At 39.1% G+C, this 71932-nt stretch overlaps 4 protein-coding genes and 1 pseudogene across 7 annotated transcripts in view; 3 read left to right on the forward strand and 2 right to left on the reverse strand.

Moving 5' to 3' along the window:
• Positions 1 to 10844: 10844 nt before the first annotated feature.
• Positions 10845 to 15565, forward strand: LOC103699181 (methyltransferase N6AMT1-like). 2 transcript variants are annotated; one of them, XM_008781236.3, is made up of 3 exons: positions 10845 to 10996; positions 14206 to 14293; positions 14453 to 15565. In XM_008781236.3, the coding sequence occupies exons 2-3, from the start codon at positions 14228 to 14230 to the stop codon at positions 15215 to 15217; spliced, it is 831 nt and encodes a 276-aa protein (XP_008779458.1). In that variant the 5' UTR covers positions 10845 to 10996; positions 14206 to 14227; the 3' UTR covers positions 15218 to 15565. The 2 variants fall into 2 exon arrangements, with proteins under 2 accessions (XP_008779458.1, XP_008779465.1); XM_008781243.4 differs by lacking the exon at positions 10845 to 10996 and adding an exon at positions 11045 to 14021.
• Positions 15566 to 28083: 12518 nt separating this feature from the next.
• On the forward strand, positions 28084 to 35266 carry LOC103699240. Of its 2 annotated transcripts, none has more exons than XM_026801859.2 (4): positions 28084 to 28629; positions 32331 to 32559; positions 34356 to 34859; positions 34949 to 35266. In XM_026801859.2, exons 1-4 carry the CDS (start codon positions 28422 to 28424, stop codon positions 35034 to 35036), a joined length of 1029 nt encoding a protein of 342 aa, XP_026657660.2. In that variant the 5' UTR covers positions 28084 to 28421; the 3' UTR covers positions 35037 to 35266. The 2 variants fall into 2 exon arrangements, with proteins under 2 accessions (XP_026657660.2, XP_008779508.2); XM_008781286.3 differs by having other exon boundaries at positions 32352 to 32559.
• A 1428-nt stretch (positions 35267 to 36694) lies between these two features.
• On the reverse strand, positions 36695 to 41623 carry LOC103699248 (nucleobase-ascorbate transporter 6-like). Of its 2 annotated transcripts, none has more exons than XM_039119332.1 (15): positions 41249 to 41623; positions 40963 to 41148; positions 40417 to 40514; positions 40136 to 40312; positions 39953 to 40053; positions 39760 to 39835; positions 39519 to 39578; positions 39158 to 39342; positions 38820 to 38916; positions 38560 to 38646; positions 38400 to 38458; positions 38203 to 38294; positions 37515 to 37592; positions 37239 to 37399; positions 36695 to 37142 (listed from the first exon to the last, which is right to left on the reverse strand). In XM_039119332.1, exons 2-15 carry the CDS (start codon positions 41105 to 41107, stop codon positions 36924 to 36926), a joined length of 1635 nt encoding a protein of 544 aa, XP_038975260.1. In that variant the 5' UTR covers positions 41108 to 41148; positions 41249 to 41623; the 3' UTR covers positions 36695 to 36923. The 2 variants fall into 2 exon arrangements, with proteins under 2 accessions (XP_038975260.1, XP_038975259.1); XM_039119331.1 differs by having other exon boundaries at positions 41254 to 41559.
• Positions 41624 to 52359: 10736 nt separating this feature from the next.
• On the forward strand, positions 52360 to 57937 carry LOC120106340 (annotated as a pseudogene).
• An 11766-nt stretch (positions 57938 to 69703) lies between these two features.
• LOC120106335 (dynamin-2A-like) overlaps positions 69704 to 71932 on the reverse strand; it is a 6012-nt gene continuing 3783 nt past the window's right edge. Inside the window, exons 5-6 of the mRNA XM_039119333.1 lie at positions 71775 to 71932; positions 69704 to 70324 (exon numbers count right to left, since the gene is read on the reverse strand). The exon at positions 71775 to 71932 is cut by the window's right edge and continues 15 nt beyond it. Of these exons, the coding sequence (XP_038975261.1) occupies positions 70086 to 70324; positions 71775 to 71932 (397 nt within the window). The 3' untranslated portion in view covers positions 69704 to 70085. The remainder of the gene's footprint in view (positions 70325 to 71774) is intronic.

Here is a 71932-nt window from a genome sequence, read left to right on the forward strand (position 1 = left end):
AAACTGTTGTTTGGATAAAAAACATTAAATGACAGCTAGCCCTAGCCATTTATAATAGTTTATGCAATGGAATAGTGGCATTTATAGAGACTCATTAAATGTTATTATTTAGCATTTAGCTAGCAATATTATATTTACATCTAATAATATTTTCAAAATAAATATATAAAATTTTGTGAGTACTTTCTTTATTTATAATGGATTGCAATTAATATATTAAAATAGTACTTTTGGGCCATCTCGGAGCAATCCCTTAGAGGATAGGTGCCAAATATTGGATGTTTTGTTGGCCATTTATTTTAGATCGAGAAATCTAAGAATTTAGGTGTTTTGTCTCCCATGTTTCGATATTCTTATTGCATCATGTTCTCCTGCAAAATTATCAGCTGTACATGTGTCAAAATGTAGTTTTACATTTGGATTTAGGCTACCCTATATGAATTCAATATATTTATTGTATAAATAATAATAATAATAATAAACTATCAATGTAACAAGGCTTGATTCAATTAAGTGGGTTGGCTTGAGTTTAAATCTGGATATAAATTTAAATGAGATGGAATCTTAAATCATGGGCTAGCCTGGGGGGAAAAGCAGAGATTCATGACATTTTCCTAATAAAATGTTTCATTTTTCTGGAAGACCAGTGGTCCTAAAAAAAGGAATGTTATTCCACATTTATCAGGTGCCTACTTACAAGAGTTTTTTTTTTTTTTGTGGCTGGGAAGCGAAAGGGAATTAAAGCTGCCATCGCATACTTATCTAGGTCACAAATTTTTGGAACAGACATAAAAGCGTTCAACCCTAGTCATTAGGCGTTAGGCCATGGAAACATTAGGAAGGTTGGGAACGGCACTCAAGAGAGGGACAAAAAATTGGAAGGTTTTAATGATGGCATATCCATCTTTGAAGGAAAGGGTCTATGGGAGCAAGAAGAAAGGAAAAGAACTGGATGATGATCAGAGCGCCCTAAACGCATCTCTATGGGTCAACTTAGTTAAATATGTAGAACAAGATAAATATCTAGGCATCAATTTCATAAATTAGTCCGTTTCACTGCATGCATGCAATTGTAAAAAGCTATGGATCTCTACCTAGTAAAGTAGGAATTGTTGATTTGATGACTAGTATGCCATTAAAATTATTAAATCCAAAATTCAAATAAATAAATAAATAGATAAATATACAAGATAAGTGTACACACGCACACACACCAAATGTACATCTATCTAGTGGAAGTGGGAGAAAGAAAATAGAATTACTTCTAAAATTTTTATTTGACTAATATTCAGCTAATGAAATTATCAAATACCAAACACAGGCTTGCCATCATAACAATTATTTGGAAGATTTCTCTCCATGGCCCAATGCATTTACCATGCTAGTCATTAATCTGACGTTGCATGACATTAGGGGCTCGTTTGGTTCACGGAAAAAGAAGGGAGAAAAGTATGGTCAATGGAAAAGTAAGGAGATACTTTTTGTTTGGTTGGAGTTTTCAAAGAAGGAAGATGAGAAACTTGTATTCCTATGGAAATATAATTCCTATGGGAATATGATTCCCACGTTTAATGGAAAAGTTCTAGGGCTCGTTTGGTTCGCGGGAAGTACTTTCCCTTCTAGGAATATGATTCCTGGGAATTAGATTCCTAGGAAGAGGATACCTAGGAAAGTACTTTTGGCATGTTTGGTTAACCATGGAAAAGTGACAAATTTCCAAAGTGCTTATGTTTGGTTGACCATCCACTTTCCTGGGAAAGTTATGTATAATTCCTATTATGCCCTTAATAAAAATTAGATCTTTAATGCCTCTTTAATGCTTCTTTAATGCTGAAGGGTCTTTTTGGGAAAAAATAAAAAAGGAGTAATTCCCACCTCATGGGAAAGTAACTTTCCCATGTTTCTCATGGGAAAGACTTTCCCATGTTTCTCATGGGAAAGACTTTCCCATGAAATGTGGGAATCATATTCCCATGGGAAAGTAACTTTCCCATCTCTCTCCTTTGAAAACTCCAACCAAACAAGAGGCATTTCATTACTTTCCCGTTGACTACACTTTCCCCCCTCCTTTTCCTGCGAACCAAACGAGCCCCTAATGGAAAAGTTACTTTTCCGTGAGCCAAAAATCACTCAATTTTTATTTTTTCCTAAAAAAGCCCTCCAGGATTAAAGAGGCATTAAAGACCTAATTTTTATTAAGGGTATAATAGGAATTATACATAACTTTTCCAAAAAAGTGGATGGTCAATCAAACATAAGCACTCTGAAAATCTATTACTTTTCTATTGTCAACCAAACATGCCAAAAATACTTTTTCAGGCATCCTTTTCTCAGGAATATGCTTCCTAGGAATCATATTTTTATGAGGAAAAATGCTTCTTGCGAACCAAACGAGCCCTAGAGGATTGATGTGGTGTAGGAAGAGCTGGTGTGATCCACTGGAGAATGGGGCATGGGCACTTACCACATTGTACGGAACCAATTTATAATTGGTTTAAGCTCTTTTATTTTTTCTTTTTTCAAAGGAAAAAAAATTAAAAAAGAGCATAACCACATGGGAAGTTATAACCAAATAAATGAGTGGATTGATTTTTCAATGCTGTTTACAAATGTTTTTGAAATATTTTATTCTTTATTTGCAACATTTCGACAATTGAACAAGTTCACATAAGAAATTATTAGATGGATCATATCTATGGGCAATTACACTATTTAATACAGATTGTTTTAGTTGTAGCTGTGCAAACAGTCCGAGACAAGTATTACTCGGAACTAGGACAACTTTACCACATGCACTTTTAAACTCCACACGTGAAACGGAGAAATCCTCGACAAACCGTCCTTTCACAGCACCCATTTCCATACGATGATCGCTATCACGAGCTCTAAACAATACGAGGGCACAATAACTATATACCTTATTTCAGACCGCATACAATACTATTCGATAATGCATTGGATCTCAGCTCGATAGACAAATGCGAAAGGTGGATACACAATCAGATCCGAGCATTTGGGATGCACAATATTCTCTAGATCTACAAGGTAGCTTGGCATCCAGTTAGGATACACAATCCTTCTTTGGAACTTTGAACAAAGATAACCGTGCTACATAGGTTTCCACACACAAATCTTGAAGGAGGAAGCCAGCCAAATATATATCAAGTCCCCTATTTTACATCATTACATGTGATAGCGATCAAGATGCTTATGTTGGTATGTCAATTAAGGTTACTAGAAACTAACCTATATATGCTCTCCTTTTTGGTATTACGTGGAGGTGATCATCACAATGTTTTTAACTAGGAGAGACTGCATCAACAAGCAGCATTTTCCATTCGCCTTTGGCATCAGTGTTGGAGACCTAGAGAAACAAACTATGTTGCCATTTCATAGAACAGCATGACCTTGTGTATAAGAGAAACATAAATAGCATGTCTTGCAGCTCTCATGACGAGAAGCAAACTCTCCATGCAGCATGCACTCTCTCTTGTCAGCAACAAGGAACAATATATCACAAGGCAATTTTGTTGGAGTTTTAACTTAAAGACTAAAAAAAGATTGAATTTTAAAAAAATAATAAATATCCGGTTTTATCTCCTAAATTTATAACTCTTTTGAAACAAATGTTGATTGCGATGTTTTTGAAACATCGTATTTTCAGAAATGCAACACCGTATTGATAGAGTCTATATAGATTTCTCCAAGATAATCCAAACTCAATCCAATCTCTTTCTCTCACTAGTACTTTGCCTCTCGAGAGTTATTCAGTTGGTCAAGCCTTCCAGTGATCATGCTCATTAGAGGAGGATCGAGCTGAGTCGGATTATTGTACCTTAGGAACGAGATCGCTACAAATCCACACGTAGGGAGCAAATCACGTTCTTAGGACAGTATATATCACACGCCTCGATTTAGACGATCTTTTTTTAAATTTTTGAATTTATTTTAATAAATTATTCTTTTGTAATATTATTATAATTAAAATAACAATATAGCAGTTTTTAGACAATAGTTTCCAACAAATTTACCCTAAACTAAACCATTGGTAATTAAGAGAGTGTCGGAGCGAGCATTCTCATATGCAGGGGTCTTTAATTAACATGATCAGTATATGTAGTCCACATATTCCCTGGCGTGTGCAACCACCTCTCTCGATCGCATCTTGTTAATAATATAAGCATGATAATAGAAGGAGATCATAGCATGTTATTTATGCTGCACCAAACCGACCACAGGGATCAATACAACACGATCAGAATATCCATATGTTTTTTTAATTATATACGCTAATTCATTGAACGAAAGCTTGTTTTGGAAGAAGAGAAGGTGGTGGGAGGAATTGTTCGGAGTCTTAACACTTCTTTTGAAGGGACGCGGACGCTGAGCGTCTTTGAATAACCCTCTGTTTTAGTTTAATATTATGTCATGTATTTTAAGGTCCAAATTATTACAGTCGACGTTGCATGTCGTCCATATCCAAAGAATGAAGACAAAAGTTGATGTAATATTTCAGGGGCCCACTTTTTCCTTTAATGATTAGCTAAGAAAATAGACCGTTGCCCACGGCCATAACCAAGCACTCCGGCCATATCATGGTTAAAAAACAAAAAAAAGTTTACAATGACCGTTTTTTAGTCGTAATCATGGCCATAAAATTAATGGCCATTATCTTTTATATTTCTCTAAAAAATGATGATTATTGAATGATTTTGGAGGCCCATGCAATATATAATACCTCCGCAAACAAACAGGCACTTGCACGCCCAAACCTTTCACCACCCCATACAATATTATTTTAAAAAATTAGTAATAGAATATGGATGGATAAAAATATTATCCATTTTTTTTGGATTTTTTGAGGGAATGCCCAGTATTTAATTATTATCTTCTTAATAGAATTATTTGTATAATTAAAAAGAAACAGTTGCCTGCTCTTTGAATATTGTGTGGTGTGTGTGTGTATATATATTGTATGTGTGCATGCAAGCTTATGCATTCAAAACTCTTGATATTACCAAAGATACGAAGGAGAAATAAATTTTTATCATTATTTTTGCAAACCTTGTTTTATAATATAGGTACAACCTAATGTGTGTTAATGTAATGTGTTCTCTTTCAATTGTGCTTGGGTTTAAAAAAACTGTTGACTAACCCAATAGTAGCCATCATTTATTCATCTAATTAAAATTGATGTTTTTAAATTCAAATATCTAATCAACTAGAAAAATATAGTTATTAGTCAAGCTTCAAGGTTGTCATCCTATCATCACCATCCATAATATTTTAGACATCAGGGTGCCCGCTAGTTCATTTGATATTGTTACTGGAGATGGATGTCAATCAACTAAACTATTAAGTTGTATGTACACTACATAATTTGTTAACTTAATATATTAGATGGAGGTCAGAAATCCTTTTTTATTGTCTCAAAAAAATCAAATAATTCAAAATGGTGTGTATATATATATATATTGTTATAGCAGTGCGGAACAAATAATTACAATTTCAAGGGGAGGACAGCTTTGGATTGGAAAAATTGTGTTATTGAAACTGTATTGCTTCATCTCCCGACATCGGAAAATCAAAAGTTTATGGGGAAAAAAACAAAAATGGAGAGTAGAGAAGGAAGGAAGCAGAGAGAACCAATATGAAGAGACTGCCTCAGTATCTAAAAGATATCCATCGATGAAGGAAGATTAAATACTTTATTTTATTAAGATTGCTTCATTTGTTTAAGGCAAGGCTGATCTATTCATGGGTTGGAACATATATATATATATATATATATATATATATATATATATCTTTTGGCAACCTAACAGCTCTGAAGTCTATTGGCAAAATCAAGAACACAGCTAATCCAATAGGTCACATAGTCACTGTCTTGGAACCTCTGTCTACCAACCATTATATATTTAAGCATGTCTAATGGAATTCGGAAAACTAGTAAGAAACTAAGCAAATGCAAGAAAGCGAGCAGACTTGGTCTTCATGATTTAGAAAATAAGCAGACTAAGTAGGGCCAAATACAAAATAAAATAGAATTTCTAATGATTTGGGATCAAGTATTTCACATGAAGTAGCCAACTTGATCATTTGCTAGCCACCTCAGAATTTATGGAAGGCAAAAACTATCATGAAAGAATGGCCATTTTCACCTTATTTGCATCATATTATATACCAATATGATGAACCATGATTTCTCTCAAAAAGAACGAGATCGATGAACCATGCCGCTTATGTTGAAGTGTGTCAAAACTGGATCATACGTGCTTGAATCCTGCAAAGTGTGCTGTGATATATCAACAAGTGCATGAAGTGGTCCTCATGTGATGTTACATTGTTGTTGAGCCGTCACGCTCACTCTATGTGTCTCCTGATGAGCTCTAAATAAGCTACCAATATCCACGGCACTTTTATGTTCTCCAGTAACTTTAGCTGCTTTTGATCTTTGTTTTTTTTGGTGGGGTGGAAGGTAAGAAGTTGCTTTTGAATTGATGGTGGGTAAATTTGTAGTTCTGTCAAACAAACGTCTACGTCTCAAGGTTTTCATAGGCAAACATCTCTTTTTGAGATCAATAGACACCATCGAGATTAAGCTTATTAGTGTAAGCAAACTATTTTGGCTAATTTTATAATCCAAATATTATGATTCACTAAGCAAGCAACTTCAGTATCCATGCATGACAAGTAATTCAATATGATTGTCGTGCTTTGGTGCTTGGATTTTCTCTATCTAGAGAGGCTATAGGTTTGAATCGTGCATGCTTCGGAATTATCAAATTATTACATGTTCAGTGCTAAATAGAGTTCGGATCCTCTCCAATCTGGATTTTAATTGGAGAGGGAGCCATCTAAATTGGCCTAGTTCTTGAGAATTTTGAAGTAACGTGCCTTAAGGTAGGTAGGTAGGTTCCTCCAAGTATAGCCTTTGAAGGTTTAATTAGTCACCACACAAGCAATCAAGCGTGCACTCAAGCACGCACAAAGGCCTACACGTACCCACACGCATACATATAACAAAAAAAATAACAAAAAGAAATGGAGAGGCAAGATAAGTACGAGATAGAACATGATAGCTTTGCCATGATGAACAAAATAAAAACTAGATTTACCTATTTTATTGTTTCATTGTTACAATTGCATGGCCTTGGAAAAGCATTTTTTGTATGCAATTGCAAAAATATTTGCTTCCTACGGCGCCGATTTTAAAGCCGAAAGGTCTAACCATCAGCAAAGCTTACTTCCTAAACTTCCCATGAACAAAATAAAAATAAGTAGCTTTTTTTTTCCGCAAACAAAACGTGTTTTAATCAATGAGCTAGGGATCTCTTCCCTCCAAGTATCTCTAATCCCCTAATTCAAGTGAAAACGGGATTCAACTCTAACTTCTTTAGCCAAATTAAGCTGGCACCTTCGAAAATAATAGTTTTGAGAATTAAAAAAAAAATCATACATGGGAGTGTCAAGCTTGCAAAAGATTATTCATGAGCTATAGAAACTTTCTATCTTAAAGTTCTATGCGCATTGGCCCTTAAATCTTTCCACATATTCAAATCATACTCTTCTGTAAATAGACTCATCCGATCCAACTCATCTTGTTGACCGACTTTTTTTTTTTTTACTAAAACAGATGTATCATATATTACGGGTATGAAAACAACCAAAATAGTCGAAAAATAATAGGTTCCGGAGTGCACCAGATAACTCTCTCTCCCCATCCAAAGAGTATTTTCGACATGATTGGCCACATAAGATGCCACCCAATCCGGGGCTCCGTTGGCTTCTATATACATATGCTTCGTCTGGCCATCCCACCACAGACTATAGTCCGGATGTCCCTAAGCAATGAGTAGTAATCGCCCCACTCCACTTACGTTCTTTTGGATCCAGCCAACGATTGTCGCTGAATCATCCTCAAGCAGTACAACTCTAACATGCAGCACCCGCCAAGCATAACTCGAGTCAGCTCAAGTCGCTATTTAGCCTGAAGTGTGAAAAATTTGGCCGCTGCTTTTTTTTTTTTTTTTTTTGACAACTATACTGCATCAGACAAGCACATTTCGGAATTCAGATTCCAGATAAGAACCTTTGTTGATCCAACAATGACAATAGGATGTGTACGCACCAAAGGTCACGTTACTTGCGAATTTATTCAGTCCAGCTCCCAAGGTTACTGCAATTGAATTGAGCCACATGTTCCAGGGATGGGACCGGCATTTTGGCAAGCACTCAGAGTTCATATCGGACTCTTCTCCCCCACGAAGAACGTGGCAGGGAGAGAGAATGAGATCAGAAACTGAAGAAGCCTCCGGAAGGCGAGATTTTGTACAGACAAAAACAGTGGCGCGGATGGAAACCGACGCATCGCTTTCTCGTCGTTTTCTTTCGCTAATAAATTCGACCCTCGAACGTCAGTCCAAAAGTTTAAAGACGGAATGATTAAAGAAATCAAGGTTATGAAGATTAAAGAAATGGGAAAAGAAAAGGAGCCTAAAAGAAGGGTGTAATAAAGGGTGGTCCATCTTATCTGTGTTGAAACCCCTGTATGCTTTTCTGACTGGCTTCCCACTCGTCTCGTTCTTGCGTGTACTTCACCTGCTCTTCCTCACCAACTCGTAGTAATCAATTGCTTAACTCATTATTCAAATGTACATGTTTATATCAGCATATAGTTTATTTGATCGGTTTAGGTCAGCAGTCGGCACACACTCTCTTTCGCCGGATTTTGCCGCTGATTCGTGCAGCTGCCGATGGCGGCGCTATTCAACTCTATGGCCTGGATTGAGCTCAGCCAGTTTGATTCTAACAGGCAAAACTGAAATGTTTAATCCAGCTTAAGCCCTGATATGCACGTAAGAGGCTGCGAGTGATTTTAAGTAGAATTGGATTTGATATAAATAAATTTGGATCATAGATAAATTAATCTGTCTAAATCTGTTTATTAAATAAGTTAAGTTTAAATTTAAACCTTTGACTTGTCAGATCATAACCCAATCCATTTAATTTGTTTAAAATTTATTTAATTTGTTTGAAACCTTCTTTAACCTATTTCTCATTTGTTTAATCCGGTATGCTTAACTTATTTGACCTGTCATTAAAAATCCATCTACCCTATTAAATCTGATTTGACTTATTTAATGAATAGATTATGTGGGTTGGGTCGGATATCTATTTAATAAACATGTGGGGTTCAAACTTGAAATTTTGACATGTTTAATAAATATGTCGGATATAGGTTGATGAATTTTTCAACTCGATCCGATTGCCACTCTTAGATAGAAGATATACAGCATGCTTCTTTGTGCCAGTATAACATCTAGGAAAGGTAATGTTAACAAAAATAAAAAAAATAACAAACAAGAGATTTTTTTCTTAACGTGGCTTACTTTGACGTCTCAAGGGCCACGGCCCTACAGATTTGTTATATACATATAATTTTATTTTATTCACTTTAGCTGCTTCATTGTTAACTTGAAAAGAAAGGAACAATGAAACAGATTTGTAGGGCAAGGAATTTGAAATAGGAGGAAAAAAAAATCTTTAACAAATCCAAAGATGGCGGTTTCGCGTGTAGTTTAGGTCCGACACTCAGCGTTTGATCATCACTAAGACCCATGTTTGCACGGGCTTCGAATATTCGCAGCCCAAATTGCATCTGAGCCCGTCTCAGCGCGGATGACCTGCTGGGGCCCCAGCAGTTTAAATGCGACGGGGGAGCCTTTGCCCTCTGGGAAGAAGGCTTTGGCTTTCAAGCCTATTAAACCAAAATGTTTGATCTAGTTTTCTTTTTCTTCTTCTTCTTTTCTTTCCTCTCTCATGCATTAATTTCGACTACCCATGAAATAAACTGATAGGTTTTCTCACCCTTTTATATCTAAATAAAAATATTTCCTGTACATCTAAAAATAATATTAAATTTTGTAAGAAGTAATAATTTGAAAGTAATAGATATTTGCTTGTTATGTAACACTAGAGTAGCAAATAGCAATGAACACACAACTTTCGCAAATTATAGCTCAATTGTCCATTTTCTTGATCTCATGATATCGCAATGAAATAGAGTTCAAACCATTATAACAGCCATCAAAACACTAAAAAAACATTTATCATAATAACCAATGATCATTTGTAAAACATTGAATAATCTATAGTTGTCTAACATTTTTGGATATTGGGATGCAACGAGGAAGGTGTCTAAGAGTTTCCAAACCTAGGACAAGAAGAGGAGGCCTTCGTTGTTGGCGACGGAGGATTGATGAAGAAGACTGCGGTAGTTCGATGGCATGTGGAAATAACGTGACGAGTTTGAGATCGATCAGATTATGTTTAGTAGTGTCAACTCTTAGCACCAGATAAATATAGGGGGTAGAATCTTATTTCACCTTCTGTACCAATGAGAAGTGGTGAAAAACGAAAGGGGGAGGAACGCAGAAGAGAAGGGGTGCATTTCGGAACATTCAAAAAATAAGAGATGAAAATAGAATATATTTTCTTTTCAATAATGGCTTACAGCATTGGGCGTCCAAGAGGCACAAGATCACATTAAACCATTTTACTAATGTTAGAAATCGGATTAAATTCTCTTAACATCTAGAGGTACTAAGTAAAACTGACTTTTTGATAATTTTCTTACACTCATATTTTAACAACTATGTAAACCCAAAAAAAATGTCCGGTTCAATGAATGCCGCCCGCACCTACCCATTTTGGAATCTCATGTCCAAACTGACCGAATAATCCAGCTTTTGGATCTGAATTTGGATTAAAATCAGGTCGGATTAGATTAAATTACTGACTCTACGGAACGGTTAAAGAGCGCCAAGTAACTTGAGCCAATCTTTTAATTAATAAATCGAAATTCTCCCCCTTCCCTCTCCCGTCTCTTGGGTTTTACGGCCGCGGACCGCCCAGAAACCCTAATCCTATTTCCTAAAATCGCAAGGAGGTTTTCTTCTCCGGCGAGCCGTCTCATCTGGTTGATCCCACCAGGGTAAGCCGATTTTTCTTCTAGCCTACTTCCTCTCCTCCTTTTGTTATGCTAGCTTTGGTCTTATCTTCTCTCTTTCTCTTGGATTGGTTCGTAGTTTAGTTTGTTCGCAGAAAGGTCGCTATTCTGTTTGATCCGTAAAGCAAGAATTCTCATTCTTGGAGAGAAAAAAAAGTAGAAAGAGAGTTAAACCAGTTTGGTTGGTTTCGAGATGGAATTTTTGGAGATCAATCCGTTAAACCAGTTATGTTTTGGTGAATCTTAATGATTCTCGGAGGGAGTTGACGCATCATTGTTCATTCTCTGCACCATTGCATTGATCCGTGCTAATCTTGGCTTAATCTTCGTCTACTACCTGCTCCAGCATCGTAAAAACTCATGTTTAGATTGTTTTCTATGGTGAAGCCTTTCGATGATATCGATACTGAGGGATAATGGCGGTTTTTTAAGGACTTCTTGATTTTTTGGCCTGTGCCATATGACGAGGTTTTTACCTGTGAGGCCTTCTTGTCCCTTTCTTTAATAGTGGTCGGTCAATCCATAATTTCTTGACTCAATTTTATCTCTTCAATCATTCATATTGGAGCAAATTCAGCTGTAACTGAGAATACAGTGTTTTATCTTTTACATTAGAAAATAATATAAATCTCAAAGCTACGTAATGAAAAATTTCGAAGTTATATAAAATGTCTAGTATTCCATAAACCAGTACTCTGTTACTTTGAAAATATACTGTGCTTCAAGCTTGTGATTTATGTGTTCATGAAGATGTTAATAGATATGTTAAAACACATGTTCTTCTGTAAATAAGTTTTCTACATCGTGGCTAAATTAGCATATGCAAAGAACTATAGATAGTTATACGGCATATTGATATAAAACTATAATAATATAGCTAATATTGTAGCTTCAATTATTCTTATAAGCATCCAATGAAATCTAAGTGGCCTGGCCCAGTGTTACCGGTTTCCAGCAGAATTGAGCAATATTCTATGAGGTGGGCTGAAATAGGTTTGTATCCTTTTAGGAACCCCATTTTAGTTTGCTAAACTTTGATACCTTGGGAAACCCTCTATATTATCAAGTCTTTTATTTGAGATTTTTTAATTAAAGTGTAACCCTAGAGTGCTTCGTCATAACCTCTGCTTACAGATATCTGACATCTTGGAAGGTATCTCCAATTTTTTTGGGCTACTCACATGTTTAGGGCAGCCAAACAATCAGCTGATCGGTTACCTGGTGCCAAACAAGCCCTTTATTTCTCTGCAAATGATTTTGTTGGTTTTTCTTTTTTCCTTTGATCTCCGCTGATTGTTTAGGTTGTATTTTTTGTCCGCAATTGAGGCTTAGCCTCCCTTTGATGACAAAAAATAGAAGAAACCTATCAGGAAGTAGATTTTTACCAGGTTTGGTAGATAAGGATTTGTTTGATTTTGATTGATATCCATCAATGCAAGCACCAACCTATAGAATGACCTGCACATGATGTAATTTACGATCTTGTGGAAATAAGTTAATATTAATTAACCTAGAAACCTAATCCAAGAGGATCACCATATTTGATATGGACTATTTTGGTCATTATAAGTATTCAGGAGGATCATCAGACTCGATGTGGATCACTTTCGCCACTACGGATATCCAAGAGAATAACCTAACTCGATGTGGAGCACTTTGGCCACTACGAGCAAGGCTAGACAGGATTTAGGATGAAGATTTGCTACAGGGTCTGGAGGGCGGAGCCCCTCCTCCAACCCGCCCCCTCTCTCTCCTTCCCTCCCCCTCTCTCTTTTCCTCTCTTTCGTTCTCCCTCCCCCTCCTTTGGTGGTTTTTTGTTTTGAATATCGGGACCGTCCCGGTTCGCTACTAGCACAGCTTGATACACTCTGAACCAGGCAGCTCGGGACGGTTCCACATTTCTTGGATATAATTCTATATAAAAGGAAGTTAGGGTGTCTTTCACATTTTGTTTAGCTAATGGTAAATTATTGATGGAGATGAACATATACTTTGGAGCTCTGAAATGTTGTTCAATGGAGACAAGTTTCTCCATGCAGCTTATAGTGGTTTTGCCACTATGGCTTTAAAAAAAAAGTTGGTCGGGTGTAGTAGTTTTTGTTTTCCTCTTGTGAGTTCAATGAATTATAAGAATATCTTGTAACTTGTAATGATTTTTTTTTTTTCAATTCTGAGTTTTTTCAATCTTGAAGTTTGTACCAAGTTTACAATGCCATCCATTTGAACTCTTAACCTTTTTTTAAAAAAATATTTTTCCTTTATTCTTTTGTTAATTGTCTTTCTATTTCTCTCAAACTTGCAAGATCCAGATTCGCAAATTTGTGGTTGAGCTCCTACAATTATCATATTTTGAAAATCTTACTTCTGGTGGGCTGCAGCCGTTTGCTGGTTGGTTTTTTTTCATGTTCTCTAAATTTATACCCCCATTATTGTACACTATTGATACGGTAAAACACTACATAAAACCAAACCAACTTTCACTTTAGTAAATCACAATCCTGTGGCTCTTAAGTAATCACCATTGTTAATGGTTGGTACAATCTAATTTTGTTCATCACCACTATTCTTATCGGCAAGTAGCATGGGATGTTATATAGCTAAAAAAATCCAGTTTGTCTTATGATCTTCCAGTGCTTGTCTCTTTGACATTCTTGTCAAATCTCTCGAAAATTGTGATTCAAGTCACCTGATGGTGCGAACGCATACTTATCCCAAAAATGTCATGTTTTACTAAAACTATTTATCTTATGTGCTGACATTACATTCTTCCTAGTTTTATTGCTGTTAAGCTTCCTAATGTGTAAATGGAGTTTTGTCCTCTTTTGTCATAACTCATCATAGCAAGTATCATAGACTATGTCGCAAGGTTCACCATCTTGGTACCGGATCTTGTACCGGTACCATCCTATTACAGTGTTGTCACGCAGTACAGTACAAGATGATGAGACGTACCGAGTGTCGGTACGGTATGAGCCTGCGTACCAGTAGCAGTATGGTACAGTATTGATTGGTATGGCTATTATTCTTTTGGGCTCATTTGCATCAAGTTTATTTATACCTTATTGATTTTTGCTATGTTTGAAATGAACCAATGATATGAGAAATAAATATGCATTAATTTTGATGCATTCAGGTTCTCTCCATCATGTAAGAATTGTGCCGTTCTAATATGTGGCATCTATTTATTTGGCTAGGTTCTTATGCTGGACAGCTGCCATGGACTTTGGTATAGATATGGGATCCTCTAGTTTTCCCACAAAATGCAAGTTGAGCAGCAGAACTGTAAGCTAGAACCAGTAACATCATGCCTCATGGCAGGGAGGGGAAGGATCGGGATACTTGAATTATTTAGACCATTTAGTTATGGAATAGAAAATGGATGTTATTTGTGAATTTCGCCTTTGAACTGATTTCTGAAACTGAAACTGTTATTCTTGGTAGGTTTCATCAGAGTCGTTATACAAAACTGCTCAGATTCGACTCCTCAGCTGCCACCCTGAGGTGTATGAGCCATGTGATGACTCATTTGCCCTAGTGGATGCTCTTCTAGCTGATAGAGCAAATTTGTTGCAGCACAAGCCAAGGTTATGCATGGAAGTGGGCTGTGGGAGTGGCTATGTGATCACATCTTTGGCCCTCATGCTTGGGGAAGAAAACTCTGGAGTCCATTATTTTGCAACTGACATCAACCCACATGCTGTGGAGGTGACTCGTGCGACACTTGAAGCTCATGGTGTACATGCAGAGATCATCACCACAAATATTGCTTCCGGGCTTCACAAACGCCTTGCTGGTATGATAGATGTGGTGGTGGTTAATCCTCCTTATGTGCCAACACCTGAAGAAGAAGTTGGCTGTGATGGGATAACTGCTTCTTGGGCTGGAGGAGAGAATGGACGCAAGGTGATAGACAGGATCCTTCCTGTTGTAGATGAACTGCTTTCAGGTAAGGGTTGGCTTTATATGGTCACCCTCACAGCCAACAATCCTTCTCAGATTTGCCGTTCAATGAGAGAAAAGGGGTATGCATCTCGAATCATTGTCCAGAGGTCGACTGAGGAGGAAAGCCTCCATGTTATCAAGTTTTGGCGTGAAGATATTGCAGAGATGGAGGGGGCCAGAGCTGTTGCTTCGGGATCTGAGTCATGGGTATCGCATTTTCCTCTCAGATCCTTCTGGCGTGGTAATAATGTGAGTAGTGGCTGAATTGAGGAAAATGAATGCATGGACCTCTAAACTTGGTATCTGTAGTTAGCTTTTTTTTCTTTTGATTCATCTGGATTGATTGATCACCTCTTTGCCTGTTTGTTTCACCAGCTGGTGTCCTTTTATCTGGTAGGTAATCATCAGCTAATATTGTGGGGGGTGATCTGTAATATTCGGATGCTACCAATAGCAGTCTTGCTGATTGATGCTTGTCAATGTGCACGAAAGGTTCTATTCAGGAGTTGTACATTGTATGCATCATTTCTAGTATAGGATATTTGTATCAGGTGTCTTTGAATGAAAAATTATGGGCTTTGAAGCCTGTATCTCCATTTTCACTCAGGAAAAGGGGAAGCCTTATTTGTATGCCTCCTATGCTGGCTTGTTAAGCAAGCAGGAAATTGGCCTCATTTGTATGATCTATGCAGTGTTTGGATGCAGTCTTAACGGACAAAACTCCACCTCTTCTACAATGAGTTAAAACTTCCAAAAAATCCAAATAAAAAAAGAAGGCTTTTTTAGGCTTCTTCTACAAAAGCAGCAGCAGCAAAACAACACAAAAAAGGAGAGAGAGAAGTCTATTGTTAAAACCCCCCCAAATCCGAGAAAAGATGGCGAAAAGTAGAACATACAACCATTACCCACCTAGAACCTAGAAGAGAACAAGGACAAGAAAGAGAACTCTAGCCAATCTTGAGGAAGAAAACTGGAAGCTAGCTGGGGAAAAAGATCCCTTCCTCGTTGTGGTCTTTCTCCTTTCCGTCTAACAACGGCTTCATGTAGGTTGCAATGGTTGAGGATGGAGCAGCCTCTTTCTACAATGGTTGAGGATGGAGCAGCCTCTTTCTCATCGAGCAAGAGGATGACGAGGTCAGTGAGGACCTTAAGGTTACGATGGAGATGGCTCTAACCAAGGCTCTTCTGGGAAAGATTTAGGGCTCGTTTGGTTCGCGGGAAAAAAAGGAGGAAAAGTATGGTCAACGGGAAAGTAATGAGATGCCTCTTGTTTGGTTGGAGTTTTCAAAGGAAAGAGATGGGAAAGTTGTATTCCCATGGGAATATGATTCTCATATTTCATGAGAAAGTCTTTCCCATGAGAAATATGAGAAAATTACTTTTCCATGAGGCGGAAATCACGCCATTTTTATTTTTTTCCAAAAAGCCCTTCAGCATTAAAGAAGCATTAAAGAGACATTAAAGACCTAATTTTTATTAAGGGCATAATAGAATTATAAATAACTTTCCTAGGAAAGTGGATGGTCAACCAAATATAAGCACTCTAGAAATTTGTCACTTTCTCATGGTTAACCAAACATGCCAAAAGTACTCTCCTAGGCATCATCTTCCTAGAAATCTACTTCGTAGGAATCATATTCCTAGGAGGGAAAATATTTTCCGCGAACCAAACGAGCCTTTAAGGGAAAGAAGGACAATCTTGGACAACTTCTTGGTTTTAGTCAATCACATCAGTAATAGCATTGCGTAGGTTTGTTTTTATTTTTTTTTATTTTTTAAGGAAAAGGGAGGCAAGGAGCTACCCGTGATACATCCCTAATAGCATTGGAGATGTAGAGGACTTTGACGCTATGCTCGAAGAAGTTGAAGATAAGATGGTTGAGGGGGATGTGAGAGAGGATCCCTTGCTCTTGAAGAGGATTGCACGAAACTCTTCTTGGAAGACGTGGAAGGTGTCTAAGAGCTTCCAGACCTAGGACAAGAGAGAGGAGGCCCTCCTTGTTGGCAACGGAGGATAGGTGAAAGAAGAGGAGTGCAATAGTTTGATGGCATGTGGAAATAACGTGATGAGTTTGAGCTCAATCGAAGTACGTTTAGTACTCCCGACTCTCAGCGCATGGTAAACATGGGGATAGGCTCTCATTTCATGGTCTCTACTGATGAGAGGTGGTAGGAAAGGACAAAGGGAGGGACTCTAGAGAGGAGGGGCGTATTTTGGAAAGAAATAAAAAAAATATGAGACGAAATGATGGTAATTATGTCCTTTTAGATGGTGTCTTAGCAGTATTGGGTGCCAAAGGAGGCATAAAACCATATTAAACCTGAATCACTTTACTAAAGTTAGAAATCAGATTATAATTTTTTTTAATTTTAAGAGATACCAAATCAAGCTGACCCTAAATTTAAGGGAGTTCCAATATTTTTCTCTTTCTCATATTTCAACAACTATATAAACCAAAAGAGAAGTCCGGTTCAATGAATCTCGGCTCGGACCGACCCATTTCAGAACCTTATGTGTGGTCCGAAGCTGACCGAATAACCCAAATTTTGGATTTGGATCTATATTAAAATCAAGCCGGATTAGATCAAATTATTGACTCTACGGATCGGTTAAAGAGTCACATGCATCTCACATGTCCTGGAGCCAATCTTTTAATTAATAAATCGAAATCCTCTCCCCTCTCTCTTCCGTCTCTAAGGCATTTGCATTTTTCGTTACTATTGTTACTTTTGATTGTTATAATAACCAACTCATGAGAAAAGAATATTGCTTATCCGTGAACAAAAGTGCAAAGAGAAAAACATCTTACCGCACCAGTGAGAAGCAATAAATCAATTTTAATTATTCCTTCATGAAAAAGTAGGTTGCTGAGACTACTACTTGGTCGCATACCACTTTATCATCTTAATAGTATGGCTCGTTTGGTTCGCGGGAAAAGAAGGGGGAAAAGTGTGGTCAATGGGAAAGTAATGAGATGCCTCTTGTTTGGTTGGAGTTTTCAAAGGAGAGAGAAGGGAAAGTTGAATTCCCATGGGAATATGATTCCCACATTTCATGGAAAAGTCTTTCCCATGAGAAACATGGGAAAGTAACTTTCCCATGAGGCAGGAATTACTCCATTTTTACTTTTTCCCAAAAAGTCCCTTCAGCATTAAAGAAGCATTAAAGAGACATTAAAAACCTAATTTTTATTAAGGGTATAATAGGAATTATACATAACTTTCCTAGGAAAGTGGATGGCCAACCAAACATAAGCACTTTGGAAATTTGTCACTTTCCCATGGTCAACCAAACATGCCAAAAGTACTTTCCTAGGCATCCTTTTCCTAGGAATTTGTTTCCCAGGAATCATATTCCTAGGAGGGAAAATGCTTCCCGCAAACCAAACGAGCCCGTATAGTTTGTGCAGAATGATATCTTCGGTGCCATTTGATGGGAAAACAATCCAATTAGTGAATTTGTAATCTTTTTTTTCAAGGTATGCTGTGTTGGAACCGGGCTAATTGGTAAATCTGTAACCTTTTTTCTTGGTCTGCTGTGCTGGAACTGGGGCCCGGACCGATTACTCGGTGGCACGGGTCAGTACTCCCCCGTACCATTCCATGCAGGAGGGCCTGCGGAGGCCGGCAAGTTCGCAAAGGAGGTGGAGCCCCTCCTCCGCCTCCTTCGCATAGCTCACCAGCCTCCGTTGCCCTCTCTCTTCCTTCCTCTCCCTTTTCCTCCCTCCAAAGCCCCTCCTTTGTCAAATTGACTGAATTCCTTTTCTCATCTGTGTGAGAATCTCATTAAATAGAAAAAATGTATAGAAAAATTAGCTATAGACAGCTATACATGGCAACTAGCTATAGACAGCTATACACAGCAAATCTGCCAATTAGTTCTGCTAGCTAAATTAGAAAAACTAAGCTGTACAGAGTTAATAGAAATAACAAAGGAAATGAGTAGATTGTGGAAATAATAAAGGTAATTAAATTTGCTATGAAAACCATAAAGAAATAGGATCTGTCGATCCTATTAACATCCCCCCTCAAATTGATGCTGGCTAATCAAAAAGCATCAATTTGCCAACTAGATACTGATGACATTGACGAGTCATAGCCTTGGTAAATATATCAGCAATATGAAAATCCGTGGTGATATGAGGAAGAGTGATAACACGTCGGTCATAAGCCTCACGAATGGAGTGACAATCTGCCTCAATATGCTTGGTTTGTTCATGAATGACTGGATTAGCTGCAAACTGAATCACACTAGTATTTTCCACATGAAGAGAAGTGGGCTCTAATTGAGGGAACCCAAGCTCAGCCAACAATCCATGAAGCCAAATAATCTCAAAACATGCAAAGGACATGGCTCGATACTCAGACTATGTTGAAGACTTAGAAATATGGTCATGTTTCTTACTCTTCCTAAAATGAGTGCATTGCCAAGAAACATGCACCAACCCATAACTGAACGATGCATATCTGGGCAGCCAGCCCAATCAACATCACTGTATGCACTCAACTAAATAGGTGAACCAGCAAGAAAATATAAGCCGTGATCTGGAGCCTCTCAGATAGCGAATGATATAGCGGACAACAACCAAATGAAGGTGCCAAGGAGTTTGCATAAACTGACTAACTTGCTAAACAACGAAGAAAATATCAGACCGAGTTATGGTCAAATAGTTTAGACTCCCAACTAACTGTCGGTACAGCGAGGGATTAGAAAGAAGCTCGCCCTCCTCACAACGATACTTCACATTCACCTCCAAAGGTGTGTCAATAGAAGAAACATCCCAAAGTCTAGCCAAAGCAGTCAAATCCTGCATATACTTATGTTGATGCAAAAAAGGACCCGCAGTTCTAGACTTCACCTCAAGGCCCAAGAAATATTGAAGAGAACCAAGATCCTTCATGTGAAATGAAGCCCGTAGGTGCTGTTGAAGCTGCTGAATCAACATAGAATCTGTCTTCGTGATAACTATATCATCGACATACACTAAAAGGAGAACAATAGCACTCTCAGTCTTGCGGAAAACAAGGAAGAGTCATACTGACTTTTGACAAAGGAAAAACCAAGTAATGTGGAGCAGAACTCATCAAACCAAGCACAAGGAGCATGCTTCAAGTTATAGAGAGAGCGCTTCATCTTGCACATATCAAAAGACAGGGTAGTGAATAAACCTGGTGGAGGTGTCATAAAAATTTATTCTTGAGATCACCATGCAGAAAAGCATTTTTAACGTCCATTTGATAGAGGGCCCAACCTTTAGAAGCAGGAATGGTAAGACTATCCATACTGTAGTCATCTTAGCTACCGGAGCAAAAGTCTCATCATAATCCACTCCATATTCCTGCCTATTACCAAGAGCAACCAACCGAGCTTTATATCTTTCCACAATCCCATCAAGACGTAGTTTCACAAAGTACACCCATTTACAACCAATAGATTTAGCATTAGAAAGATAGGGAACAATATCCTAAGTGTGATTCTCTTGTAGAGCCTAAAGCTCATCTTGCATGGCCTTCACCCAACATTCTTGCTTAACTACTTAGGAATAACAAGTAGGAATCATGATGGTAGACATAGTTGCATTGAGAGATGTATGTGAGAATCCATACCTATCTGGTAGATGGGAGGCTCTGGTGGACCTCCGAGGCGCAGGGACAACAGGCTCAGGTGGTGGATCAGTGTCGAAAAGGGGCTGAGGTGGCCAACGTCTCTCATACACAATACCTGGTTTGAAGCGCTCAATAGAATGATATATATCATCAAAGCTAGGAAGCATGCCAAGATCAGATGATGAGGCAACATTGAACTGAAAGAAATACTGATTTTCAAAGACATGAAGCCGGTTATTAGCAGCATCATAACACACAAAACCCTTTTGAGCAGTACTATAACCTATAAAGGCACACTGAACCGATTGGGCAGAAAGCTTGTAATGTTCATTAGCAAGTGAACAAAGCAAACACATCTAAAACTTTGAAGCTGGTTATAACCAGGATGCTTGTCATAGAGACGAATAAGGAGAATCAAAGTCCAAAATTTGAGAAGACAGTCGATTAATCAAATAAACTGCAGTAGACAAAGCTTCAACCCAAAATTTTGGAGGAATAGAGGATTCAAGCAACAAGGTGTGAACAATATCCAATAGATGGCGATTCTATATTCAACAACACCATTTTACTGAGGTGTATAAGGACAAGAGCGCTGAGAAATTATACCTTTCTGATGTAAGAACGCCTGAAAGTCATAAGACATATATTCTCCGCCCGAATCAGACCTTAATACTTCAACACAGGTTGAGAAATGAGTCTCAACATAAGCCACAAAGGTTTGGAAAACAGAAAATATTTCGGATTTGGAGCGGAGAAAATACACCCAAGGGAAACGACAATAATCATCAATTAACGTTACAAAATATTTATATCTGACATGAGATATTACAAGAGTAACACCCCAAACGTCACTATGAATACTATTGAAATATTTTTCGGCTTGACTACCATGATTAGGAAAAGATAGAGTTTTGCTTTTTTCGAGTTTACAAGTAATACAATCAAAAGACACGCTGTGAGAAGAGAACTGATCTTTATTGCCCGAAAAACCATGCTTCAATAAATGAGACAAAACAAGAGAGTTAGGATGGCCTAGACGTTTATGCCAAACCTCACTCTGATTTTTTACAACAGTACAAGCCAAAGACAATAGACTAGGAAGAGTAAAATGCAAAGAAAACAATCTTCTAAAACAATCCTCCAACTTTAGGTTCCTTTGCGATCACTTTTTCCGACGCCTGATCCTAAACCTGACAACCATTACGAGAAAATGCACACCACAGTTGTTATCAACCAATTGACCAACTAAAATTAAACTAGTAGAGAGTCATGGTGACACAAACACATTGCGGAAAGGTGAACTAAGATCTCCAACAACAGTAATAGGAAGATTACTTTCATTAGCAATTTGAATGTGTTGTGTACCCTTATAGGACCGAACATTATGCTGAAAATCAGAATTGCCAGTCATGTGATTCGATGCTCCAGAATCAACAGACCAAGGATGAGAAACTGTCTTACCATTACCTTGAAGTCCCAAGGTTGAAAAGGCCGAGATAATCATCTGTTGCACCATCTCTGAAGTAAGAACAACTTGTCTAGGACCTGCTGATGTGGCTGCAGTAGATGCGATACTTGCAGACTGATCCACAGAAGTAGAAGAACTAACCACAGCTTGAAAAGCATTGGCTTGGCAATTCTGAGGTCACGTAGGACACTCCTTAATGGTATGCCCGGATTGCTTACAGTAGGTGCAGATATTTTTGCTGCAGTTGCGAGCAATATGGCCAAATTCCTTGCAGCAGTAGCACTGAACCTTGTCCTTGCCCTTTCCCTTCCCTTGAGCAGCATTTGTAACATTCACAACATCTAAGGACAGCTTCTCTTGTGCCATAACAACCTGAGTAAAAGTCCGTTGCTCCTCACGAAGCAATTCACCAAGACACACATCCAAAGAGGGAACAAGATCACTGTTTAATAGCGCAACCCTAGTAACTTCAAATTCTGGCATGAGTTTCATCAGAAATTGATCACATCTGTTGGTTGCATGAACCTCTTGAATAGCGGATATTGCTTCTTTTGGCACTTTAGCATGAAGAATTCCGGAATACTCGCTCCACAGATTAAGAAAACCAGAATAATACTCCTGAATGGAAAGATTACCTTGGCTGTAATTTGCAATCACCAACTCCAAGTGAAACCACCTTGCATTGTTGTCTTGGTTGTAGATACGTTTTAAATAATCCCACATCTCCTTGGCAGTCCTAAAGGACTGCATATTGTTCACCATGTGCGGCTCAATGGACCCCAAAATCTAAGAAATAATCCGAAAATTCTTGGTCTTCCATTGAGCAAATTCCTTAGCATCAATTGGTGCTTTAGAAGAGCCATCAATATAATCCTAAAGCTCCTTGTCTTTGATAAACATCCTGAATTGAAACTCCCAAGCAGAGTAGTTCTTCCCAGTTAAACGAACACAAAATGCTTCTGTAGACATTGTGACCAAAAGAAAGAACACCAGAAAGAGAACTCCAAGAAAGCCAGAAACCAGAAAATTTTGCTTGTGAATTTAGATTTCTTTCTTGCCCTAATTGATCATGTGATATGCTTATTAAAATTTTGGATTTTATTAGGATCCAAATGGCTGCATTTTCTCATTCTTGTACTATCGTAGCGGACCTTTGTTTGGTTTTATGTATTTATTTGGGAAATCTCTTTTAGCCCTTTATGTTTTGCTGTTTTATATTTGAGGTTTTCTTAATTTTCGATGTAATATCAACTACAAGGAAATCTGATAATGATTGATAAACAACTTCTTATTTACTTTTTATTTATGATTTCATGGTTATATGGTTTCTGAATACAAACTTGATTGGTATCAAATATAGCATTACTTGGCATCTTTATATTATTCCATATGAAATGGATCAAAATTTGTTCCCTTGAATCTATCAAAATGTAAGATATTGTTTCCTGCTAGTTTTGCTTAAAAATTCTTTAATTTTTTGTTGATATAAATGGTGTTGTTAACCGTTTAAGGCACTCTCATCTTGTGGGATTCATAGCTTCTCTCTCTCTCTCTCTCTCTCTCTCTCTCTCTCTCTCTCTCTCTCTATTCTGCTCCTGACATACGCACATAATGGATGTCAAAAAAAAAGAGTAGAAACATTGCTATCGAAAGAAGCGAGCCGTGTATGCAGTACATTCACCAAATCAATGCATCACATGCATTTGCATGTGCTTGCTTGTATGTGTATATGTATGTATGTATTTGTGCGCATATCATAGGTACTTCTTAGTTGTGATATTTTGTAGTACAATAATTTGACTGTTAGTTCTGCTATAGCATATAGCCTATGAAGTAATGTAGGCTTTCATTTTGATAGTGCTGAAATGTGGTGGCAAAATGTATGACTATTGCTGAATACATCAACCTGTGGTGTTATACTTAGTTTCAACTGAAAACGTAGCATTATATTCTAATCAAAATGTTGACTTAACTGCAGTGTTTGGGTTGCTCGACGGCCACCTGGCTTTGCATTTGTCGAATTTGATGATAGAAGAGATGCATTGGATGCCGTCCGTGACTTAGATGGTATGCAAGTTTTTATGCTTCTCATTTGTGAGACGATCTATGGATCCTCTAGATAGAAATTTAGGTTTTCTTTCTGCAATCTGATATTCATGTGGAATTAAATGTTCAAATCCATTACCAGAAGTGCTTGATATTTGTTCCATTAATCTCTACAGCGACACTATCTCAATATGGTGGATTTTTGATTTAGGCATATATTTTTATGAATGCTGAGACTGAGGGCAATGGTTGTCCAGCACTTGGAAAAGAAAAAGGAAAAAAAAAAAGAAAACATCTAAACGAGTTTCATAACTAGTATCCAAATAAAATTTCATCCGAGTGCAATGGGTTATTTATGGTGCCAAATAACAGTTATAAACATCAGCATTGATGTTCTCCTACTTTTGCTGATGCTCCTATTTCTTACATTAATATGAACTTTGTAGTATTTTCTTTCTCATCATTTTTTATATGTAGATGCAATGAAAGGCGTATTGCATTATTTTCTTACATAACATTTTATCATGATATATCTGTCCATAATATTTTAATAATTTGCATAATATTCTTTGGTTTAAAATTTCATATAGCACACAATGAGAGTAATTCTAGAAAGTAGACTTCCGTTTGCATTAGCTGATGCTATATAAAAGGATTCTACTCTGTCAGCAAGCTGGCAATAGTTGCATAGGTCTCAAAGGTCTTATTTTATCTAAGTCCTAATAATCATTTTTGTAAATGGTTTAAGGGAAGCATGGTTGGCGTGTTGAGCTTTCTTATAAGTCTATGGGTGGTGGCGGTGGCCATGGACTCGTGGTGGACGCAGACGTGGACATGATCAGGACGTGTAGTGTTACAGGCGTGGCGAACCTGGTCATTTTGCATGGGAGTGTCGCGTCGCTTGCGCATTGGCCCTAGAGGATTAGGAAGTGGAAGGCGTCGAAGCCCCAGCCTTCCTCAATAGCCATCTTTCTATAATTCTGTTGGGTGGGACGTAGAGTGAGAGCATAGTATGCTGTACCACACCAAACTGGATGGTACATACCGAATGTACCGTATGGTACCGGTTTGATACTGGTACCGATGGCATACCGCATACCATACTGTACCGTACCGATGCTATAATAGTGTGGATTAGTATAAGGTTCGGTACCGGTACGGCGAATCTCGAGTGGGAGTACGCTTGGATCAAGATTCAATTATGATTATCTAGTCATGTTTAGTCCGATTTCTACGTGGTACCATTATAAGTTGGGGGAAGGTAATGGGTGTGCCATCCTGCAGAGACAACAACCTTCCTCTGCAATTTAATGCTTGGGGGAAGGAAGCCTAGACCAAATTTGGGTTGTCCAAGTAAGAAAAAAACAAAGAAAGATAAAAAGGGTGGCATAATACAAAACTCCTTGTAGACTGTAGTCTTATGTAAACCATCGCAAAACCAATCATGATTTGGAGAAGACCACCAACATCACCAATCATCACAAGTTTGGAATCAGCCTTTCACCATTTCTGCTGCATCCAGAGCTATCAAGTGCATTGACACTGCCACATCTAGACCTCTGCATCCTAGATATTTGTACAACATCCATGTCCTTTGCCTGCTGATGACCTATCCAATGCTGTAAGATTTGAGTTGATCTAAACGACCATGGAGGGGAATCAGAAGATATTTGAACTATGTTATTTCTTTTTGTCCAGAAGGACCAATTTTAGTGACAGCAATTAACTGCTGCAAAGGTCTAAAATTTTAAGTTCCTCTTTTAGGACGATTATGTTGACAAAGTAAGAAAGGGAGCTGAGGTTAGTTACTTTAGCTGACCTTAAACATGACAAGTACGTGAGCGATCTCTTATTCCGCACCAACATGGATAGTGCCAAAATGGTTCAGACCCCCCTGTCCACAAGCACTCTCCTTGTTTTGCTCGATGGTTCACCCCCCGTCGATAGCACTGCATTTCACAAAGTCATTGGTGGCCTTCAGTACCTCAGTCTCACCAGACCGGATATTGCTTTCACTGTCAACCGTCTCTCACAGTTCATGCATCAGCCTACTACCACACACTGGGCTGCTATCAAGAGATTACTCAAATACCTTAAGCATACGATTTTTGATGCCATTCACTTTCGAAAAGACTGTGCACTGAAACTATGTACCTACAAAGACACTGACTGAGCTGGGGATCATGACACTCGGATTTCTACTATTGCCTTCATCACCTTCCTTGGAAAGAATCCTATCGCCTGGACAGCTAGCAAGCAGCGCACCATCTCTCGCTCTTCAACTGAAGCAAAATTTCATGCCTTAGCAGCTACTACTTCCGAAACACTTTGGCTGCACTCTCTTCTCACTGAACTTCGTCTCAAGCTTCCTCATGCTCCACAGCTCTACTGTGATAACATAGAAGCAAATCATTTTAGTCTCAATCCTATGCAGCACACCCGTATGAAGCATATTGAAGTTGACCTGCAATTTGTCCATGATCTTGTGCAGCATATGATCTTGCCTCCAAAATACTTCATCGCCAAAATAAGGCAACTCAAATTTTAATCCGTAATATGAGCTCATGTTTGCATGATTCTGGACATGTTTTTAATCTCTAACTATATGACTCCTTAAGCCTCCAAATTACTTGACCAAATGCAATAAAACAACGCCACCCCTTCTAGAGGAATAAGTTTCCAACAAGCAAAATTTGGTCCTAAGTGTCGCCTAACCAATGAATGATGGGCCAGGAGGGACTCTTTCCATATCGAGGCGTAGACACATGGTCATATTTGTTTCTTTTTCTAATCTTTTTTAATCTTTCATGTAACCTATAACCATATTTTTGTTGAAAAAAAAAACACAAGCATAATTAGTTTGTTGTAAACCTAATAATCCGCTAGCAGATCTGCTGACTAAATCGTTAGCTCGTTAGCACTTTCAACTTCTCAAATCCAAGATAGGCCTTGCTAATGGCACGTCCATCTTAAACGGCATATACGGACAGTTATCAATCCACCACAATCAACTCCTCCGTGAATAGCAACTGCAGCGAGATTCAAGCATTCTCTTGGCTGGCTTATTATTTACCTTATATAAAAGATATGTTGTTACAAAGTTGTTATAGCGTAGCACTATTTTAGAAATTATATTTCTTAGAAGATTTGTTGTTATAGCGGCAACTGCAGCAAGATTCAAACATTTCCTTGTCTAGCTTATTGTTTATCTTATATAAAAGATATACTATCAGAAATTTGTTATAGCATAGCACTATTCTAGGAATTACATTTCTTGCATAGAAGATCTGTTATTATAGCTTAGCTTAATTTTAGGATGCACCAACCTGTATTCTCTGTATATATATATATCATGTACATCAATAGAAATGTGTGCGAGCCTTTCTTAAACCAGCAGTTTTGTGAGGACCCGTGCGGGCGTGTGTTTAGTCCCACATCGGTTATTCGCTAGGTAGATCTTGGGTACTTATACAGGATCAAGGAACCCAAATAATAACTTCCGGCTAGCCATTTTGGGTGAGGTCCTGGGTTGTTACAAATGGTATCAGAGTGGACCCGGCCCATAACTTATGTGGACTAGATATCTTTTTTTTTAGATTTTTTTGCATAAATATTCTTCCTAAATATCAAATTTTGTATAGATACTCTTCTAAAATTAATATTTGCATGTATATCCTCGTAAAATACTTGTTTTGCTAACCTATTCGTTTTTTTATCCTTATTTTTGCATAGGTATCCACACCATCTAACGTCATTAAAAAAATAATAGTTTCAAAATAAAATAACTAAAATATTCTTAATAGATAGATGTGCAAAAAATATATATATTTATAAGATGATCATGATGAAAAAATAAAAAAGTAATTTCAAAAAATAGTATTTTATAAAAATATAAAAATAAATATAAATTTTAAAAAGATATTTATATAAATTTAAATTTTTAGAAAGGTATTGTCTTTTTTTTTTCTTACTTTTAAATTTTTATATTCAAACTTCCCAAGGGCCAAGATAGAAAGAGAATGGGAGAGAGCTCGGGAGTTCCCAGTAGATGAGGATAATGGCGCGTGTGGGAGCAGCGCTCCTCGTGCCACTCCCCACCTCCAATCATCCCCCTTCCGTGCGCCCTCCCACCTCCAAAACCTTCCCTCCTCCCACCGCTTTCTTTAGCAGCACAAATGCCGAGAGACCCACCTGGGCCGCTACGCTCTCGTCTGCGCGGCGGGGAAGGGGAAACGGCCTCTCCGGCGCCGCCTCGGGGCGCCGACGCGGGGGAAGAGGGAGCCGGGCGGTGTCTCCGACGACGGCGACGATGGGTCGGACGAGGAGGACGACGGGGATGAGCCGCTGATGCCCTTGGAGGAGATGGCGCGGTGGCTGGAGAACAAACCGGCCGGGTTCGGGGAAGGGAAGACGTACGATACCACGCTCGAGGAGCAGCTCTTGGAAGAGACGGAGAGGAGCAGGAAAGCCCAGCTTGCCAACATCAATAAGCTCAAGAACGAAGCCAAGAGCGCGGCCTCCGCCCGGCCAAAGAAGCAAGAGCCGCGACGTAAAGGTAGGATGGAGCCACGGCTCTGCTCTGATTCCAAGCTCATTGGTTGCTTATTTATGCATCAGTAATGCTTTTTTTGAGATGTTAATTCTGCCCAATATTCCAACTTCAATCCAATACTATCGAGTCTCCGTATTGCATGACTCCCCAATTTTATAAGCAGTTAAATCTTTTTAGGGCTTCGAATGATGGTTTCCTGCTTCACGGTTACCTGTCATGTTATTACTATATATTTTCTCATCAATTTGCTGTTCCCTTCTTTATGTATGAATCCAATCCTATCATGCTTTCCTATTGCTTTCAAGAAGCCTGATTCACATTAAACTGTGCATGCTTACCTGCAAGCCTTGATTGAATACTGATACCTGGGGTCTTGTCGCAATTCCTATGAGCGAGTCCTGATAACTGCAAGCAATATGAAGAGTTGAATTCCTTTGTAGATGGGTTTCATGAAAGCTTTGATTCCTGGCCAGGGTCTCCCCAAGAATGTGATCAGATTTGACAATGAAACCAGTAACAGTATCTAGTTTCTGCATCAGGAACTGATCAATGGTTTGATAGTCAGTAAATCTTCATGAATATTATTAGCATGAAAGAAGCTTGATTTTAGGATGCTGTTAAATCTTGAGTCTCAATTTTAATTTCATGAAAGAACAGGATTGAAGAAGACTGTTTACAACTGGGTTCGAAGTTCTTAACTCATACTAGACCGCATATTGCTAAATAAGATTGCGCTATCATGTCTAGCTAGTATTTGTTTACTGTAGATCTGTAGGAGGCTCTTGAAGATAAGGCCGGGTATAGAGAAAACTGACAAATCTTCGGAAACCAATGGAACTTGAATCCTCAAAACTTTGGATAAGAAGATCAGCTGAAAAGGTGATTTGCTTTGTCCCATGGTTTTGGGATAATATGATCCAAAGCTTCCTCCAGTCCTATTCCACCATCTCTTTGCTTTAGTTCTTCAGGTTTTCTCTTAAGTGCATAGTCTATCCTTGAACAGCCTAATCTGGCACCCAAACAAGGATCAAAACAATTTAAACTGAAAAATGCTTTTTGCTGATCTTTGTATATATAACCAAGAATAACTAATTCATGTTCAAAAAGAATGGATGACTTGCAAGAAGGACGAACGGCTAGCAATGAACAAGCTTGTGCTGACTCGATGAGATACGACACCGAGCTAGCAATCTTTCATAAACCAAAAAAAAGACGAGTGGACAACGACCCTTTTCATGATAAGGAGAATCAACAGATACAGAAATGGATAAGTCATTGGACTAATGTTGAGAGCAAACTGAAAGAAAGACAAACACAAAACTCAAAAGCTCACTTCCCAGCTGTTTAGGTCAAGGGAAAGCGCGTCCAGCAACCAATAACTTATAGATGTCGACTCACACTGCAATCTGGGCGAAGGAAACTTGAATTGGATTCACTAAGATGGGAAGGGATGGTCGCTCTCCACTATGGATTTTGTTGCCAATAGGCTATGTCTGACTTGCTAGCTCTACCTCTCTAAAATGAAGATGATGGACAGATGAATGGATGGAAAACTACACTAGAGAAAGTAGCCAACACAGCCTTCACTAAAGGATAGTGAGAAGGTGCTGCTTATGAATGGGGCTTACCAGCAACAAACAAAGGTGAGTGGAGGATTGGTTAGTATTGTATTGATCGGTTTCCTCTCTTTCTCTCTTTCTTATATTCCTCTCTCTCTCTCTCTGCAAGCCTTGAGTTCTCTTTTTGCTGCTTGTTGTGGGCGCTAGAATTCAAGGGGTTGGATCGACAATACAAAACATCCCAAGAAGCGGCCGCTGCATCCTCGTCCAATCATTCCTAGTAAAAGAAAGGACCGTCATTCTTGCCCCCCGCTTATGCTTCGCTTCTTAGTCTAAGCTTACTAAGCCATAGTAGAGAAGGAAAGGGCTCAATGTCCAGTTCTTTAGGCTAGTAGACGTAGAAGGACAAGATGCTTTTTCATTTTTGCTTGTAGCCTCTGATTCTTTAGTACTAATGAGCTTTGTCCATTTGCTTCTCTCCCTACACCAAATCTACCATTGAAAGCTAGCTTTCTAACCCGTGCCCTTGGCATAAGAGCTTCCATCATCGAGGCATAATACATTTTTAGGTGCATAGCACTGAAAAGATTTGCTCATTCTTATCCTTCCGAGCAGCAATTCTATATGTATTCCTTGGGGAACCATGGTGACAATATACAGTCCTTCCCAGTTTGGCCCATTCTGAGTGCAACAGAGGGAAAAAACTTCTTCATTATTGGATCTCCTACTTCAAAGCAGCACTCCAAGATATTTTTCCAGTGCGCTAATATATCTAGGCATGGTGGGCCACTCAAAGCTGCTTCTCATGTAGTAATTCATGGCAAGCTAGACACCTTTTATGTCATTCCTTCTCGGGAAGCTATCCTTCCAAGGAGATCAAATGAACGAGTCTCTTCTTTAATTCCCCTTCGGGGGCCTCGGCGAGGGCAACAAAAATGAAATTAGTGAATGAAAATGATGTTGCATTTGTAGGAGTAGATATTTGATAGGCTCAGAATGCGAACAGGAGCTTCTCATGCCTGTTAGGCCTGGAATCAGTTGTCTTCCTACTTTATTAATGTCTTCTTCATGGCTTCGGGGGGATGATAAGGTGCAGAAAATCGATGAATTCTATTGAAATGAGTTCACATGTCCTTGAAAAACTTACTGTCATCAGAGAATCTTTCTTGTGGAAGCTGAAAGATAATGTCATTTTTTTCATGTGATCCAGTTCGACCCATTTCATGAAATACTCCATCACTACCGCAATAATACAATACCATTTTGAGGCCTTCGGGAGATCTTGCTGATAACATCTCAATCCCACATTGCTAAAGGCCACGGTGCAGTTGTGGCATAAAGGGTTGATGCTAGCATGTGGATCAAGTCCACGTGAATTTGAGACCCGTGGCAATGTCAGACGGTACATTGAGAGTAGCAGTTGGCTCCATGGTCTGAAAAAAAACATGATTTTCTTGGCCAACATCATGTTATTGACATGCCTGCCATAGTAGCCAAATGCTCATGACTTGATGAAGGTCAAATGATATGATACAAGTGTTTGACCATCTTATTGACATGTAGGTGGAAAAGATGCTGACATTTCTAATTTTTCTGTAAAGATTTGTACAAGAGATGCACCTAAAGGATTTTATCTGTTTTTCTTTTTTCTTTCTTTATTTGTTCCTTTTTTTCCCAAGCAAGTGTTGAGGGGGTGTGATTGAAGATGATATCACTTGGACTTTGGACCCTTGTAGGTTCTTTTCAGAGGCAAGTCCTCCAAGATTAAAAGAACCTTCAAATATTTGTCACTATCTCTATATGCAACTTCTTCCGGCTCCCTCTCTTTTATGATCCCTCAACCTGAATTGAGGAGCATTGCAAAGTGTCATTGCAGTCATGCTTTCTTTAATGTGCTTATTTGAAACTTGATATTTCCTAGGCTAATGGTCCTAATTTTTGCTGTTCCTGTTTCATATTCATGGGCCCTTCTTATTTTCTAATATTCTAGTCTATGCAATTTAGCAGCTCGTATCACATTATGAAGGAAATTTGAAGAAAAACAAACACATATGGGATCCATATTGACTAGTCTCATCATTTTTTTTCTCTTTCATATCTTTTGCTTTATATCCTTTGGTTCTGGTTAAGGCTGAAATTTTATAGTTTTAAAATGGAGATTTTCAGAAATAGATGTTATTCCAAGTGCGGCTCGTGTACGCATGTGGAACCTTCCAAGGAAGAAGAACATCCACAGAGACCTGTGTTTGGCTTTCAAAGGGTTCTCTGGCATTATTAATATAATCCCAGCAGTTACTGGGAACCAAAAGACCAGGGATCCTATCTGCAAGGGTTTTGCATTCCTTGACTTTGAGTCTGAGGAAGCTGCAAACAGGTACTGCTCTCATTCCAATCTTTGCTTCTTATTTCAGCATGATATAAGAGATCCTATGTACCTCTAACAAGTAAAAGAAATCAAATTTTCTGAATCAAATTTCGCTTAATGTATATTGCAGAAGATAAGTGTGTGGCATCTTCATTATGATTTTTATAGTCTAGCAGTAGGAATCATCGACCTTAGGAAATTCAGCAGCTACGTGACTTCATTGTTCAGCTCATGCTGCTGAAAAAAATCTTCAGTTTCCCAGCTGATACATCAGTATGTGCAAACTGTCTCCTAAATCACTTGAACTAGTATTGTGTACCATTTTCACTTGTGCCCAAATCAAATCTAATATTTATTACTAACCTTACATGTTTTTTTGTATACTTCTCTATGATACAAATAGTTTAACCGTCAACACTGTATATTTGAAACTGAAAAACTTTTTGACTTCTTATGTTGAAGAAGATAATTTTTTTAGCCAATGCTAGGACGTTACAAATTACTTCGAATCTATGCTAGGCAGGGCCGGCCCGAGCGTTAGGCGACCGAGGCGATCGCCTAAGGCCTCGGGCCAATGACCAAGGAAGCAAAGGCCTCGGGCCAATGACCAAAAGGAAGCAAAGGCCCCATATAAAACGGGAACAGGAGCTGGCTACGAGTCTTCCCCCTTGATGGAAGGGACGTGGAGAGAGTTTCCTGGCCTGCAGAGGGGCACTCGTATCTTTCATCCCTTCTCTTTTTTGGTTTTGGTCTTGGTTTTCCTTCCCTCACATTACTCCTGATCCAGCTGGGCCATCAGGAAGAAAGTCTAGAAAGATAGGGGGATTGGAGATGGACTTCTTGGAGGGTGGAGATTCTTTTAATTTTCTCCTCTCGGTTTCTTCTCCCCTCTTGGTTGGTAGAGAGAGAAAAGGAGGGAGGTTGGAGATTGAATGGCCGCTGTGCCGTGATGTTGCAGTTGCTGCTTGGGTACTCGCTTGAAGGGGAGATGGTGGGATGGGACTTTTATTAATTAGATGGAGTGAATTTCCCATAATGCCCCTACTTTCTCTTATAGAGAGGTCCCTTTCTGGACAAATTCTTTCCTTTACCTTGACCATGAAGTGCCGTAGGATAACCTTTTCCTATTCTGCTCTTGCTTGACATGGTAAACAGTACTGCCAAGCATTATCTTAGTTATTTAATCAGTTTTATGGGCCTTCCTTTAGCGTAATTACTTTTTCGTACCTTCATTCAAAAATTATATTAAACTAAAAAGTTTTTTTGCCAATTTTTGTTGCATTCATGTTTTTTTGTTGAAATAATGTACTTGATCGGTATCTATTTTCATATTTTTTTAAAATATTTTATATTTATTAAAAAATTATTATTAAAAAAAAGGCCTCATTCACTGAATCGCCTAAGGCCTCCAAATGTATTGGGCCGCCCCTGATGCTAAGATGATACAAATAACTTCAAATTTATTCAAGGAGATGTGAAATTTTGAAATATGTTCTTGTCATAATGATAGAATTTCAGTCATATGGCTGCTTTATCACAAGGAAAAATGAAAGCTTCCAACAACTTTTGTCATTATTATTCCCTAATATTCTCTGCTCTGAAGAGAATCGACTACCCCAGCCAGAAAATATTCGAGTCCTCTACTGGTTGTTCAACCACATGTGGAACTCTCAAGTGCAAATAGGGTTTACACACCTGTGCAAATACAAGATTAGTATCGATTCTATGATTCCATCCCATCTCCCCACCCCCCACCCCACACCACCCCACCCCGTTTAGCTTATCAAACCTACTTTTTGTGCCAGGTTTGTACAGAAGTATTCCACAACACATGTGCTTTTTGGGAAGGTACAGAAGCAGATTAATTGTGTTGTCATAAACTCACATGGATCTTTTAACACTTCTGAGGAGTCAGTAGATGGCATTCAGACATTCTCTCAGCCAAAAGTTACTGACCTGGGAGTTGAGGTTCCTACACGGTCTGATATTAATAAACTTTCACAGAATTCTTGTGGTGAAACTATTGACATAGCAGTAGTTGACAAAACTGGACAAGAATCTGTATTGATTGAGAATGGCACAGATGGTCCGCTGTCTCATTTCAAAGCAGTAGAAACTGGCATTCATCATTCGGACACTTCCCTTTCATATGATGTGGAAAAAGGGTGCGACAAAAATGCAGACACATTGGATTCAAATCTTTCTACTCCATTGCAAAGACGAAGGAAACAAAAAGATTCAAAGAAGAAAACAATCAAGAAAATATCCGTGAAGACGTCAAATTTGAGCCTCCCCGGTTCCATGACCAGGTATATACTCGAGAATCGATGTCTATGGGGCTCTGTTTTAAGTGCAATCCTTTGTGGAATATCTTGAATTCTGTTGTTTTATGCTTCAGGTTAAAGGTGAAGGAGAGGGCAGTCCTCACCGGTGTTTTATCTAAGTATGGAGGAAAGGTTGCTGTACCTTTATCAAAGGAGAGCTGATTCACAGCATTCAAGTGCTCCTGTGTTACATCATCAATGGCTCTGAAGGAACCACTAGTTAGCGCATCAGTGGTGTGACAAGGAAACCTAATGTTGTTTTAGGGTGGATTAACCCACTCTAGTTGTAACATGGTTTATGTACCCTTAAAGCTTTTTGCATACCACTAATTTTTGGCATTTATTTTTGGTACATAATTTTTGCAATTTATGGCAAAGAGATTTTAACTAAATCAGCAGTCTAAGAGGTTGATTTGTCAGCAGATCCTCAAGCAAGCTTACTCGCAAACCATAGAGGATCAAAATAGACTTAGAGTGTAACCATATTTTATGGTGTAAGCCCCCTGTGCATGATATGGGATGCCATTTTGTGGTAGAAATATTTCTAAATTAAGCTTCTGTGCAATAGACGGTACTCAAGCATATGGGCGGCCACTCAAGAAGGTTGGAGAAACCCAAACTCGACATAGATGTTAGTGTGTTCAGGCTAAGCTGCAACATCGGCTCTAGCTCAGCATGAATGAGCCTGTCTTTCAGACGGACGTCTATGTGCTTGTCATCTTTTCGTTCATTTTCTTTTTTCTTTTTTTTTTTATTTTATGGATGGGTCATCTTGCGCAAGTCGCCGGAGAACGCTTGCTGCGTCTTTAACTGGGCATATGGACATATGATCGACTGCAGGATAATTGTCGACAATGCAAATATATTTGCCTCCATATGATGCATCACATCAAATTTGCACGCCGAGATTGTGAAACATCGACACCAAAGTGCCCATAAATAAAAAGCTAAAGGGCAAGGGAAGAGTGATTAATGGAACTTTCCAGCTGCATGTCCTAGTTGATTCTTGTCCCACACCATGCAGTGATTTGGAACATAATAATCAATTGACAAAGGGTCTGTTGTTAAGTAGGATCGTTACCATGACAGCAATCTGAAATGCATTCCACTACCACAACATGCACATGTCAAGAAAATGCTTCGGCGACATATTTGATTGGAGGGAGTCGAGGTTCTAAAATAGAAATAAAATTGGATGATTTTCATTCCATTAGAAAAAATTTATTTTTATTCTAATTTTTTTAAAAAATAAGAATGCTCCAATCCTCTAAAATCCAATCTGAACCTTTTCCTCGTACCTAAATTTTATTATGATTTTAATTCCAATTATGAACTAAACATGCCAGAAAATATAACTATTTCAATTCTAATATCAAACCAAAGGCTAGCCCTCCAAATGTTTCAGTTATCTAATTGCGAGGCAGATACGTATATAGATGACATGTTCCCAGCGAGTTGGAGACTCAGAGCAAGCAGAAAGCTATATAAAAAAGATTAACTTTAGTTCAATATCTTATTCTGGCAAAATAAACTTGATGATTCCTAACCTAATGCATAACTTAAGATGACGCAGAAAGTGAAATGATTCCGGTGAATGTCCGATCCATGGAACTCCAACCAGTAAAAGCTAAAAAAGGAGTCGAGCAGTTCGGCTCATCCAGGATGCTTCAGTTAAAGACAGCTAGCTGATATGGAAATGGATATTACTTGAGACGACGACAATTTTTCTGCGGGGATACTTGAGACAACGATAATAAGGATTCTATTACCCCTTCGAATGGCGTGGCTTTACTTCTTTTCAACACGCAATAAATTGCAAATTACGAGCGACAATAAATTTCTCAACTTCAATCTATTTTACCGATCAAATATACAAAATGAACATAAATAAAAAAACAAAAGTCAGATCAACATCCTCAGGAATCATCTCCTAGTTGTAGGTCTGGGAATAGAAAACGAGAACCAAATAGCAACATCGTGACAAAAAAAAAAAAGAAGAAAAAACTACGAAAGCATTATTACAGTATCCAGTACTGCCAAGCTGCACGCTCACACCGATGGGAAGAATTTATGAAGGTTAAACGGCAATGAATAAAATTCCTCACTTCTGGGGTCTGAACCGAAGGATTTGTATTTGCGCCAGAAGTGACGGCCGCTGTCCTTTTTGGTCGCGCTGTCGCGCCTCTGCAGGGTGTTGTCCAAGAAATATGCCACGAGGCCCGCAACAAATGCTTCCGAAGAGAATATGACGTTGACAATATCATTGAACTGGAAAAAGTTTCAGAACTCTCATTAAGCTACCAGTAAATCGTTAAAAATGACGATTCTGCGCTGCTCGATACAAATCATTAATCGATTACATACCCATCTCGCACCAGTGTGTACCGGACCATAGCCAGCAACTGCCGTGTACTCCTTAAAATATTGAGGAACAGACAAACCCATGAACACGGAGAATCCTAAAATGAATTTTACCCGGAAGCTGTTGAGGTTGCAGAATTGAAGAAAGCTGAGACCAGCCGCACCTGTTTATATACCACAACATAAAATTAAGAGTGCATGAGATGGCTGTATATATCATACTGCAACAGATCTAACATGGTGACAGAGAACCAGTAATTCTAAGTGTCAGGAACATACCAACGTATGCAAAGAAAAGGCAATACAAAGCTGCAACTATTGGTGCTGGAATGGATGCAAAAACTGCTCCAAATTTTCCTGGACGGAACCAAGGCAAATAGTTAAAGCCAAAATTAATTCTGGTTAAAATCTGCCAGACTACCTTATGATAGACCAGTTCAAATGTACATGCACATAGTTGTCAAGAAATGCCATATATTTATTCATGTAAGTCATGCAATAGGTTAAGTTCCAGCTTCTCAAGATATATATGAGAAAACCACATGAAAAGCTAACTTATTATTTTTAAGCAGCAGCAACCGTCAAAACATAATCTAGGCAGAAAATCAAAATATATATTTATATTATTAAAGAATTTAGCAATGCACTTGGGGGGTATCGAGACGATAATGCTAATTCTGATGCTACAGCATGCATGTAAAATTATATCCAGCAATTAGTCAAAGAATTTATCCAGTTTTTCAAGTTCAGCAAACAAGCCATGCAAATAAGCCGATCGCATCAAGGCATGTGGCCTCTTTTGGAATATAATCCATGATATTTAATCATAACCAACTGTATCTTCTTCCATCCAACTGAGTTCTATGAATAATGCTCCACTGTTAGTTCACATCCTGGACGAACCAGCTCAAGCATTCAAGCACATTCCAGAATTCAGACACCAAATCAACAGAAACAAGCAACCTACCCAGAATGGAAAAGAATATCATGTAGCCTGCAGAAATTTGCACAACTCTTCGGCTGCCAATACGTGTCAAGGCTAGCAAACCAGCATTTTCACTGTACCAGGAATGAAATGATGAGATCTTCGGACCAGGCAACTAATATTTTTATGCACTAACTAAATCATGTCCAGATAAAAAGCCCGTTTCTCAGCAGTCTTACACAGATACAGTAGAGCCATTTGCTGTTCCAAATAGCCCATCCAATAAGACGCCAATCCCCTGTAATAGGAAATACGAGTTATGACCCAATCACTCAGCAATCACCAAGGTCAAACCACGTAATCATGAATATACAAGGAAAAGCTATCAAATTTTGATACCAGCCAACCAACACCACGACTGAGAATGGAAGGGGGCAATGGTGTTGCACTTGCATACCTTGCAACCGCAATAAAAGTACCAGTTGACTACAATGTGACAGAAAATGTATAGATGAGCTTCCAGTCAGTTAAGTTTTACCGTGACTAAACCATGTCATGTCAATGAAACTAGCAAAATTAGCAATTATAAGGCAGTGACAGCCTAAAAAGGCATCTCGCTGCCAGTCCTTACGAATATAATACATAACATGTAACCAGACCTCTACAAGAGCGACAAAAGAAGCAGCCATCATTGCAAAAGCTTCACCTGCATCAAATGTTGGTGCTCCCCATTGAAAAGGATATGGAATTCTTATCCTGCATGCATGATATTTCAATAATAAAGAAATTACAGAATACAATTAGTTGTCAAGGAGATGTAACTGGAGGTCTTTATCTCCCCAGGATCAATAGCACTAAAAGCTGGCTAGTTTGCAGATACATTGATACCGAATCCTTCATGGTGAATTTTGGGCTTCAATCTCTCCGTAGCACAGATTTATACAGGAGTTACAGAATAGCATAATAAAATCATATCAAAGAAATGATTGAGCTTTACCAAGGAGCTGCACCAACAAGTCCAGAACGATCAGTGCGACAATGCTGTTGAGTTTTTGGTGCTGCATTTCTATATGCCCCACCCACCGTAAGTATGAAAGCATAAAGCCATACGATTGCAACAGAGAATAGGACAGCAAACCGGTCAAAGACAGGTCTGCGTACACGTATGGCATGGTGTATGTACTGCATACATTGATTTTCCAAAAACATTCAATAAATCAGGATTAGCTAAATCAGAACTTCACTAAACTTAGGCGCATGTATTTGTGGGTGCATTGTCATTGGCTGACTGTTTGAGTGGCTTTTGGTGATAGTAAGGAGATGGGGGATTGATTAAGACATCCATCACAATATAGTACCTGAGAAAATATTATCAGTACTATTAACTGTGGAAGTCCAATTTCGATGCATTTTGCCACCTGAATGTCCATAACAGAATTTGCCAGCTCTTAGAAATCAAAAAATAGAGCAGGTATTAAACATCCAAGACCACATAAAAGTTTCACTCCCTTACTATCACGAATATCTGCAAAAATCACAACCCTCTAGTAGATCCACATAAGTTATCTCTAGCCAAAGACAAAAAGTAAGAAAACTTACTCCAGGGAAACCAAGCTCATAAAGCCCAAATCCAGCCAGAGCAACCAGAGGCACAGCTGAGAGTGGACTTAAATATCTGCAGCCACATGGATATTCAAAGATAATAGATGTGCACAAAATTGAGTACATCAAATTTCCAACAAGAATTATCAGAGGCTTCTGTTGGAGTCAGAAACATGGATCTTCTACCAACCTTGCAACATTGCGCCAAAGCCCACTAAAACCCAATATGATCTGGAGAGTTGAAGCAACAATAAGGGCACCTTGTGTTCCACGCATGATGCGACGGAATTTCTGCAAGGCAACTATCCAAATTATACAATTCGTGCCAAAGAATCAAAATGGCATAAAGATAGATGTAGAATGCGGCAGAAACCTCATGAGGATCTGCGATGCCACTATAACGGCCGGCTAAGATGATTGAGATGGTAGGGACGACAAAGGTGTACGATCCTCCAACCACAGCAGGTAAACGAGTTCCAAAGAAGGTCTGCAACAGAGTGTTCAGGCCGGCCACAAACAGCAATGTCTGGATCACCCGAGCTTTCTCATCCTAAGGCAACAAATGTATGTTCACACTCAATTTTTTTAAGAAACAAGGCTGAAAATAACCAGCAACCTCATGGGTCATATGCATAGTCGGTAATTAAGGCTTACATTTCCTCCGCCCATTTGAGGAACAAGAGCAGTAGGGATGATGACAGTGGTGCCAAGCATAACCAGGTAGTGCTGGAAACCCAGAAGCATAGCCTCCGCTGCATTAAAAGACCCACAAGATGCATGATGTTGCATCGAATTTTTTCCATTAAACCAAACAGGTGACCCGAACAAACAAAAACCCATACCAAATGGAAAACAAAATTATGAAACCCTGCATAACAAGAGCACATCAACCAAATCCTACAGAGCACTGGCAGCTAGAAATCAAATATAACAGGAGTTCCCACCCAAAGAAAAGATTAATAATACCATGACTAGGGTTTTACTTTATAAACGACCAATAAATGAACCATTTATTTTTCATATAACTAATCAAGAAATATATTGAAGTTACAAAGAGATCCAAGCAGTCCTCGAACAAGTTACCTAAATTTCTTGAAAAAAAAGTTAAAAAAAGGAAAGATTTAGTTCTTATAACGCAACCAGATAATAATATATCCGCAAAAATTCGACAAACAAGTGATGGCTTCGGGTGCAACTCACGCAATGGAGGAGGGCTAGTGATGCAGTAAGCAATGTTGGGCAGCTGTTCCTTCACTGGGTGGGGCACCAACTCGTCCTGCTTCGGCGCCGGCGCCGCTCCGCCACCTCCACCTCCACCCCCACCTCCGCCTCCACCTGCGGCCATCTTCTTCCTCTCTTCCTCCAATCAAAACCCTCCACAAGATCCTACAAAAACCCCCAAGTTTCCACTAAATTTTCACTCCCCAACCCTCAAACATGCTACAATTAGAGAACCAAATCACCAGAAACAGTGAAAGAAGCAAACCTCACCAAGAAAACCAGAAAAGCCCTCACCGACCGAAAGAGGAAGAGGCCGAAACCCAGATCTGAATGCAGGATTAAAAAGAATGAAGAAACGGATAGAAGAAAAAGAGCATAGCGAACCTCCTCCCTTTTTTCCTTGCGATTTCTCAAAGGTCACTTTAGACTGCAGAGAGAAAAGCCACTATCAGCGATGATTTGAGAGACGGGTCCCTTCTCTCCACCTCTTATTGTTTTTTTTTTAATTTCTTTCCTTTTAATCCTTCTCCCCTTTTTCTCTGGCGTGGAGGGAGTTCAAAAGCCCAAGAAGCAAGCATTTGACGTAGACAAAGTGGCCCGTAAAGCTGCAAAGAGAGCAGGAGAGGGGGGTAAACTTCGCAGCCACAGACTTTTTTTTTTTTTTTGGTAAAAACTAGCGGGGAAACCGGAGGCAGCCGACACAATCTTCGTGCATCCGGCTGTCCCCAGAAAACCCCTTGTTTAATTGTCACGATAACATTTTTGTAGTGCTAATGAGAAACGAATATTAGTACTAGCTTTGTCTTTTATGGCTTCATCCTCTGAATTCAATCCCCTGCAGAGGATTCCCCTGCTATAAACATAGGCGGATCATTGATTAGCTTCACCTACAGGCTGTTATAATATTCGAACAACAGTGACTGGTTGGTATGTTGTCATTGTAATAGCTTTTGTAGTTTGTATCCTTTTCTTGCTGCTTGATTATAGGACCATACATTGCCTCCTAAAGTTTTGTATGCAATCATGTAGAGAGTGATTGTGAGAATCCATATGGATGCGTCCTACATCAATTATTCACTGAATAGGTCTTAGGTAGTTTAAGAAATTCATATAATACCTTACTAAACAGCTATTTTGGATGAGATCCTATGTTGTTACAAATGGTTCAAAACAGCCTCGGCTTATAATCTATGTAGACTAAAAAACTACAGTACGAATTCATTGGGGGCATCTGACAATATGTTGAAAGATTAAGAAGTGTGCAGAAAAAAAAAAAAGATGCTTCGAATGGAATCCTCAAACATATGACAAACTAAATCATTTATGTGATCTAATTTATTTCCTACCTTCCGCTTTTTGTCTAAAAATATTTAGACTTGTGCTATCGGGTTATATATGACTTGCCAAAAAAAATTGGGGAAAGTTAGACTCTCACTCAAGTTCTTGGTCCCAAGCACAAAACTTCGCCAACTACACTAGCCGACACCCTCTACATGTCCTTCTTTAATTGTTCTTGAATATGTATTAATTTTCTAATGGTGATTTTTTTTTTATTTGGATCGTTTGGTATATTGGTTCTCGAGTCACCTAGGGGTTATGGATTCTTCGAGATAGATTCTCTTTAAGTTCTCACTATTATTATAAAAGAAAACATGCCTCATTATTAAATATAGTTTTTTTTTTCTATCAAACTTGTTTTCTTTTCGCTTTCTCCTTACTTTAGAGTAACCCCAGTTTGCATAAGTCAAGCTTAGCGGCATATCAATCCAAATGCTGACCGCATAGATAGCCATTTACAAATCTTTCTTGTTTTGTTTGTGAAACCTTCGTTGATAGTTACATTTCTTAGGTGCTTGATGAAGATTGGTTGTTGATGCTATAATTGTTTCCGAAGGATTATCATAACAATGTTTTTAGTTAGCTATTTAAATTTTACTCTTTCTTAAAACTTTTAATTTAGTTAAGTTATTAGGACTGTAAATAGTATGGGTCTAGTCAAACCTCAAAAGAGCAAAAGGATCCCTGTTTTAATCCAAATTGGCTCGAATCTCAAATGAAAGCCGGACACCACTAGGTCAGGGTTGGGTCAGGTCAAGCTATTTTGGCCTAGTCCGGGTTCCAAATTGGTATAATACTATTCATAAGTCTCTCTTTTAGTTTCAGCCAGGTTTAATTATTTGCGACCGTAACAGATTCAGCTGTATTGAAGTTGAGACAAAGTCAAGTTCACATTTAACCTTACCTCTTGCCTAACAAATTTTATTGATATTTATGTTATCTTCGTTATGATATTCATAAGGAGCGTTTCTCATCAGATACAAAATAATCAGATGAGATCAAATTATGTGAGTTGGAGTTGTGGCATAAAGCTACTGCGCTTGTCACATTTAACCTTATCTCTTTCCCAACAAATATTATTGACATTTTTGTTATCTCCATTATGATCTTGATGAGGAGTATTCGTCATCAGATGGTGACTCTGCCAGACCCAATCATCATCCAATCCCCTTATCTTTGCGTGGCCCTGCGATTTGCCTATGAGAAAGGGAAAGGCCAGATATTATGAAGTCGTGGACGTAGATGCCGGTGACACCTCCCTATCGTACGTCATGGACTCTCTCATATTTAATACTCAGATAGGGACTGAATAAACCATGGTTTTTGTCGCTTCCAGTAGCAATGAAATTTCGTACCTTAAGCTAGTATTAGTCACCTCAGGGACCGCGTCTGGTTGGGTGGATGGCGTCAAGACCAAGATATCCAAAGTCGAATCTACTGGATAACATCATCTTTTGAGTTAAGAAAATAAGCAACCATAGAGTCTGAACAAATATTTAGTTTCAGTTCCATTCCAGATTGATTATTTGCCAAAAAAATTTTAAATACTTATATAGAATTAAAAAATTCAAAAAAATATCTTTCAGCTAGTTTTTTTTGAGTGAGGTCCTGAATTGCTACAAATAGTATCAGAGCAAACTCGGCTCATAGCTTATGTGGATTAGAGGACACTCCAGCATGAATTCATGGATGCTGATCACGAGCCGATCATGATGCTTGTGATTAGATTTGAATGGATTTGAACTCTTAGCCTGAAGAGAACGTCAGGGCTTGAATGGAGAGTGTATATGAGGATCCGTGCAGACGTAAAAAAATATCTTTCAGCTAGACGTCCTGGGTTGCTACGTGGAGAGCAGCCTACCCTAAGCTGGGAACACCCTTGCAATCCATTTCCTTCCGACAAACACAAAAGATAGCCACCGTAAGCATGTCAACAGCTAGAGGGAGATCTATAGTTATATAATTCAGTCTCCATCTTGACCAAACTCTAGAGAAACACTCCAGTGTGGAAGGAAACACCGATTAGAGAGCAGATGACAACCCATATTGCCCTGATGAAAGAGTAATTGATGAATATTATGGGCTCGTTTGGTTCGCGGGAAATATTTTGCCTAGGAAAGTACTTTTGGCATGTTTGGTTGATCATGGGAAAGTGACAAATTTACAAAGTGCTTATGTTTGGTTGGCCATCCACTTTCTTAGGAAAGTTATGTATAATTCCTATTATGCCCTTAATAAAAAATAGGTTGTTAATGCCTCTTTAATGCTTCTTTAATGTTGAAGGGACTTTTTGGGAAAAAGTAAAAATTGAGTGATTCCCGCCTCATGGGAAAGTTAGAAAGTAACTTTCCCATGTTTCTTATGGGAAAGACTTTTCCATGAAATGTGGGAATCATATTCCCATGGGAATACAACTTTCCCTTCTCTCTCCTTTGAAAACTCCAACCAAACAAGAGACATTTCATTACTTTCCCGTTGACCACACTTTCCCCCCTTCTTTTCCCGCGAACCAAACGAGCCCTATGATCCACTACTTCCACAGGATCATCACAGAACACACATGCACCTAAATTGCATTCCAGCTTCCTGTTTAAATTGTCACAAGCATTCAACTTGTTTTGAATACTAAACCGTAGAAAGCATCCCACAATTATGAAGCAAACTGGCATTTGATCCCTCAAAGGGAACTATAGAGAGAAGCAGCTGAGAGAGTGCCTATTTCTCTTCCTTCCGGACAAGCTTATCAGCAACATTAGACAACTTGTGGCTTGTTAACATCGATGACAGAGTGTTGATGAGCTCCTCTAGAGGCTTGCTACTTAGATCAGCAGGTAACTTGAGGGGCCATCTCCAAGTTCTCTTGTTGTTTGTAGAAATCAGCCAGGCCTTCTAGGAAAGGAGCTGTAAGGCCACTTCCCACGTTATACTGCAACCTATTCCGAAGTGGTAGGAGAACAACTTCTTTTAGGCTTTCTATTTTGCAGATAGCCTGATTTTTCTATGATAGGTCTAATAAATTTGTTACCTCCATGGACATTGCTCATTTCTAGAGAACTTCGAACCCATTTGGCTAGAAGAGAGAAGTTCGTCAATAGCAGAGCCCACCTTCTTCCTTCTCTATGCACACTATATTACAGTTTGCCGAACAAGAGATCCCATGCACCAGGGCCATGCCTATACTTGTCTATCCTTCCAAGGACCAAATCAGGTAAATTGAACGAAGTATTAGGGAAAGTATAAGGTGACCTCCAAATGATAGGTAACTACATTTCCAGGATGCTAACATTTCTCTATCCGAAGTATTAATGGCATCCATTCTGATTTAGAGAGCTATCCAATTTTGAGAGACAACCCCCTAGGTAATTAAGAGGGAGAGAGGTAGCTTTGCAATTAAGCCAAGTACCAAAACCATCTGTCTTTGAGTTTTCCCTGGCCTCTTCTGATAATTGATAGAGAAGCCAGTAATCAGCTTATAAAAATAGAGAATAAATTATAAAATACAGATGTTTTTCTTACTAGCTTTTGCAACAGATCAAGAAATAAATTTGAACAGGCCTTGGGCTCTAGGAGGAGATTCTTGATGGGGGCAAGATCTGAACAAAGGTTGGCATAATAGGATTATTCTATGATTCTCCTTGGGCCTATTTGGACAATACAGCAGAAATGGATTGGATTCCCTATTGGATATCTTGCTAGATACATAGATTCAGCAAGCCATTTGGATAGCTATATCAACCTAACACCACTCCAACCTCAATCCTATGGGAGAAAAAGATCTTCATGGGAGAGAGAATAGCAAGAGAGAGATAATAAACTTGGGTTTGCTTTTCAATTTTTTTCGAAGAATCCAAGTGAATTGTTCACCTAAATTATCAATACATATACTGAAAAAGCGTATGTACATTTGTTGAAGCATGTGCTAAATGTACCAAAATTAATAATTTAATATCATTAATATAGGTTTCTCATATAACTATTAGATGACAGAGGTCAATAACTTGAATAACATTAGTTGATAAGTTTTTATTATCCTTTCAAATGTCATGAGACTCTTTTCCAATTAACACTTGTCAAAATAATTAATAGTTTCATATAGAATTTGTCCAATCTTCACTACATCTCTCCTATAAATTTGTAGATCATCAGCCCATGAATTTTGCAAATCCAATTATTTTCAAAAGTTTAAAAAAAATCTGAATATCTATTGAATAAAATATATGATATAAACAATATAATATATGTTGACATAGTGTAACTAATGATAAAATGAAATAAAAATAAAACAGGCTAAGTAAACTCGTTCCCAGTTAAAAGACCCATATTAAAAAAGGAAAATTTGTTAAAATTGCATATCCTCCATAATCTATACCTGTTTTCCTTACCATAAATTCTAGTTCCAATTCTAATTCAAAAATCTGACCAATTCCAATTCCAAAATCCAATTCCATAATCTATACCTATTTTTCTTCCATTGCATGCTCAAGTAAAATTAGATATTTAAGATTTAAATTTCTATGAGCATTTAATTTGTAATATTGCGAGCAGCTATTTATGTGTACGATATTCCTGCTAGTGGTATCATGACTAAGTATACATTTTGAGCTTTGCAAGCTCTAATCTTACACTTTTATGGCCATCTTTTGTTATGTCTGCTAGTTGCATGGTCCTTGGAGTGGTGTTTTGCTATGTAAAGTCTACAGTTCTTTTACTAGAAAAAAAGAAAAAGTTATTTAGGGCCATACATTTATAGATAATTTATGTATTATAAGGTCAATTTGAATACTAAATTCCTTGAGTAGAGAATAATTTTTTGGATTATAAAGATTTCCACATCGTTATGCACATATGCAATACATTCAGGAGAAAAGTTGTATTGCACAGGTCAGGTATGTTTAGTTTCATGGAAAATGCACACAAACCATAAGGCATCTTTCCTTGTGGTGCTAAATTAGTGGTGGACATGGATTAAACAAATTTCCATCCAATGCCTTGTCATTATAGACTATGTCTATGAATGCACTCTTGTTCTTTCTTTTTTGATGTGCTCTAATTTCTACTTTTATGTTCTTTTTAATCCTCCTGTATGTATGTATGCATGCACGCATGCATGTATTTTTTTTCTTTCTTTCTTGATATGTTCTAGTTTCTATTTTTACATTTTAATTATTAATCTTCCTTTGTACTTTTGTTTCTTTTTTGATATCTTGGTTCAGTTTGTAGAACCTATTGACCTTACTATCTCCAACTCCTAAGAATCATATAGAATATCTAGTCAAGTTTTTGAGAGAAAAAGGAATGAGGCCAAAGGCTCATTCAATTTGTTGAGATAAAACAAGTGCGCGTAAACAAGTTAAATTTTTCATTACTGTGACTTCTTTGATCATCATAGCCACACTTCTTATTTTTAAATTCCAATTCTTCTCTGGATACTGCAGCCTCTAACTTTATGTTCTGGCCACTTAAGGGCCTGTTTGGTCTTGCTTTTGTTTTCCAATTTTGTTTTCAGAAACCCAAGAATAAAAATGAACAACATGTATAATGAAACAGATTTCTATTTTGAAAGTGTTTGTAAAGTCTATAAAGATTTTGGAAGCAAAGATTTAATATTATCGAAAAGAAGAATGAAAAAACAGAACAGCAGAAGTTTTGTACAAATGCTATCTTCAATAACGATGTTTCACTAATTTTGTAGAAACAAAAACACGAACATAATAACGATAGCAAACAGGCCCTAGGACATTTCTTGCTTTGTTTTTTCCCCATTTGGCAGATGGCAATGTTGTAAGTGTTAGCAATATATCATATAAATAAACAATAAATCTATTAATTCAATTAATAGAAAATCTTAAAGAGAATAATATACATGCATATTATTCGGCATCCAAATAATTCTATTTTAATGCAAAATAAATCTATTCTAGCACAAAATAAATCTATGCATTTAATAAATTTATATTATAGAAATTCAAATCCTACAAATCTACTAATATTAAATTAAAAATAAAAGTAGAAGAAAGTAGCCTGATTGAAGGCAGGTCGAAGCGCGTAGACGCTGTCCCAAATAAGTCTTTGCCCCCACGTACGGATCACCCGGCAATCCTTCTCGGAGATACGACGACCCTACAACTTCTTCTTCGGCACGTCTCGGAAGAAGTCAAAGCGAACCCGATCGGACTTGCAGATCCAGCAAAGAACGGAATGAAAAGAACTAAATAAACTGAATAAAAATGTAAAAATAAAATTTAGAAGTGGCTAAGAGGGAGAAGAATTTTTTCAGAATTTTTTCACTATTTTTCTGAAATTTTTCGTGCTCTCAAAGAGATGAAATCAAGGGGTTTAAATAGGGGTTTTTACAGGGGCTATTTGGTCTTTTGCGGACGCGTTTTCAAACGCGTCCGTTTTCAAATGCGTAACGCCCGCTGGGCGTTACCTTTTTCTCAAACGCGCACGCGGCCCGAGATTTTGGCCGCGTGCGCATTTAAGGTTTTTTTTCAACAATCCCCCACAAAAAAAACTTAAATAATTTTAAAATCAAAATAAAATGCTGGATATCTTATATTATGTAATAGGTGTAGGTACCTTTCGGTTTGAACCTTCACTTAGTGACAATTGATTACATCTGTGGAGCCAAGGTGGTCTTAACCTTGAACCTCGGTCCATGGCTCAGATTAAATCAACAACACACATAATATAGCCCGATCTAGGTTCTAAGCGGGTTGCGCTGTTATGGCCATGCGCAGATATCTATCATGTGCTTTTTAGGGAATCGCCCATTTTCCATAATCGCGGCCTCATGACTGCACACATAGGTGAGTCCTAATAAGGAAGCTAGCAAGGAAGCTCCTACCTCTTGGGTCTCGGACTCATTAAGAGTTATACAAACAAACTCATCCTACCGCTTGCTTTTATGAGCACTAGCGCCATAGGGATGAGGAAAACATGAAATAGTGCTCCTCTTAGTCACACTCCGGTTTGTTTCTACCCATTGAACCTTTTAAGGTTGGGTTCCCACCGTGGTGATCTATCTTTATGGGCTAAGCCCCATCCCCCTCGACGACTCTAGAACTACTGTTCTAGACAAGCCTTTAGTAAGCTGATCAGCCAAGTTATTTTCTGATTTAACAAAATTTAAGGCAATAACATTATTTTTCAATTTATATCTTAATGATTTATGACGCACTTTTAAGTGCCTGTTTATTTTTACATTGGCATTTTCTTGGTTGCACTTATCTATTGCAGATTTACAGTCACAATGTAAGGAGACAGGTGGTAAAGGTGACTCATCTACAAGAAGGTCTATTAGTAGATCTCTGAGCCACTCAGCCTCAGTGCTAGTAGTGTCTAAAGCTATCAGTTCAGACTCCATGGTACTTCTAGATATTAAGGTTTGTTTGGTGGATTTCCAAGACACAGCAGCACCTCCTAGGAGAAAGACGTATCCTGTGGTGGATTTAACATCTAAGGTATCGCTGATCCAGTTGGCATCACTATAGCCTTCTAGAACAGCAGGAAACCCATTAAAGTGCAAACTATAGGACTTGGTACCCTTAAGATACCTAAGAATTCTCTCTAATGCTATCCAGTGATCTCTATTTGGATTAATAGTATATCTACTAAGTCTATTTACAGCATATGCTATGTCTGGCCTGGTGTAGTTTGTTAGAAATCCTAGTGAGCCTATGATTTGAGCATATAGGCTTTGAAGGACAGGAGTTCCTAAGTTCTTCTTAAGATGAGTAGAAGGATCAAATGGAGTAGAGACAGGCTGACAATCGGAATAATTAAATTTATTAAGTATCTTGTCAACATAATGACTTTGGGATAACTCAATACTTTTTGCACTTCTAATTATTTTGGTATTTAAAATTAAGTCAGCTTGTCCCAAGTCTTTCATATCAAACTTATGACTTAAAAATTGTTTTACTTCATCAATTATCTGAAGATCTGTCCCAAAGATCAGTATATCATATACATAAAGGCACAAGATCACAAATTTGTGTCCAACTCTCTTATGATAAACACATTCGTCTGTGCTATTGATTTCAAATCCAAATGTCATTATGGTTTCATCAAATTTCAAGTGCCATTGCTTGGGTGCTTGTTTAAGATCATACAGAGATCTGACTAGTCTGCAAACTTTATTTTCTTGGCCTGGGATTTTAAATCCCTCTGGTTGGTCCATATAAATTTCTTCATTTAAGTCTCCATTTAGAAAAGCTGTCTTAACATCCATATGATGAATCACTAATCTATGAATGGAGGCTAATGCTATAAGGACCTTAATAGTAGTTATCCTAGCTACAGGTGCATAAACATTAAAGAAATCTACCCCAGGTCTCTGAGTAAAGCCCTTGGCAACTAATCTAGCCTTAAATTTATCTACAGAGCCATCAGGCCTAAGTTTCTTCTTAAAGATCCATTTGCACCCTATAGTTTTACAACCAGGAGGAAGATCAGTCAATTCCCAAGTATGATTTTGGATAATTGACTGCATCTCATTGTCCACTTGGTTTCTTTTCTATACATAGATGGGTCTTTGGTTAAATGGTTAAGACAACCAACTAGCCTGTTCAAATGAGCAGACTTCGCCTAGGATATTACTCTTTTACGATGGAGAGGGATTGCATCCATTTTCTTCAGAGATGCCACAAATGCCTAGTGCATGCGAATTTGATCTACGCGTCGCCAACGGAGCTTCATAACCAAACCACACGAATACCAACTAACTCAACTAGTGATATCTAAATCTTAGCAAAAATAAATGGATGTATGACAGCTTCTCTCCAAAAAGGTGAATCCAAGGATTTCATTGCGTCCTCAAAGGTAGTTGGAGAGTCCTCTATAAGAAAAGTATAGAAGTCATCTCCAAATGTTTTCTCTATCCTGGATCTCTTACTCCTTCTAGGTTCTGCTTCTACTTCTACTTCACTTGTCCTTATTCTACTAGAGCTACTAGCTATACCACTATCTACTCTAGTCTTAAGTGGAAAGGTGTCTTCAAAATATGTTGCATCTCTGGCTTCTATGATGGTGTTGTTACTAATATCACTTTCTTCTGAATTTATCACTAGAAATCTATTGGCATTACTATTGGCTACATAACCTATGAATATGGCATCCACTGTTTTAGGCCCTATTTTCTTTCTCTTAAAATCAGGTATTTTAACTTTTGCCAAGCACCCCCACACTTTCAAATAGCTAGGATTAGGTTTTCTATGTTTCCAAACTTCATTTGGTGTTAGATCATTATTTTTAGAGGGAATCCTATTAAGGATATAACAGGCTGAAACTAAAGCTTCCCCCCACAAATTCTTTGGTACTCCTGAGCTTATAAGCATGGAGTTAACCATATCCATTAAAGTCCTATTCTTCCATTCTGCTACTCCATTTGATTGGGGAGAATAGGGAGCAGTCACTTCATGAATGATTCCATGATCTTCACAGAATTGAGTTATGTTATTTGATGTATATTCACCTCTCCGATCTGATCTAAGGATTTTAATGTTCTTTTTCTGTTGTTTCTCAGCTTCAATCTTAAAAATTTTAAATTTGCTGAGCACCTCATCCTTGGTTTTAATTAGGTAGATGTAACAGAATTTCGATAGATCATCTATAAATGTTACAAAGTATCTGTTACCTCCCCTAGAAGCTCTACCAGAGTCACAAACATCACTATGAATCAACTCTAATAGATCAGAATCCCTATTAACAGATTTAAAAGGCTTCCTAGGGAGTTTGGCTTCTACACAAGTTTGACATTTCTCATGGTTCTTGAAATCACTTTTTGGTATTAGATTTAGGTTCATAAGTTGCTTAATTGAATTATAATTTACATGACCTAATCTACCATGCCAAATAGAAGGAGGCTCTATATTCATAATCAAAGGATTTTTATTTATTGAAGGAGCTATTATATTCAATTTGAACAATCCTTCACTAAGGAATCCTTTTCCAATAAACATAACACCATGAGAAATTACAACCTTATTGGACTCAAAAACAAGACGAAAGTCTTGCTGAACAAGCAAAGAACCACTAATGAGGTTTCTCCTAACAACTGGAACATGTTGGACGCCGTACAGTGACAGGACTTTTCCAGAGGTAAGCTTTAAGTCCACACGTCCTACTCCTAACACACGCGCCTTCGAGCTGTGTGCCATGATCACAGCTCCTCCACTTGAGATCTGGTAAGAAGAAAACCAGGAACGATCCGAACAAATATGAATACCAGCTCCGGTATCAATCCACCAATCTAGTGATTGTAAAGTCATGTTAACTTCAGGAGTGAAGGAAACAGACCTGAAAGCTGTCTCAGAGGAGCCAGCGCCGGAAGTCACCATGTTGACTTGAGCACTGGATGTGTGTGGACCCTTCTTCTTAGATTGAAGAGGTGCAGTCTTCTTATAGAAGCACTGTGGAGACAAATGGTTGGTCCGACCACACACATAACAGAAACGAGCACCATCTTCCTCTTTCTTCTTCCTCTGCTCCTGGGATTGAATAGGTATCCTATTGTAATTATGATTAGGGTTTCTAGGGTTGTAGGGTTTCTTTTTGAAATTCTTACGGAATGGTCGGTTTTGATTTTTCTTAGGAGGGGCCTCTACATTATATGCATTATTCTTGGGTCCAGTAGAGGTATTATTTCTGAGCCTATGCTGCTCTTCAATCCTAATGGAGTTTAAGACTTGGGTTAGGGTGAGAACTCCTTGGGTATGGCTCAGGGTCTTAGCAAAATCAGACCAGGAAGTAGGTAGTTTATCTATCAGACAGGCTACCTAGAATGATTCATCCAAATTGGTTCCATTAGCCCTAAGCTGGTGGATCAGGGTTTCAAATTCATGAATTTGGTCATTCATAGGCTTTGAGTCCACCATCCTAAACTTATTGAAGTCGGAGGCCTTGAATCTCTTTACCCCAGCATCATCAAGACCATATTTGCTATCTAGGATGTCCCAGAGTTCTTTGGCACTCTTAGCTGTGTAATAGATATCATACAGCCTCTCAGAAAGAGCACCTAGGATTCTATGGGTACAATGATAATTTATCTCATCAGGTGTCCTAGAGGGTGTGCCAGTGGAGGCAGAATGTTCAGTGTTGGAAGAGGTAGTTGGGTTGGACCCATTATCAACTTCGGTAGTACTTTCACCTATGGCTGAGATTAACCCTAATGTGGTGAGCCAGAACCGCATTTGGTTCTGCCACCTCCTAAAGTTATGGCCATCAAATTTTTCAGGTTTGGCACTAAGGTGGTCACTAGTGTTTGAGGCCATAGGATCAGGGTTACAGAATAGAGATAGAAACCTGATTGAATGCAAAAAATCTATGTCAAAAAATTGCACTAATATTTATATTGAACTTTGGATGTCTAATTGATATATCCAAAAAAACTAATAGCCAGATCAGCTCCAGATCGGTGGTGGAGCACTAGGCTCACTTAAGTACCAGCCTTTCTTAGGCACGTATGCCTTTTTGACAAGCTTTTCTTAGACACTATTAGTTAGTGGATATAACCACTAGAAATCACACAAATTCAATATTTAAAATAACCTAAATGCAAATTTAAATGGATTAACTAATTTTTGAATTTTTTTTTCCGTTTGATTTTTCCGAATTAGTAACAATTGATTACTAAATTTAATTCTAGCAAAACAATTATTGTAATTGAAATCTAATTTATCAATTCAATAAATTATATATAGTAGAATTGATTTATTTTCTTATTAGAATAATTAATTACTAATTTTGTAGCAAATCAATTATTGTAATTAAAATGTCAATTCAATGAATTAAAAGATTTATTTCTTTATTAGAATAATTGATTGAGATCTAATAAGTCAATTCAATGAATTATAAGATTTATTTCTTTATTAAAATAATTGATTGAGATCTAATAAGTCAATTCAATAGATTAATTATTATATATCAACCAATTTTCGATTTTTCCGTTTGAATGGGTTCTGGAAATTACTCCTTGAGGAGTCCAAATGGAGGTATAATAAACCTCTTGGAGGTTAACCAAATTATTAACTCTTTAGAATAATTTATTATTAATGATGTGCTAGCAAAAACAATTATTGCAATTAAAATCTAATATGCCACAATTGTAATAAAGAATTTAATTAATTATATATTACTAACAAAAAATTCGTACTTCTTTGGATTGTTAGCAATATATCATATAAATAAACAATAAATCTATTAATTCAATTAATGGAAAATCTTAAAGGGAATAATATATATGCATATTATTCGGCATCCAAATAATTCTATTTTAATGCAAAATAAATCTATTCTAGCACAAAATAAATCTATGCATTTAATAAATTTATATTATAGAAATTCAAATCCTACAAATCTACTAATATTAAATTAAAAATAAAAGTAGAAGAAAGTAGCCTGATTGAAGGCAGGTCGAAGCGCGTAGACGCTGTCCTAAAGAAGTATTTGCCCCCACGTACGGGTCACCCGGCAATCCTTCTCGGAGATACGACGACCCTACAACTTCTTCTTCGGCACGTCTCGGAAGAAGTCAAAGCGAACCCGATCAGACTTGCAGATCCAGCAAAGAACGGAATGAAAAGAACTAAATAAACTGAATAAAAATGTAAAAATAAAATTTGGAAGTGGCTAAGAGGGAGAAGAATTTTTCCAGAATTTTTTCACTATTTTTCTGAAATTTTTCGTGCTCTCAGATAGATGAAATCAAGGAATTTAAATAGGGATTTTTACAGAGGCTATTTGGTCTTTTGCGTAACGCCTGCTGGGCGTTACCGGGTGGTTCTATATACACCCCCCCTATTGCTAAGGACACCCCCCAAAAACCAAAAAAAAAATACCCAAACTAACCTTTAGTGTAATTACCATATTGCCCTTGAAATTTTCTCATACACCCCCCCTTCCTCCTCCTCCGTTTCGTTTTGAAAAGAAAAAAAAAACACCCCTCAAACCCCCCTTAAACCCCTCGATCCATTTACATCGTTTAGGCGATCTTTGAAGGAGATTTAAGCCCCATTCGAAGCATGGACAAGCAACTAGTGATTTGGGACGAAGAATCGGCCGCAAAGGTACGTGTTCCACCTTGTTTCGAAATTTTTTTTTTTTCACGGTTCGTGCTCCGTTCGGCACTGGATCGCCGAACAAAAGGCTTCTGTTCGGCTGAACAGTGCCGAACAGAAGCCTTCTGTTCGGCAACCCTCAACCGAACAGATCTGTTCGGCTGCACAGTGCCGAACAGAAGGCTTCTGTCCGGCACTGTTCAGCCGAACAGAAGCCTTTTGTTCGGCGATCCAGTGCCGAACGGAGCACGAACCGTGAAAAAAAAATTTCGGGAGAAGCCGGCGAAGTGGTTCCGGGAGAAGCCGGCGAGGTGGTCGGAGATCGGGAGAATGCCGGCGACGAGAGGGAGAAGGGGGAACGGGGGGGTTTTGGGCGTTGGCGAGGTGTTTTGGAGGGGAAGAGCGGGGTGGGGGGGGGGGTTTGGGGGGTGTAGAGAGCAATTTAGGTGAGGGGGTGGGGAGGGTGGGGGGTAATTTAGGAATTTTTAATTTTTTAGGAGTGTCCTTAGCAAATGGGGGGGTGTAGAGAGTATTTAATTTTTTTTTAATTTTTGGGGGGTGTCCTGAGCAATAGGGGGGGTGTATATAGAACCACCCGGCGTTACCTTTTTCTCAAACGCGCACGCGGCCCGAGATTTTGGCCGCGTGCGCATTTAAGATTTTTTTTTTTTTCAACAGTAAGGTATTCATTTTTGAGAACTATTCTACAGGTTCTATTTGAACTGTTGTTTTTCCTGGTGATAATTGACCATGTTTCTTATGGCTCCATCATATGATTGGAAATAACAGTTAAAATAAACACTTGAAGCAAGAAATAAAAGAATAATACCGAAAAAAGTGCAAATTCAGTTTGAATTCCATATCTCTTTCTAGGGGTTACAACATAGCTGGCGGGAAGTGGAATAGAGGGGGACATATAGATTGGTAGTGGCTGCTCTCTTCTGGCTGTAGACAGAGGAAACCAGGCAATCCGGGAGATCCAGCTACATTTTGATGATTGTGTATACCAGTATGGAACTGTTCTTCCTCTAGGTAGAACATTCCATTATTTATCCCTGCGCTTGCTTTGCTTCTTTTCTGAGGAGGATAATAACTTGACATGTAGACTTATGAGTCTTCTTTCACAAGATCACTTAACAAGTCTGAGATGCCATTGCAGGAATTGCAGTGCTTTTTGCTGCTGGTTGCTTTGGCTACATGCTTGCATTACTGCAGCGATGAGTGGGAGTGATGGTTTCTTCCAAACATGTGAGTTGCTAGTAACAGATGTCATGCAGTGAGAATGATTAAGTTAAATAGCTTCAGCCACAAGGTTGTGCTATTAGTCATTAAAGCCATGACAGACCAATTCGATGACTTCATCTTTAGGTGTTAGCATGCTTCATCTCAAGCCTGGCCCATTATCTGATATCTCCTGCAAATGGCTGTAATTGAGGCAGTACCCTTACAAAAGTATGCATGCTATTCTTGCCTTCTCTAATGGTTTTCACAACTGGTAAATTAACTGCATTAACCGGATAAAGGTGCTCAGTTTGCAAGAATTCAAGATTCTTTTATTTCAAAAAATAGATTTCTTTCAAATTCTTTTGCTGGTATATTGGATCATTGCAATGTTTGATATTTCTTGAAAAGCTTAGTGCAATGAACGTATGCAATTATTATATTTGATACTCCTCAAAGCTTTCATTTTATTAAAATAATTTTGAAGACCATGATATAGGACCGTGGTAATAAATGGAAAGCTAGAAAGCCTATTCACGAGTTAATTTCTCCAGATGCTTTTCTGTTCTTGCTCTACGATCAACATTCAGTCTTATGAAATATTGCTTTCAGAAACCTTTTAACTCCAAAAGCAAGCATGAGACCTAGTCCACATCGGCAGCCAAGGAGACCTTCAGTTAGACCACCACTAATCCCAACTGAGGATGAATCAGAGAAGCAAGAAGAAGGTGGTCTCTTCACCTCGATTGGGAAGCTTGTTGCAGGTGCTGGCTCATCTATAGCGCTAATCTTTGGAGGAATTTTCTCAGGTTATAGAGGAAAGTATCATCAGCACCAAAACCAATATCAGCAGCGGCAACAAAGCCAGGCAAACTCATGGCCGGTGCAAGAAAGCTTTCGAGTCCCAGAAGAAGAGCCACCACCAGTGGAGGCAAGGACGTCCATCCCACGTAAGACCTATGCTTTCATGCCGAAGGACCCTGAGAAGCTCCATCAATTACGACAGGGAGGGGCTTATTTTGATAGCTGGGATGGGGAACTCCAGGAACAGAAGAGGCAGCAGCAGCAGTACCTGCATCACCACCGGCAGTACTCTGCAGTCCCAGACTTATTATGAGCAGAGCTGTGTGATGACAAATAAGGATGTCTTTGGAGCGGTTCAGGAGTCAGATAGCAAACACGGGGCAGTGGAATTCAGGGGTGTGAATTATGAGAATCCATGTTCTGATCAATATGGCCTGTGTTTAAGGATCAATTATATGCATTACCGCAGGGAGTATTATATTTTCTTTACAAAACATTTACCTGATGACCTTTCTCGTGTCATTCGTCTATAGAAATGCGGTGGTAGGCTGGAAGCTCTAGAATCTGTTCAACGAATGAATGGTTGAATGATGAATGAATGAGTGAAAGTTGAGAACTCTATTCTGCTTTTTGTTAGATGAACCACATGTTAGGAAAGACCCCTTCACTAGATGAAAACTTTCCTATCTTTGTGTGAGTAGAATGAGAATACCACAATAATTAATCAATGTAAGAACCACCAAAAAAACAAACCACAAGAAAGAGACAAGAATTTTTAGGTGGAAAACCCTCCAATATGAGGGGAAAAAACCACCGGACCTAAGTCCACCACAAACCTCCACTATCAACAATAATGGGCTTACAAAGTATCTTCTCTAGGCTAAGCTAGAGGATCACATACATCAAGGATCTCTTCCTTGGATCACAAACAAAGAGTTTATATGAAAAAGAGTTTAGGCTCCAATAATAAAATGAGAATAATCTCACCGAGTGTAGGTTTGCACAAGGTTCTTCTTCCTCTTGAAATGCCTTGAATAAGATCTTCACCTCCTCCTTGAGATGGATTCCACAAGCACTTCTCCCAAGACGGCCACCTTCTTTTGTTTTCTTCTCATCCACCCTCTAATAGAATAATTAACCCTAACCCCTCTTTTCCCTCTTTTTGTTTCCCCTTTTTTTTTTTCTTTATTTAAATTGCTGGGTCCCACCTCACATAAGGTGGGACTTGGCCAACAATTCTCCCCCTCCCATCTTATGTGAGAGGCTCCACCAAGCTTGCCTTAAGCATACAAATATCATGCTTCTTCTTAAGCAAAATTTTAGTCATCATATCCGACACATTCTCATCGGTATGGATTTTCTCTAGATGCAAAAGCTTTTCTTCCAACACATCCCGAATCCAATGATACCTCACATCAATGTGCTTCGACCTTGAATGAAAGCTGGGATTCTTGCTAAGATGAATGGCACTCTGATTATCACAAAAAAGAGTATACTTGTCTTGTTTCAAGCCCAATTCTTGGAGGAATCTTTTCATCCACAACATTTCCTTACATGCCTCTGTCACCGCAATATATTCGGCCTCTGTAGTGGACAAAGCAACACATTTCTGCAATTTGGACTGCCATGAAACAGCTCCCCCTGCAAAAGTCATCATGTATCCCGATGTAGACTTTCGAGTATCAATATCACCAGCCATATCTGCATCTGTGAATCCTTCTAGCATAGTTTTTCCATTTCCAAAGCATAAGCAAGCTTTGGAAGTACCTCTAAGGTATCTAAATATCCATTTAACTGCAGCCCAATGTTCTTTGCCAGGATTCGAGAGAAATCTGCTCACAACACCAACTGCATATGCTATGTCTGGTCTTGTACACACCATGGCATACATCAAACTTCCTACTGCTGAAGCATAGGGTACCTTTTGCATCTCCTCTTTCTCCCTTTCATTTGTAGAACATTGCTTGTTTGTGAGTTTGAAATGATTTGCAAGTGGAGAGGAAATCGGTTTAGCCTTTTCCATATTAAACCGCTCGAGCATCCTTTCAATATACTTTTCTTGTGATAGCCAAAGCTTCTTGATCTTTCTATCACGAGAAATTCTCATGCCAAGCATTTGCTTTACGGGCCCCATATCTTTCATGGCAAACGACTTGCTTAAGTCTTTCTTCAACCTATCAATTTTGTTAGTATCACGGCCAATAATCAACATATCATCTACATAAAGCAATAGAATGATAAAATCACCATCACTAAACCTTTGCACATAGACGCAATGATCGGATTTTGTCCTCTTGTAGTCGTGGCCCATCATGAAAGAATCGAACTTTTTATACCATTGCCTTGGTGCTTGTTTAAGCCCATATAAGCTTTTCTTCAACTTGCAAACAAGATGTTCTTTGCCCTTAGTTTTAAACCCCTCAGGTTGCTCCATATAAATTTCTTCCTCAAGGTCTCCATGCAAGAAGGCTGTCTTCACATCAAGTTGTTCAATCTCAAGGTCCATACTAGCTGCCAAACCCAATATAATCCGAAGAGATGACATTTTCACAACCGGAGCAAAAATTTCATCAAAATCTATACCTTTCTTCTGACCAAAGCCCTTCACAACTAATCTTGCTTTGTACTTAGGTTTTAAGCCGCTCTCATCCTCCTTTAATCTGTATACCCATTTGTTCTTGAGTAGTCTCTTACCCTTAGGAAGCTTTACCAAATCAAAAGTATGATTTTCATATAAGGATTTTATTTCTTCTTGCATAGCTTGAAACCATTTATCCTTGTCCTTATGATTCTGCACTTCTTGGATGCATTCTGGCTCCCCCTCATCTGTAAGAAAAATATACTCTGAAGCAGGATATCTAGATGATGCTCTGTGCTGTCTAGTAGACCTTCTGACCTCTGGTTCTGTCATTTCAGACTGACTTGATAGTTCACCATATTCTGAAGCTTCACTGTGACCATTATCACCTGTAGAACCCTCACTAGCACCTGTATCACTATGCTCACTGTCATCCTGCACATCTCCCCTATCATCATCATGGACCATAGGTGGAGGAACTGGATCAAGATTAATTGGAGAACTGTTCAAATACTTCGGCTTCTCTTGCTTTCCAAAGTCTTCAATAAACTGATCTTCAAAGAAGACAACATCTCTACTCCTGATCACCTTTTTGTCTTTTGGATCCCACAACCTGTATCCAAATTCTTCATGGCCATAACCTAAGAAAATACATTCTTTAGACTTTCCATCAAGCTTAGACCTTTCATCTTTTGGAATGTGAACAAATGTCTTGCATCCAAACACCTTCAAATGACTGTAGGATACATCTTTTCCTGTCCAAACTCTTTCTGGCACATCACCATCCAAAGGAGCCGATGGAGAAAGGTTGATCAAATCCACTGCAGTCCTCATAGCTTCACCCCAAAATGGTTTTGGCAACTTTGCATGAGAGAGCATACATCTGATTCTCTCTACAATTGTTCTATTCATTCTCTCTGCAACTCCATTTTCTTGCGGTGTTTTAGGAACTGTCTTTTGGAGCTTAATGCCATAGTCTTTGCAATATTTTTCAAATGGCCCTCTGTACTCACCTCCATTATCTGCCCTGATGCACTTTAGCTTCTTGCCTGTCTCTCTTTCAACCATGACATGAAAGTGTTTAAATATATCCAAGACTTGATCCTTGGATTTCAAAGCAAAAGCCCATACCTTTCTAGAATGATCATCAATAAAGGTAACAAAATAAAGTGCACCACCAAGAGTTCTACTATCCATCATGCATACATCACTATGTATCAAATCTAGAATGTTAATTTTTCTAGATATAGGTGTTCTATGAAATGCAACTCTATGTTGTTTTCCGGCTAAACAATCAACACAAGTTTTCAAAGACACACCTTTGGTATTTGGTAGCAACTCCTTCTTGGCTAGAATTTGAAGTCCTTTCTCACTCATGTGCCCAAGCCTTTTGTGCCAAAGCTTTGTAGAGAAATCATCATCAATTGTATTCACCTCTCCTTTCTTTAGCTTTGCTTGCATCATGTAGAGAGTATTATTTTTCTTTCCTCTTGCTATCAACAAAGAGCCTTTTGTGAGCTTCCATTTTCCTTCACCAAAATGATTGCTATAACCTTCATCATCAAGCTTGCCGGTGGAGATTAAATTGAGGCGGATATCCGGAACATGTCTAACATCTTTGAGTAGCAACTTGCACCCTGTATTGGTCTCTAAACATACACTCCCCATGCCAACAATTTTGGATAAACCATCATTTCCCATCCTAACACAACCAAAATCACCAGAAGTATAGGATGTGAAGAAACCACCATGTGGAGTGATATGAAAAGAAGCACCAGAATCAATCACCCAGTTACTATCTTCATATGCAAGGTTGACACAACCATCACTAACAACAATGACATCTGCATCAGCTGCAACTGCTGTAACATCCTTTTCCTCTGTCTTTGCTTCACCTTTTTCTGTGTTCTGCTCTCTTTTCAATGCTCTGCACTCTCTTTTCATGTGTCCTAGTTTGCCACAATGATAGCATTTTATGCCTTTCCTTGACTTTGACCTGCCCCTGGATTTATCTCTATTGTAAGGATACTTGCTTTTGCTTCTACCTCTTCTTTCTGTCACAAGAGCCTCAGCTTCAGGAGATATTCCCTGTTCTTTTCTTCTAACCTCTTCATTTAGCATGCTATCCTTTACCATATCCAAAGTGACCTTGCCGTCAGGTGCAGAATTGCTTAGAGACACCACAAGAGTCTCCCAACTGTCTGTCAAAGAACTAAGAAGTAACAAAGCCTGCAACTCCTCATCTAGGACAAGCTTCATAGTAGTCAACTGATTCACCATGCCTTGGAAGTCATTCAAGTGTTCTGTCACACTTTTTCCATCTTTATACTTCAAGTTGACAAGCCTCCTAATCAAAGAGGCTTTATTCTGTGCAGTCTTTCTCTCATACAAGGCCTCTAATTTCTTCCACAAAGAGAAGGCATTGGTTTCTTGAGCAACATGATGAAACACAGTCTGATCAACCCATTGTCTAATTTGTGCAACTGTCTTTCTATTCATTATCTCCCATTCCTTGTCAGTCTTCTCTTTTGGCCTAGCCTCATCTCCATGGATAGGTTCATACAAATCCTTACAATAAAGGATATCCTCCATCCTAGGTTTCCAAATGGCATAGTTGGAAGATGTCAATTTAATCATGCCTCCTATAGAATCCTCCATTCGAGTCACACAAGAATTTTATCAAACACCTTGTAGGCACAAAACCTTGCTCTGATACCACTTGTTAGGAAAGACCCCTTCACTAGATGAAAACTTTCCTATCTTTGTGTGAGTAGAATGAGAATACCACAATAATTAATCAATGTAAGAACCACCAAAAAAACAAACCACAAGAAAGAGACAAGAATTTTTAGGTGGAAAACCCTCCAATATGAGGGGAAAAAAACCACCGGACCTAAGTCCACCACAAACCTCCACTATCAACAATAATGGGCTTACAAAGTATCTTCTCTAGGCTAAGCTAGAGGATCACATACATCAAGGATCTCTTCCTTGGATCACAAACAAAGAGTTTATATGAAAAAGAGTTTAGGCTCCAATAATAAAATGAGAATAATCTCACCGAGTGTAGGTTTGCACAAGGTTCTTCTTCCTCTTGAAATGCCTTGAATAAGATCTTCACCTCCTCCTTGAGATGGATTCCACAAGCACTTCTCCCAAGACGGCCACCTTCTTTTGTTTTCTTCTCATCCACCCTCTAATAGAATAATTAACCCTAACCCCTCTTTTCCCTCTTTTTGTTTCCCCTTTTTTTTTTCCTTTATTTAAATTGCTGGGTCCCACCTCACATAAGGTGGGACTTGGCCAACACCACAATCCTCTATACGCCTTCGCTCTCATCACTGCATCACAGCCTTCTTAGTTAGGCTTCGGTTTAAGCTGGTGTGTAAGCAAATAAGCATCCCATCCAGGTACCAGCTTTACAGGGGTCCAGTTATTACATGGTCAAAAGGATAAAATGCAATGGATGTCGGAACCCTGCTTCCATTTTTGACGAGTCATATGAAACATGTTTCAAAGGATAATGGCAAATGTGAATGCATTTAAAACTTAATCTAGAGTTGATTATTAGAAAAAATTTAATCTAGAACTGATATTTAGAATAGCATCTATTTTATGGACCAAGTGGCTCTAGCTACAGTAGTCATAGTGTGGGGTCACATGAAGGTTTAAAAGAGTTTCTTGAAACGTGGTGCAGGACATAATCTTAGTTGCATGTCTCCAGGCTCAGGAATGATTAAGGAGCAAACATGTTGGAAACCCAAACGTTCAGTTAATGTGGCTAGGAGCCATCAAAGCTAACAAGGTAAACAGCTCACCAATCAACTAATGAAAAGAGGAACGCTCAGGACAAAAAATATTGAATCTCACTAATACACTGCACTGCTAAAAATCCCAAAAATGAGACTAGCAATATTGTCTTCCATTGATGGGTGGTGAGGTAACCCGCCGAATTGATGGAGGATGGATCTAGAGGATGCGGGTCCACCTCTGAGTGGCTCTATAAAGAACTGAAAGTCTGTATATTTCATGATAGAGGAATAAGATACATATAGAAGAGAGAGAGAAGAGAGTGGTTAACAGAATAACCAACTGGGATGATCGTATCCTAAGAGCTATACATAGATCTGTTAGCAGGTGCTGGAGTATCGGAGGAATGGATTAAGCGAAGGATTATTCACTATTCCTGTTACGCCCCCGCAAGACGAGTGTACCATCAGCTACACCGATCTTGGAACTAAGCAGAAGAAACCGCCGGCGAGGAAGGGCCTTGGTGAGCAGGTCAGCAAGCTGATCAAGGGTATTGAGATGAGATACAGTGAGTACTCCCTTGGCGACGAGATCACGAACGAAGTGCAAATCAATGGCAATATGTTTCATGCGGGAATGCATAACGGGATTAAGACTAAGCTGCGTAGCACCAATGTTGTCACAGAAGATCGTTGGTGCAGCAGGGAGTTGAAGACCAAGTTCCGTGAAAAGAGAACGGATCCAGACGACTTCAGAGGATGTAGTAGCCAGAGCCCAGTATTCTGCTTCTATAGAAGAGCGGGCAACGGTCTGTTGCTTCCGTGTGCTCCAGGATATCGGACAATCACCAAGGAAGACGATATAAGCCGTTGTAGAAGTCCGATCATCCTAGTTCCCCGCCCAGTCGGCATCTGAGTATGCACGAAGAGAAAGGCTGGTGCCCTGACGAAAATGAATGCCATGATGAATGGTATGTTTGAGATATCGCAAGACTCGCTTCATTGCTGACCAGTGCTGCATGGTAGGTTTATGCATGAACTGAGCGAGCTTGTTAACAGCAAAGGAAATGTCCGGTCTGGTAAAGCCGAGATATTGAAGAGCTCCAACGATGCGGCGATAGGCAGTGTCGTCCACGGCACCAGAGCCATTATCCAAAGATAGGTGCTCTCTGGTACCAAGAGGAGTGGTGATAGCCTTTGCACCACTCATGTGAGAGCGATCCAGAAGCTCTCGAATATATTTGTGCAGGGAAAGAAACAGACCTTGAGCAGTGGAAAGTACCTCAACGCCAAGAAAGAAATACAATTGGCCTAAATCTTTCAGAGAGAAGCTAGTGCTTAGCTGGTGAACAACATGAGAGATCTCGGCTGGGTTACTCCCAGTGATAATGATATCGTCCATGTATACAAGGATGTATATGATGATGGAGTCCTTCGCGATATATAAACAATAAGGAATCTGCCTTTGAATTGAAGATGCCAAGATGAAGTAGACACGAGCGGAGCTCCTGGTACCAGGCACGGGGAGCCTGTTTGAGACCATAGATTGATTTTTGCAACCTGCAGACATGAGATGGGAACGCAGAGTCAAGAAAACCAGGAGGTTGAGCCATATACACTTGCTCGGTGAGTGTCCCATGAAGAAAAGCATTGTTAACATCGAGTTGCCGTAGTTGTCAACCCTTCGAAACCACAATAGCAAGTACTGTTCGGATGGTAACTGGTTTCACAACAGGGCTAAAGGTTTCGGTGTAGTCAATCCCCGGACGTTGATGAAAGCCCTTGGCAACGAGCCGGGCCTTATACCGAGCGAGTGAACCATCAGGGTGTCGTTTGATCCGAAACACCCATTTGCACCCAACAAGGTTGCTGGAAGCCGGACGAGGTACCAGATCCCAGGTTCCATGGCGAACGAGAGCAGTGAACTCATCGAACATGGCCTGTCGCCAGTGGGAATCTTTGAGCGCTTGTGTAACACAGGTGGGCTTAATGGGTGGAGGAAGAGGATGCTTGGTGACAAGATAAAGCTTCTTGGGATTAAAGATATGATTGCGAGAACGGGTGATCATCGGATGTATGCGTTGAGAAGAATGAGGTGGAGAAGGCGGAGCAGGAACCGAGGCAATAGTCGGGGAGGAGGCAGGTGTAGGCGGAGAAGATAGCAACTCGGGTTGTGTGAGAGAAGTACCTGCAGGAAAAGTGGTGAACGGCGATCCCACAAGAGTTGAGATGTCAGGTGAAGTTGCAACCACTATTGAAACCGGCGATACCCGAAAATCTGCTAAAGCATCCCATGGAGAGACCGAGAAAGAGGAGCGAGTAGTGGCAAACGGATAAAGAGCCTCATCGAAGATAACATGCCAGGAAATGTATATTTTGGCGGAGTCCAAATCCTTGCATTTGTAGGCATTTTGAGATGTAGTGTAGCCAAGAAACAGACAGGGACGAGTCTTGGGATCAAGTTTACTGGATGTGTAGGGTCTGAGCCAAGGGTAACATTGACAACCAAAGATCCTGAGTTTTGCCGGATTGGGAGGTCGACCAAAGAGGACTTCAAATGGGCATTTGTTTGCGAGAAGCGGAGTAGGTAGTCGGTTGATGAGGTAAACAGCGGTTTGAAAAGCATGAAACCAAAACGACGATGGAAGAGAGGCTTGGTAAGAGAGGCTTGGTGGAGAAGAGTAAGCCCCGTTTCAACGATTTGACGATGACGGCGTTCACTCATTCCATTCTGTTGGGGAGTATGGGGTGCAGTGGTATACCAACTGATGCCATGAAGGAGAAGATAGGGTTGGAGTTTAAGAAATTCACCCCCATTATCAGAGTAGAGATTAGCAATAGAATTACCAAACTGTGTTTCTAGCATTGGTTTTAGTTTTTGAAAGATGGACAGAATATCAGATTTGTTAACGAGTGGGAAGAACCAGCAATACTTGCTGTAGTGATCAACAATGATTACATAGTAGCGATAGCCATCAATGGAGCTGTGTTTTGTTGGACCCCAAACATCCGTGTAAAGATATTCCAATGGGCGAGTACTCGTCAAAGACGTTCGGTGAAAAGGAAGACGATGACTTTTATTATACTGACATGAAATACATAAGGAGTTCTCTTGGGAGGAAGACATAGTAGGTAAAGAAAAACGACTAAGGACTCTGGAAAGGTCTCTGAAGGAGGGATGGCCCAAGCATTGATGCCAAACGTCAATGGTGGTTCGTTTGCATACCAGGGAGGTAGCAGAAGTAGTTTTCATGGATGACGGTAGTGGATACACTCCATCCTGACATCTACCTTGAAGAAGCATCGCCCCCGTTCTCCGATCCTTCACAAGAAAGTGAAACGGATGAAATTCCAAGAAGACATCATTGTCTTTAGTGAAGCTATGAATTGAAATCAGGTTTGTGTTAATCGACAGAACACAAAGAGTATTAGAGAGTTTGAAGGAGCGATGAGAGGAAGGAATGGATATAGAGTCGACATGAGTTACACGCAAACCTGAACCATCACCGATGACGACCTCGTCAGTGCCATCATATTCGGAGTGGATGGAAAGGTTAGCAAGATCAGAAGTGACGTTGTAGGACGCCGCCGAATCAACGAGCCATTTCTTGTAAGAAGAGGAGGATGACGGAGATGCACAGTTGGCAGATACGCTAGGCCGCTGCTTCAAACGACAAGTTTTAGCAGAATGACCTGGAATGTTGCAAAGTTGGCAAGTGAGAGAGGTCGTATCAGGACGACAATGAGGCCTGGACTTGCCAGAGTGTGGGCGAGAGGTCTTCTTGTTGGAATACTTGTAGTGGTTGGGCGCTCGGCATTGGGTGTAGTTCGCAGTGGCAACAAGAGTAGCCATGGACGTCTCGAGACGACGGAGATAGCTCTCATGGCCGAGCAACAGATCATGCAGTTCCTCAAAGGTGAAAGGAGTCTCACGAGCATGAATGGGAGCAACAATATCCCGGTACTCTGGTCCGAGTCCGTTAAGGACATGGAGAGTGATGTCATCTGCCGAGAGAGGCGAATCAATGACGGCTAATTCATCAGCAATGATCTTCACAGCGTGCAGGAAGTCAGTGACAGATCGGGAACCACGTTGTATATGGCTGAGATCCTCTTTGAGCTGCATAACTCGAGTACGAGAACGATTGGCATAGAGCCAGGATAGTTTCAACCAAGCAGCATGAGACGTCTCCGACGTAGCAATCAGTGGGATGACGGCTTCGGAAATGGAAGCCAAGATTGCATGGAGCAGGAGCTTGTCCTGCCGAAACCAGAGAAGATACACTGGAGAAGGAGACGTAGAGGCGGAGGAAGAGAAGTCTTCCTTCGGCGGACATGGGTTTGTGCCGTCAACGTAACCCAAGAGATCATAGCCGATGAGAAGGGAGACAAACTGGGCACGCCACGAGGTGAAGTTAGATGACGTAAGCTTCAACGGAAGCTGGGTTGCTGCATTGATCGAGATCAGTTGTGTGGTAATGGTGGTGGGGTTATTACTGATAGCGATCGTAGCGTTGGAGGAGTCGCTGGAGGCCATATAGAAGTGAAAAATGATCACTTTCTTCTCGTTTGAGGAAGAGGTGCTCTGATACCATAAAGAACCGGAAGTCTGTATATTTCATGATAGAGGAATAAGGTACATATAGAAGAGAGAGAGGAGAGAGTGGTTAATAGAATAACCAACTAGGATGACCGTATCCTAAGAGCTATACATAGATCTGTTAGCAGGTGCTGTAGTATCGGAGGAATGGGTTAAGCGAAGGATTATTCGCTGTTCCTGTTACTCTATTCATCTAGAAGGTGGTCCGTGACTGTCTGTCAACTAGGAGTATACTGGCTAGGAGGAGGGTCAGGGTCCCTCCGGTGTGTGTGGATTGTCTTGAGTCGGTGGAGTCCGTTGGTCATGCATTGCTTGTATGCCCACGAGCCACACAGATCTAGAGGAGGGCTCTGTTCCTCATACCGAGGTCCTTTGAAACAGTAGAAGATCTCCTTCGCCACATGAGGGCTACCATGCGGTCGCCGAACATTGCCATATAGGGTATCACCTGTGCCTATTTGGCCAATCACATCTGGCTGGATAGGAATGATAGAATCTTCGAGAATCAAAGGGTACCCCTAAGGACCATTGTGGACAGGGCACACTATCAGACTGTAGAGGTCACTGAGGCTACTATGGCTGCTTCATATGGGATGGTTAGGAAAATTTGGAACCCCCTCTTTGTTGCTACAACGCCTAGATTTGTCCTTGTTTCTTAGAAGCCTCCACCCTCTGGCCATCTCAAGGTAAATTTCGATGGGAGCCTACCAATTGGTAGCGATAGAGTTGGAGCAGCATTTGTGATCAGGAAGGACGCTCTTTCGAGGCATCAACTATTTGGGCTAATCTCAAGGCAACATGGAAGGAAATTTCCTACACGAGACAGGTGTTAGAAGCTGGACGCATCATCCTTGAGACAGACTCAACCGTGGTAATTGAGTGGATACCAAAGGAGAGGAAGAGATCAGAACACCCACCTCTAGGCAATATCCAATGGCTTGTGAGGAAATGTGAGGCCCTCCAAATCGTGCATGTGCACTGAGAGGCATTCCAGACCGTGCATGTATATCGAGAGATGAATAAAATTGCTGACTAGATTGCCTCCTATACAACACATCACTCTAAAGAGTTTTTTTTGGACTTGACAAACTACTATTTCTTCTCTTCTAAACTGCCTTCTTTCTTTTGATAATGCTGGCTGTGCTCATACAAAATTAATGTGAGCAGACGATGTACCAAAAAAAAATTTAGCTCAGCACCACGACAGTGGTATAGCCTTTCAAACTTGCCTCCAACATTCCGATTGATCATCCAAGAACTCTTTAATTGGGAGGTCTGTCAGCAAAGCGTCATTTTACACCCCCAGCAAATTGCTTACTGTTTAGTAGTCAATTTTATCAAGCTAACAAGAGCAGAAAGGCTACCAAAAACGTGGACATGGAAGCAACTCATCCATCTGGCAGTATGCATTTACACGGAGTTTCTTGGAAGAGGAAAAGAAATACATCTCAATGTATCATTAACTCTATTAACAAAAAAGTCACAAACGAAAATTGCTACAACTCGTAACGGAGTGGTTCCTTGCTGAGGCATGGCATGACAAGAGAACGGACATCTTGTACTCCCCATTTTCAAAAAAAAAAAAAATAGAAATATATTTCTGTAAGGAATGAAATGGTCTACCAGGTCGGAGTACACTGCTGTTTCTGCTCTACTGTTGCCTGAATCAGCTCACCAAAATGAGAAAAGCACAAGGAGATGTGCACCCAGCAAGAATACATAGAATATTAGCTGCCATTCAAGCCATTCGCTGCCTAGTATCTATACACTGATGAACTGCTTTGCGGTGGCGGAGGCGGCAACCTATTTGGTGTCCGACGGCTACCAGAATTCGGACCTGCACTGGCATCACCATTCTGTGCAGGGTCACTGTACCGACGGCTGTGGCCGTTGCTGCTAGATCGGTCAAAGGAGCGGTCCACAGGTCCATTTGCTGCAGCATCAAATGCTGATCTCCAATCATCACCCGAAGTATTGGCCCTTGGGCTGCTTTCTGCGGGACATTAAAATCAGAACACATCATATTTCCAGACTAAATTGGGCACTCCAAACAGAAATTAATCGGCTTTACAGTTCTCTTTCGGAGCATGCATCATGCATATATTTTCCCAGGTAAAACACAAGTCACACCATTATCCAGAAAAAAAGATGCAAGGGGTGGAATCCTAGCATAGATAAGGGCCTATACATGTCATGCATATATACCTCCATCCCCATGCAGTCCGTGCTAAAAAGGTAAAAAAAACTAATGGAACTGCACAGGTTAGAGGTGATGTCTGGAACACAGCCAGCTTAGTTAGAAACACAAACATAAAGCTTGCCTCTTGTCCAGAAACATGGAGCAAAATAAGATTTGTTTTATGAACTTCTATTGTGCAGTTTATGAAAGTGAAACTTTTGACGCTTGAGATAATTATGGAATATTGGAGAATAATTATTCATAGTTCATGCGAAACAATATCATCTGTGTTAGAAAGCAGCGATATTAAATGCACCAAAAGAAAATGTATAAGAGAATGAGAAAAATCTAATCTGGTCTGCTACAGGGAGCTACAAAGTGTTGAATAAATACATCATAAACTCTGGATTGACCTATCCCTGAGACAATGTCAAAGTCAGTAAACTAGATTTCCATTCTTTTGATTATATGTGTTTTTTTTCAGATAAAGAAATTTATCAAACCAGAATAGCTACATAACGAACTCCCACTCTAATTTAAGAAAATATGTCAATTCCGGATCATTCATATGAAACAACAACAATACAAAAATATGCAGATATTACTGTATGACACGACTAACAGTAAGAATCTGCAAGTCAAAGTATTACAGTTTATCAAACAAAATCAAAATATCATTAATTTACATTAAATTGTGAGACAGGTGTCCATTTGTTTGGTTTTAGCTTGGCTTCACAACAACAATTTCTGCTCTTCAGAAGTTGTATTGAATTGGACAGACTGGGATTTTTTTCTTCGTTTTTTATGGACAGTATTTTTAATAAGAAAACATGGCTTGTATTTATCATAGCATATGAGATGTGAATATAACTGTTACTGCAAGGAGTGTAAAGAAGAAAGCTGAAATTATGAAAGTTAATTGGATAAACTTCTATCTGAAGTTCTTAGCATGAGTCATCTAACATCCATATTATGCCAAACCAACTTGGCGCTGTTACATGTCAATTCACAAATCACCACCAGGTGATCGAAATAGGAACTGCCTAAAACCAATGATGTACTAGTAATACTCCTCTTGATACTAAACTTAATTTTGTTGTCACAAGATTTAATGGCTTAGTTTTATGCTACCAAACAGTCAAATGTGTATACAAGCATCAGCTATCATTGCTTTTTCTCCAAGAAAAAGCTTATACTCCAGATAAGAATGATGAATCTATGGATCACATCAACATAAGTGTTATAGAAGTCACAAAATTCTTACCTGCACCAGTCCCATTACTGGACCAGTTAGCAGCAGCTGCTCGATTATCATGGATGCTTAACCGACGAGTAAGTTTAGAAAGAAGGGAAGACTGCCTTTGAAATTTTTCTCGTCTATGCTTGACATTTTGATCCTCCTGGAGCAGTTCTTCAATCCTT

This window comes from Phoenix dactylifera, unplaced genomic scaffold, assembly GCF_009389715.1.
Source record: "Phoenix dactylifera cultivar Barhee BC4 unplaced genomic scaffold, palm_55x_up_171113_PBpolish2nd_filt_p 000529F, whole genome shotgun sequence".
In the NCBI taxonomy this organism is placed as follows: Eukaryota; Viridiplantae; Streptophyta; class Magnoliopsida; order Arecales; family Arecaceae; genus Phoenix; species Phoenix dactylifera.

Excerpts from the sequence above, each read along its gene's own strand:
- LOC103699181 (XM_008781236.3), top strand. The coding sequence starts at position 14,228 with ATGGACTTTGGTATAGATATGGGATCCTCTAGTTTTCCCACAAAATGC. Across the intron at positions 14,294-14,452 it reads GCAAGTTGAGCAGCAGAACT|GTTTCATCAGAGTCGTTATA; the intron begins GTAAGCTAGAAC and ends TATTCTTGGTAG.
- LOC103699240 (XM_026801859.2), top strand. The coding sequence starts at position 28,422 with ATGCCCTTGGAGGAGATGGCGCGGTGGCTGGAGAACAAACCGGCCGGG. Across the intron at positions 28,630-32,330 it reads GCAAGAGCCGCGACGTAAAG|TTTTAAAATGGAGATTTTCA; the intron begins GTAGGATGGAGC and ends GAAATTTTATAG. Across the intron at positions 34,860-34,948 it reads CTCCCCGGTTCCATGACCAG|GTTAAAGGTGAAGGAGAGGG; the intron begins GTATATACTCGA and ends TTTATGCTTCAG.
- LOC103699248 (XM_039119332.1), bottom strand. The coding sequence starts at position 41,107 with ATGGCCGCAGGTGGAGGCGGAGGTGGGGGTGGAGGTGGAGGTGGCGGA. Across the intron at positions 39,836-39,952 it reads CTTTGGCGCAATGTTGCAAG|ATATTTAAGTCCACTCTCAG; the intron begins GTTGGTAGAAGA and ends ATGTGGCTGCAG. Across the intron at positions 39,343-39,518 it reads TACTGATAATATTTTCTCAG|TACATACACCATGCCATACG; the intron begins GTACTATATTGT and ends CAATGTATGCAG.